The sequence below is a fragment of the Megalops cyprinoides genome, chromosome 4 (assembly GCF_013368585.1).
Source record: "Megalops cyprinoides isolate fMegCyp1 chromosome 4, fMegCyp1.pri, whole genome shotgun sequence".
Taxonomy (NCBI): Eukaryota; Metazoa; Chordata; class Actinopteri; order Elopiformes; family Megalopidae; genus Megalops; species Megalops cyprinoides.
This window is the reverse complement of record NC_050586.1, coordinates 22,695,409-22,767,497: the sequence shown is the minus strand read 5'-3', so window position 1 is coordinate 22,767,497 and position 72,089 is coordinate 22,695,409. Positions and strand designations below refer to the sequence as shown.

The window sequence follows — 72,089 nt, the reverse complement described above, 5'->3', positions numbered from 1 at the left end:
GTTGAACAATTTCAATTTCAAGTACAGCATTGAGGTAGGACTATTTTAAGAAGAGCTTAAGTTAATTAGTTGATGAACAGCGTCCATGGTGCTCTAATGAAATTAGTGAAACAGGCCATTGTGGCCACCCCTTCTCTGGCGTCATTAGGTGAATCTCACTTAAATTAGATACAGCCCCCCCCCCACACACACACACACAAAAACACATAAGTACATCTCGAACATGCACAGGCAGGTAGATACACATCCCCCCTACCCCCACCCCCCAATGTGTCAGACTGCAACGAGAGGTCACCTTGTGTTATAGTATCTGGCTTCTTATGGAGGCCACAGTCTCTTCCCCCACCCCACCTAAAGGATGGCCTTGTAAACATGGCAGTGTTGCATCATCGGTGTGGTATATAAAAGGCCCAGCATGTCTCTGAGACTTAATGCTGCACTGCAATCCATTTTCAGTCCAGACAGAAGGGTCATATTACCATCCCATACCATCCATAACATTAAGCACAGGAAGAAGGGATCATGTTGACCGAAAACAAGTCCTGAGATGGTTCGGTTTGGCCAACATTTTGTAGCCCCAACTGAAATGTATCACATTTTGTCATATGTTGTATTCATTTAGTGATGTAAGATGGCTGCCATGAGAATAGCATCATTTTATGGCCATTTTATTTTGTGACACCAGAGGTGTGCTGAAACATTTGAATTTTTTGCTTCATCTTTGCTATAAAACATATTGTGCATATATTTCATTATTTAATAATATAGTTACACCAATTCTCTTGATCCTTAAAGCTATGTTTTAAAACTATAGGGTGAAATAACAGTGCAAACCACTGTTACCAAAAATGCATATTCCTTCTGGATTTGCTGCCACGGGTGAAGTTTTTGTAAATAGCCTCACTGAAAATAGAAGCACTGATTGGCAATTCCATGCTAATTATCTAGTACACCTGTGGTGTCATTTTGGAATTAGGTATAAAGAGGTTGCCATGAGGATAACACGTCACACTTAAGGAGGCAGTATGCCAAAATGTTAGAATCTTTAGCTGCATTTTTACTAGAAAAACACATGAAGCACATATCTTCTATGAATGTAGGTACTGAAATTACTGAAATTAATTTGATCCACAAACTCTCAGCTTTACCTCTATGCTGAAACAGGAGCATAGTCCGCTTAAATTAAAAACGACAGTAGATAAGAAAATGCATTTCCAGACTCAGAGTAACATCATTTACAGTTCAAGGAATTTTTCAGATTCTCTTCCCCCAACACACATCAGTTGGTGTGCTTATGAAAACCCACCAGCATCTCAGAATTTGTCTTGAATGATTTAAAAATAAAAAGAAATTTTTGGAAGTCTTTCATCACCTTATTAAGTCTGGGGTATTTTTTAGAGGTCTTTCTCAAAGTGTCTGCAGTTGGTTGTGGGGGTAGCAGGTGTGTTTCCTCAGACGTGTAAACAGGCTCCCTGAACCAAGGCGCTGGAAACGCAGGGTGGTGAGGGCCTGGGGAGTGGAGGTGTCACTCTGTTGTCACATTCTTGCTCTCTCTCACACGTTGCAGCCAAATCTTGACCAAGCGCACGTACGCACACACTGACACACCACTTTGTTGTCCCTGGCCTGTGTCTTCTGTTTTGTTTTAGACCATCTCCACACTACACAGCTACTTCACTGTCATTGCCCCACTCCTGCTGCTTTATCTCCTTGAAATAAAACTAGGGACAGTCCTGAACACTGCCTCAAAGTCACAGAAGTCTGAATGAGACAGTCTGCCATGTCTGACAGACCATAAATGTATATGTGTATTGAATGGGTGTGGAAACTGGATTCATGCTCAATTTTTGACTGATTCACAAAGGTGAAAAATGAGCATAAAAGAACATACGTACGAGAGTAGGGGCAACAATTTTTAGTAATGGTAACAATGGCTTTAAATGGTTGTTAAAATATGAACTCTGGCCCATTTTCAGCCAATTACCTTGGGCACCATGAAAGTGGAACATATTTTGGTTTTATTCTGTTTTCCTATTTGTGTCTTAAATAAAGGGTGGCAACTAATAACCAAGACTTAACACTGGATTTTTACAGAAGTTGGTTGTGGAGATGGAGAGCCTGATGTCTGGACACCAGTAAAAAGGAATACTGCTTTAATGTGACATGGCTCCTGCTCTTTGGCCTTTGCAAAATGCACTTTTATTTTAAACTTAATAGGAAAGCTGTCTTGATAAACTGGATTGCTTGAACCTCATTGGTTTTGTCATCAGCAGAACAAGTAGTGGGTTTAATGAGCCAAAGTGGTTCATAATTATAGGCAATTTACGCATCAGGATGAGAGATGGCCTGTGTGCTTGAAACATAAAGATTACACGGCCGGGGAAGGAATCTCAACAGGCTAATTTTCTACATAAATCAAACTTGCAGGCCTCTGAACAAAATAAATATAATGTAAACATGTGCTTAATCCATCGACTCAGTATATGGGCTATTTCAAGCAGAGCTTGTATCTAAGCTGGCTGAAATGGAAACCATGGTTGTTATTTCCTTTAGTTAGAACTGTAGAAAGAGAGACTGCTCCTTCTGTGCCATGCTGTGGTTTGGTTTTGTGTTTCAAGGAGGAAGACATGTCGCAATGAAATGTGTATTTATGAATAGATTTCTCTATCTGATCTCCATTTATAGAATTTTAAAAAAGAGATTTGGTGACACAGACCATATAAGATATGCTATTTGAAAGTACATTCAAGGCCAGTTATTTTCCAGCGTTTTTACATCCTCTAATTGACTGTTGTTTTCTTAGTTGGGCTTGCTGGTAGGCGAGATTGGCTGGAAGTAAGTCAATCTTCCCGTTTTTAATCGAAGGCCCGTTGCGAAGGGAAATGTCAGCACGGTCATAAATAATGCACAAATGTCACCCAGGGAAGGTTTATGGCTGCACGCAGTCTTTAAGACCGAAATTGCCTAGCAGTAAAACCTCTCAGCGTGTCACCCCGGCATCCAGGGAACTCTACAAAAAAGCACACTTGAGGCCTTAAAGAGCAGCTAGGGCCGTTCTCCAAAGAAGAGGGGAAATAAGTCTTTGTGCATTTGTCAGTTAGTCCTGCATGGACCTGCCGAGTCCATGCTTCGTATCATGCATCTGACCCTTTCCCTGGGTCTCAGCTGGCTTTTTCCACAGAAACAAAAGATGCTTTTTAGTGGCAGTGGGTTAGCTACGCTAAGCGTTAATGCTAAGGTCAACTGTTTATGGTTAGGGTTTCACAGGTTTGAATCTGAGGTGGGGTACTGTTGTTGTCCACTAAAATGAGGTTCTTATCCTGAGTTGCTTCAATAAGAATCCAGCCACGTAAATACATGAGATAATAAGATGATGTGTTATACTGTAAGCTGTTGTATGTGCACAGCAATGGATAAGAACATCACCTTTAAAGAATTTAAGAATCATCCTATGCCATATCCTTTCATTCTATGGCCACTGACTCGTTTCAGTTGAGTGTATGAATAACAAGAACAGATATTGTGTTGAGACCAGGCTAGCTCTTGGAGGTCAGTACCATCAATCCCAATATCTATGTCAGGAAGCAGACAGAATTACCTGCAAGCACAGCGGACAGGACACAACTCCATGTCAAGGCAACAAAGCCAATCTGTCACCCTAATGCAGAGTCCCTTCCGCTAGAGTCACCGAATCAGCTCAAGCACCCAGAGTGCACCGTGGCTGTGTTATGAGAGCAATAATATATGAAAATTTACATGTATCCCTCTGAAATTTGTCTCTAAGTTTAATCTGTCATTGTATGCTTTGGCAATGAGACTCACCTTGCCAAGCCAATAAAGCAGTTTGAATTTGAATCCTTCTCTGTGTGTCTCTGTCTCCCCCGCCCCCACCCCCGGCCTCTCTCTGTCGCTGCTCTCTGTCTGCCCATTTAGGCGGAGAGTCATTTTGGGGGAAACCCTTCAAGGATGAGTTCCGGCCCAACCTCTCCCACACAGGCCGTGGTGTCCTCAGCATGGCCAACTCTGGACCCAACACCAACAAATCCCAGTTGTGAGTCTCCGAAAGCCTCAAACCATCCTCCACAACATTTCTGTTCTCCTCTGTCTGACCAAGTAACCTTAACTAACTGTGTTGCTGCATCACAATTTTCACAGCTGAAGCATCTCCTCTTCCCTGTTTTTCTCTTCTGCACTGATTCCACCCTCCCCAGTCCTCTCTCCTCTCAGATGAGGTCATCAGTAGTGAGTCAGTCTTTAGAAAAGAACAGGCTGTGATTAGAGAGCAATTTGTTGCTACGTTGCTTACCTGTCATGAGTAGAAATTACGCTGGAACAATCATCTTCCTGATTCTTATTCTTAGTCTTATTTCTCCTTCTTTCCATGAAAACGAGATTTAAAAAGCAATTGGCATTTTTATAGTACTTAAAATTTTATCCTTTTCTCTCAGAAGGCTTACATTTAGATGGCTGTGTCTTATTGTCTGTGTCTTATTGTTGACCTCTCCATCTCAAATTGAATGGTGATGTGTGCTAAATGACATTTTATACAGAAGATTAATTTAGGACTTCTGTGAAACACATTGTCACTAGCTTGTCATGATGTCCCTAAAGCTCTGTAGCAGTGAACATTGTTTCACTATTAAAGTGATAAAGAATTGGGTATAGGCCCCTGTGACATTTTTGCCTCTGATATTACATCAAGGGCTTCTGCCATGCAGTGTGGCAGTGTGTACAGTGTGTATGCTGGACCTGTGACGTACACACATAAAGTGACATGTTGAATGTTAATAGTATAGGTTGGCTTTTTCCTTCTAAAAAGTTTTGTCTATATTTGTGTGTGTGTGTAGTTATACACAAAGGGTTGAAGTCCAAGTGTTAAAATTCTAGCATTGAGTATGTACTGCATTTAAAACAGATGATTTATTTCAACATTGTTTTCTCTTTCTTTATAGCTTTATCACCTTCCGCTCTTGCACCTACCTGGACAGAAAGCACACTGTGTTTGGAAGGTAAAAGCACTTTCAGATAATGCTCTCTAAATCTGGTCATTGCTAAAGTGCAAACGTGGCCATTTTGTTCTGTCTGAGAATGCAGACACCTTATGCATGGTGAAGCTGCAATGTACACTGTCTTGACAGTTCATTATTTATCAGTCTTGTGGTGCACCAGAGAAGCAACTTTTGTTTGATGAATGACTCCCTTAAACTGTCCCAGCATTTCCCTGACATTTTTGATGTTTCTGTGTGTTACAGCCATCTTATAAGAAAGTCATGTTGTGTGGCTTGTTACCTTGTTATTTCTTTGACTGCTCTAAAAGCAGTGCAACAGTTGCCTTATTGCTGCTCAGAGCAAAAAGAAATCCATCAAGCCTGCATCTGACTTTGTGTGTTTACCGTCTCCCTGGGTTCAGGGCAGTGTGCGTTTGTTTAGCCTTTATGACGGAGATACTCATTGAAAGCACGCTAGCAGGAGTCATTCCAGGTGCCAGACCCATTGTCCTGAGAAATTCACGCCCAGCAAGCTCCATCAGGGAGGCAGCCTTGTAGCACAGCATCTTGAAAATCTTTACCTCTTATATCTTCCTGCAGTTTTGGCCCCCTGCTTCCCATTTTAATAAGAAAAAACTTTTTTTTGATTTGCAAATCTTCTCAAGCGAAAGAAGTTGGGCAATTAAATTCCACAGGAGCTGGAATGTGGATTTTGAATTTTTGTAATTTCGCAATTCAAGACTAACAGGAAAGTAAATACTTATTTTTTGTGCACACATCACTGGTGGTGCTTGTTAGCCACCCTGTTCATGTAAAGCTTCAGATCATGACACATAATGGTGGGCAGTGCTGTGGTATCCACCAGCTGTACGCAGCTCATTTGAAGCTGTCTGGCATTTTGCATGGCACAGCGCTAGCTTTGGTTCCATTTCCATCACAACGAGAGGCTGGTGCCATCCTCCTTGCATTCCCCTGATGCCTTTGGCAAGGAAGCACCTGTCCCAGTTGTGTACCTGGTCCGTTCCAGGGGCAACTATGGATGTACCTGGCCATAGGAACAGCCCAGTAACACAAGCTGAGCTGAGTCCCAGCATGCTGACAATGTGTCATTGTTAAACTAACATTACGGTCCAATCAGATGTGAACTTAGGAGGCAGTATCATCCCTAGTGATTTCACCACAGATGGCAATAGGTCAGTGAAGGCAACAAGGTCATTTTCCCCCCTGCAATGTTTCAGGGAGGGTGGTGGCACAAGAACTGATAAATATGAAAAATATTTTCTGACGGTAGTAATATCAGTGAAAATACTTACTACACTATAGGTGATGTAGCCACTCATCTTTGAAGTAATCACAGCATTTTGGAATAGTATTGGTCTTGTATAATGCTTGCATATTGGATGTGTGGTGTTCTGAGTTCAGAGGAGTTCATTTACCATCAATCCCATCTCATGCTCAGGGTGGGATAATAAGGTATCAATGTGATATCAACAAGGAGGCAGAGACAGAGAACTTATTTCAGTACGTTATATTTCTTTGGCTTGTTAAATCCATATGGAATTCACAATATTAAAGTGGATTCAAATTCACCAATAAATATCAAAGCATTGTACCACACAGTATGTTTCCCCTTGATTAAGTGGTTCTTGAGAACATTAATAAGCTAATGCTACTAATACTGCTAAACTAATGTTTTCTGGCTGTGGAATATATTTTACAATAAGGAGTTAGCACAGCAGGGCTGTCTTCTCTAAGATGCCTCAGGATGTTAGCTGCACATCTTAGATAAAGTTAAAAAAAAAAAAAAAAAAAACAATATCACAACATTGTCAAAGTACGCATCCTGCTTAACGGGGGGATAAAGGAAAAAAATACATTCTTTCATACATACCTTCTCTAATGCCAAAAAGTATGACTTTTCTCACTTGCTAGAAAATAATGTTTTTTAATTTCATAACTTATTTACCTCTCATACAGGATGGACATCGGTTTTAGTGGGCTAGCTGCATTTGCTGAAAGCTTATATGAATATAATATAAGCTTATATTATATTCATGCCTTTCTGCATTCATATGTGGAAGGGCATGGGGCATTTACAGAAGGAAAAGCTAAATAGGTTTGCATCGATTAAAGAAGGTCAGCAAGCGTCACTGACCATCAAGGGTTTTCATTATCCTTTGAGATTATATATGTGTTAGTCAAGCCTAAACTTGGTAGCTCACAGACAACCCTAAAAGTGAATGTTCATTTGATTGTGAAATGCCTGTTCCCAATATGGCACCTCTCAGGGGGTTAAGCAGTTTGTGTGTGTGTGTGTGTGTGTGTGTTTTTGTGTGTGTGTGTGTATATATACATATATATATATATATCTCCCCACTGTTTAAAAATGATGGGAGAGCACCGCTGTTGAGCAGTGTTTCACCTGAAGATTCAAGCCCCTCTCCTCTTATGATTCCTGCATCAGCCTTGCCCATGGACTGAAATCATTGCAGATTGCAAAGATGGGACTTGATCAGGACTCCCACTCACTGCACAAATTACCTCATTACTGAATTACCTCGCCATCCACCTCTCCCCTGCCTGTGAGTCATTTCTGCAGTCCCTCTATAATAAAGTGCTCCTTGTAGCATCACATCAATAGCCCCCACCCCACTCTCCCACATACACACACACGCACACAGATCAATAGAACTGTGTGGATCAGTGAGAGTCATTACTGTAATATCAACGCAAAGCTCTCCCTTGTGTAACAAGAGCTGGCCTCTTGGTGCTATCTCAAGCACATCTTGTATGTTCAGACACCTGTGGTAGGTTCATGAGGGAGCTGTGATCAGTGGGAGAACAGAGACAGCACAATACAACTCATGCACTATCCCAACAGCCATGAATATTTGACCTCTCACAGAATCTGTGATGACCATGAATCACAGATTCCCACAGCCTGGCGTATGGTGCACACATACCTTGTTTTGTTTGTAATGGGATACCCTGCTCATTAAGAGTATGGAAAGCTGCCATGACCTTTTGTTTCAAACAAACTACCTTTGTTGGCTGTTTGATTTGTTCATGAGCATATGGACTTCTTCCTGTTGCCCAGTTAGCATTTCCTGTTTGCCAGGTTTCTCCAGCCTCCATTGTTTTTGTGGTGTTTTGTGGAAGTTACAGCATCATCAGGCGATCATGCCAAGTTCATTTATACTTAAACAAGTGGGAATGAAATGGCGAGAAAGTGGCCTCATATAAGCCTATATCCCAGGCACCACCTCTCTGTCTCGGTAATGGATGCCACATCCTGCTTGGACAATGTAGATGGGAATTTGATGGCAGAGGCACCTCACTTAGCATGCTTTGATGTCCCGCTTTCGAAAACAACACAGAGTGACATTTGGGTGCTTTGAAGCTGTAATTGCGGCTAATTTCCCGAGCGGTGGGGCGTCATTGGCGGCCCACTCGCCTCTGCTGCGTTTTCTGTTTTTGATCTCCATGAAAAGAGAAACAGCAGGGAGAGCTGCGGTTTCACGCAGGTGTCTCGTGGTCCAGTGCCACAGAGTTTGGGGGGATGATTGAAGAGCTGAATGGGACAGGCAGGGATTAGACTCTGTATCAGCTTGCGTGGTCATTCGTAGCTGGAGCTTCTCGCTACCATGAGGGTGACCATGGATCCCACTCCGAAAACCGCCTCAGGCAGAGCAAGTTTCCTGTAAGAAGTGAACCGACTGGGGTGACATCTTTTGACACTTCTGAATTCTGTGTTATAGGGATTGTTGTATTGTAGTATACTTGGCTTCCGTTGAATTGCATAGCTTAACTCATGGTAGGATTTGGATAGTGTTATGTTCACACTCACTGGTTTGGGAGTGTTGTTAACCTGGTTTGACACTGTTGTTCATTTGACTTGAATGGATACACTTATGTTTTATTGTGCTGGAAGTCGCTCTGGATAAGAGTGTCTGCTAAATGCATGTAATGTAATGACATCATCTGGCACGTGCAGGGGGGTTCAGCCGCGCCGCGCCAGCGCACACTGGGGGATTGACAGGGGGTAGAAAGCTTGAAGGTTGCATTCACATTCCTCAGCGTGAGACACACGAGAGAGAAAAAGGTCAGCTCAACGTGGCAAGTGCAGGTGAGAGGTGCGGGCAGCGGCTTCCCGCAGCCATTGCCAGGCGCACGAGAACCCCTTGCTGAACAGTGGGTCTTTTCTTTCTTTTGAAACAGCAAGGCCCTCGAGCAAACATCAGGCCCGCGGTGGGAAAACGGAGTTGCCTTGTTTGCTCGACTCTCTCTGCGAAGTCCCCTCCAGGGCAGAGCGTGTGCTGTTCCCAGGGAGCATTCCTGAAATGCACAAACAGTAGCCCTCCCACCCTGCCAGATACTCGCAGGAACCAGTGGCATGGCTGCCACATGGTGTGGCCATGCAACAAGAGCTTGGGCCCCACCTGTCCATCGGTGTGACGTGGGACCCCAGGCCTGTTCAGTCTCCCCTGTTGCAGGGGGTGTTGAATACTCGTGTCAGACTCGTGCACAGAGGCCCGCCCCCTAACCCCTAACCCCCACCTTCAGGTGACGCAATAACACCATGGGTCAGAGGGAGTCTTCCCCAGTGTTGCGCAGCAACAGAGCCCCAGGAAACTGATAGCTGTGCAGGGTACCTGTGAAAAATCACACTGTCTGACCGTGGTGGCACAAATCACAGGAGCTGTTAGTCTAAGGAGAGAATGGAGAGAATGGTTAGCACATCTTGTAGGTCTCTCAAACTGATGTAGTGCCTCAAACATGTCTGTCGGATCACTGGAGCTGGATAATGAATCCAGTGCAAAATGAATAAAGTTGCATTCTTTTTGATTCGCTAGCGCTGTTTATAACATCAGCATTGTGGCAATAAAGCGTTTCAGTATCAGTCCAGTGACACATGGGAGCGTAAGTGAAACCAGATGAGTCCCTGCATCTCCAATAAGATCTGTCACACCTCTGACCTGTAGTTTTCAGTCTGTCTCTGCGCACGTGTCTCTGGAACTGCTGGTGTTGAACTTCAACTGATCTCCCCTCAACCCTCTAAAGCACTGTAGGTAGTGATCAAAGCTTCATGAAAGCCTGATGAAAATTTAAAGGAGGGGAAGAAAGAATAAAATGAAGGTGTGACCATTATTTTTGTACTTGTGACATTTTAATGTTTTCACCTGTCATGTCAATTGTGTAAAAGTTTTCAAATGTATGAGTGTTGCAGGGAGAATTGAACCTTGTGTTTCGTCTTGCAGAGTTGTGGGTGGGTTTGAAACTCTAACTGCCATGGAGAATGTTGAGAGTGACCCAAAGACAGACCGTCCTAAGGTAATTGCAGTACCTGATGTGGGCTTTGCTACACCTTCAGAAAGGAGTCTAACTATAGCTGCGAAAGTGCTTATTGCACTTAATACATGGACATTGTGTTGCTCACTTGTCCCACTCAGAACTAAATACAAAACAACAACAGGGAAGATGTCTAGATAAAATACCCTACAATCAACTGTTTTTTTTTCTTGTGCTAAAGGATTTTGTATCAATAGCAGTTTGAGAAAGGTTCTGCTGTTACGCAGGGCCCCTTTTTTTTTTCTTTTTTTTTTTACTCCAAAGCCCGTGCTTTTTAGCTGCAGCACCTGCTGTTTTGTCTTGGTTCCTTTCCTCGTTTCTCATTCCCCCTGTGAGACAACAGGTACGGTGTGTTCAGAGAATCAAACACAGGGAAAGAGGCATCCAAAAAGCCTGTCCCCCTAGGGAGTCCCCTTTGAGAGAGAAACACTAATAAACGCCAACGCTCCCGCTGCTGGCTGTGAATCACCAGAGACCCACACCTCTCGTCCTCTTGTGTTCATTTTTTTCTTTTTTTAAACAATGAGAAGAAATTGGTAATGGGACAGAACACAGAAGAGGGGGTGGCACGGGCCAGCGCAGAGGGGGTGTCAGACATGGGTGGCCTTGTGCCCATTTCTGTTCTTTTCACCGGAAGTGCCTCTGTGAGGTCCATGTGATGTCACAAAATCACCTTTTCCCCTACTGTGAGAGTCACACCGTTTGTCTTGTAACTGGGGCCGCAGCATAGCAGAGTAATGTAACTGGATCACAGTCAATCCAGTCAATTTTCACACGTGAACACCTCAAATCAATGATAAATTCACGATCAGCCTTTGCTGCCTCACACCAGGGCAGTTACACCATACTACGAACTAAGTGCCTGTCCGCATGTTGGCCAACTTGGCCACTCCAGCTCTCAAGCATCCAGTTGATGCTTCGCATACATTTGACATTGAAACGACGGGAAGAAAGAATTCAGGGCGAAAACAAACACCTGCCCCAGATAAGCAGCTTTCAGATAACAAATAAATTTATGGGTAAAGAAACCACCGAAAGGAGATAATCCCAATACAACGTGGCGAGCGCCCACCTATCTGAAAAGGATTTCTTCTCTTTTAGGAGATTTAATTCCTCAAAGCCTGTGTTGTAATCTCTGCCTAAGAGCAGGGGTGGGTACTGATTGATTTTTGTTTTGTTTTGTTTTTTTTTTTTTTCGTCTCCCCCCACCCCACCCTAGTCAGAGATTAAGATCCTGAGTGCCACAGTGTTTGTGGATCCCTACGAGGAAGCAGATGCCCAGGTCAGTGTGCGTCCATGTTCAAGGCCCACCCACGTTCTGCATGCAAAGTGTGCGCCGCCAGTCAGGAAGTGGCTGCTGTCGCGTGTCACTGCCAGCGCTGTCACTGCCTGACACAGTGTTTGTGTGAAGCAACAGTGATTGCTTCTTGGCTCTTTTGTAAAACTTTAAGTCTGTTACATGTAGTAGCAACCTGTGTCCCTTTTGTAATTGAACAGCAACCACATAACTACATATGTGTACCTGTATGCAACCTTGGGTGTTACAAGGCTCAGAAATAGAAATGAAAAAATAGAAATAACAGCTGTGTTTGTGGTGCATAAATTGTTTAGACTTTGTGGAAGGAATTGCTTTGTGTCCATCTCATTTTGTCTGTGTGTGTGTGTGGTCAGATTGCAGCAGAGAGGGAGAAGGAGTTGCAGAAACAGGAAGAGGAGAAAGCTCAGACAGCTGCCTTGCTGAACAAGGCCAAAGATGATCAGCCACCTAAGACCTTCCGCCCTGGCGTGGGCAAGTACATTAACATGGCAGCAACGTAAGCCTCACCCACTTCTCCTACATGCTTGCATTGTTTTTTTTTCTTCATCTCTAGCTCTCACATAGCGGCAGTTTCCCTGTAGACATGCTCACTACACCCACTCTTTAGCTCACCACACCCACTCCTGTGATTCACCACACCCACCTCAATTAAACACAACCCCCAGCCACTCACCCTATACTGTTAATATATCCACCTCTATCACTCCTGTTGTCACATTGCAGCCATGTCTAAAGGCCATTACACATAAATTTTAATTCAACATATTAAAAATTCAGTAGTGTCATGCACAGTGGGTGATAAAATGCTTATTGTGATTTCTGATGCAACAAAAACATGTGATGGTATCATATAACATTAGCTGTGCAATTGGCAACCACATTCACTGAGAAAAGTGAACCTCCTCCAATTAACTCATAGACCTGGAGGTGCTTGGGTATTTCATTTTTTACTGTAAATGCTTTGAGAACCACAGCAATTTTTCTTGGGCCAAGAGCATTGTCTGGTTGAGGGGGAAAGACACAGAGCTTCTATGACCAGCTCGTTAGCAGTGACTTTATGCTACATTATCCATTGACTTCACCCCGTTTATTCAGTACTACGTACCAATTATGTGTATTTTTCATAATGTCTGTGCGTGCGGTGGGTTTCCTCTGCCGCTATTGAGGTTAAGCGGGCCTGTGGGCAGGCCCTTTCAGTGTTCTGCCCTAGCGGCAGTGAAAGAACCTGAAAAACAGGTAGAAGAGGCCCCACGCAGGGTCATAGCCACAGGGGGGCTCCTTAATTAGCTGCACAGGGCATGTGGGGGAACGCTAGTACTGCGAAGGAGAGCGGATGCGTTCCTGGGGTGCTGGAGGACACCCACTCACACCTCCCCGCCGCCTCAGCCAGGCTCATTGTCACTTCAGCTGAAAATGCTGCACCTGAAAACCCACACTGATAGCCCACTGCTTTGATTTTAAATGTGAACAATGCAACAGCCAGGGATGCAGCATTACCAGATTAACAAACAGCTCAGATATATTCCTGTTAAATATATCCTCACTGATTTCCTGCCTTGACGTAACCTCGCCACAGAGCGTAGCTCCCTGTTATCACGGTCTAAGCCAGTTCTAAACTAGATAAAGATTTATATTTGAATCTAGTCTTAGGTTCTGATCTAGTATGCCCTTATGATTCTTGAGTTTCAACTGCGCATTCAACTGTTGCTTTTAATGAGTTGAATCATTCAAGTAATTTTATTTCCATGGTAACAACATTGGTCCCGGAATAGCACGGTTTGGTTTATATTTCAGCATGTGCTCTCAATAACTTATCACAGTTGTGACATTTGAATTTAGGAATTTATGCCCTGTTAGGAAAGACTGTTAACAGGTGGACATTTAAAACGTGCAACAAACTGAAGAAGCATGAGGTTGCCAACCAAATATTACTGGTATTTGTACAGATATTAAACACGTCTTACCTATGTAGTTAGTAGATCACTTAAGCCACAGGGGAACTTTGCCTGGAATTTAATTATAGACCATGTATCCTCACATGTACTGTATTTGTGTGCCACATGCAGTCCTGTTTTAAATTCACGTTTGCCAATAGTCAAGAAGACTTTTCATGTTAATCTTGACTAACTGCAGCTGAAATAGCAAAAAAAAAGCAGTCAGTGGAGTAATCCAAGAGTACTCAATTTGCCAGAGATCAAAGAATATGTGTTTCGTTGAGAACAGAGCATATGGCTGCTCGTCACTTTTTCATGATCTTTTTGGCACTGTTGCCGGTGTGACGTAAGAAGGCTGAGCAAGAAACGAAACGAGCTTCGTGACATTATCAGATCCAGATCCCTCACACGGGTCCGTCTGGGCTGTCATGACTGCAGGTGGTGACGTCGACGTCCATAGCAGAAACACAGACCCTCATAACTGAGCCTGTGTGTCAAAATGTCAAAAAATCTGCCCTCTCTACCAGACAGTCTTACATCCACAGTAGCAGAGAGTTTATGGACAGAGAGTTTACAGACGTGGCCTGCTCGCCAATAGGAGCAGTCCATCCCTGCGGGCTCCTTTCCTCAGCCAGCCAGCGGGCCATGGCGGTCAGACAGGCGAGACAGCACTCCACTCATCCCTGCGGCTTTGTCGTTCCAGGAAGCGCTCGGCAGACGAGGACGAAGGCGGACCTTCCACCAGCGGGGTGGCCATCAAAAAGCCCAAGGGGAAGAGTGGCTTTGGGGACTTCAGCTCCTGGTAGACCTGCAACCTTCGTGTGGATGCCCATGTGCACTATCACAGGGACAGCAACCATGTGGCCAAGTGGTTAGACTGTATTTAAAATGTGCATTATAAGACGTCATAAATGCTTTATTACACATTATTCATTCTGATGATTAATGAATTCATGGCAGTTCACTTCTGATAATTGTATATGCTGAGGTACACTGTGATGTATGCAAATAATTAAGAAAAAATAGGGATCAAAACAAGACCAGCTGGAGTATGTAATTATCTGATGGGCAGTTATAGTTGAATGGACTGACATTGGCTTACAAATTTTTTTTTATTGGTTGTTTTTCCTTTTTTTATTGTAGGGTCTATTATGTAACAATGACAAATAGTGAGTCACATTAGCTGTAATGATTCATGTCACTTAATTATTTATGATTGTATTGTCAAACCTCTATGACGTCTTGTACTGGATACATGAACAGGAGCTGCAAAAACACCTCTGAAGAGCCACAGGATTTTCAGGTCAAGCCTGGTATAGTGGAAGTACATGGCCGTAAAAGTGAAAATATGAAATTGTATCACGTTACTTTTTCTGTAAAGAGTGATGATGATGGAAATGTTTCCTCATTTGTGTTCAGGTTTTATAATATTAGAGACACCGTGCAATTTGCAAAAACGCATTTTCTACAGCTCTCTTTTCAAGCCTTCTTCTGTATGCCTCTGAGGATTAATGTCCAATGGAGAATTCATCGCTAAGTGAGCTGACCAGGGGAGTGATTGGATGTAAGTGGTGCCAGCACCATTTCACTTTAAATGTGTGAGATGAAGCACCACAAATTTCCACTTATTTTTTGTAGCAGGGTGGAGTATTCCATGTAAAATAGCCGTTGCTTTCTTTTTTGTACCTTACAGTGTGCTGTCACAGCCTGTTTGCCTGGGCCCAACCCAGACGAGTTTTATTAGGACTGTTCCTTTATTGCGAAAAGGTGTAATAAAATGACTTTTCCGTATGGGTTTTCCTCCTGTATTTCAGTGGCGGGGGGGTTGGGTTGGGAGGGATGGTGTAAGGAAAGGAGACTGGCTGTCTCAGGGGGGCTGTTTGACGGATCAGGTTCACTGCACATGTGGCGTTAAGGATGGGTGTGGGTTTCCTGGAAGCATACACACCTTACCTCGACCCAGGCCATGCCGCTTATGGCTTGTGAAAACAGTGCTAACATGCACACCAGACTGGTCTTAACTGCTCCCAGAGAGCCAAAGGTTAGCGATGTGGTGGAAAAGTCCTGCAGTTGTCCCAGAGCAACAGTTGAAACAGTGAAAAGCAGTATCCCTCAGGACTCCCACAATGCCTTGCAGCTGGCACAGAACCATTAACCCATCTTCTTAGCGCCACCTGTGTTAAGTGACCACAGTCATGACTCAGATACAGACTTCCTGCTAAAGACGTAAGAGTGTCTTTTATAGCTTTACTGGTCATGCCCCTCAGCTCCTGATTGGATTTCAACAGGGACGGTCTTGTTATTGTCACACCACCTAGTATGCTCACCCCATCTACTTATCCCAGCTGATTGGCAGAGCTGTCAGGGCTGTTGAAGTTACGCGAACAACTAATGACACCATGCCCTGAAGAGTTTCCTCATTTTTCCCTCATTTGTCATCTGTTACAAACAGGCAAATCTGTTTTCTCAGCTTTTCAGGTTTAGAGCGCAACTTTCCCTGTTTATAAATTCACGTTTTCACTGACTAATGATATAGTGGAGCATTGTAAATGCAAGCGATACTTCACATCCCACATGTGAAAGTTTCAGGACTTGAGGAATTTTCTGTTGTTGCCATACCAGGTCTGTCTACCTTTCTTTCCTGTCCGCCTGGTATATTTACATTTTGTTTTCAAGTAATATGTTTACTGTTAAACACATTCTGGTATGGCTTTGGAGTGTTCTTTGAGAGAAGTCCGAATTTTAAAGGTACATTTTTGCAGTTTTATTTAACTGCAGCATACTCTGGTGAAATGGGTTGCAAGAGAGCATAGAGGCAGTGCCCTATCTGCTATTTAATCCTGCAACGCACTATTCCAATTCCAGTTCCCTAACACTAGACCACACAGTAGCTTAGTGCATGTTTTTTTTTTCTTCTCAACTGAGGACTATGCTGTGGGCTGGCAGTATTGGTAGGTGTGGGAGAAATGCCGCACAGACAATCTGATATTTACCGTCTCCTGCCAAATCAAGTGGCTCCACCAGCTTTCAACATCACCGTAAAAGAAATATGCACCCCCCCCCCCCCCCCCCTTCATTATTTAGCCTCATGTGTTGGCTGTAATCCATGAGCACCACAGGACAGGTGTGACAGCCACCTGCTTGGGAGAGCAAAACCGTGTGCTACAGGTGATCAGACAGTCTACATTATTGAATACTCCCGGGAAATAGCTTCCTCTTCAGGTTACTGGAGTCACCTGTCACTTAAATTAAGAGTGTCCTGTTTAGCAGGATTGGCCATCAGCAGCACAGTGCTGCCCAGTCAACAGGAAACCAAATGGCAACGTTTCTGCAATGTCAAAGAAATCTATTGGCCCCAGTGGTGCCTGAGGTCATCTTTGCTTTATCACCACTAGATTAGGCTGTACGTGTGATAGTATCTCATTGTTCATCTGAGGATGAGCATTCACCATGTATGCTGTAAGCTCCCACCTCATTCTCATCACAGCCTGAGTTTTAGAATGTAATAATGTAAAAGACAGTAGCAGCCCAGTAAGAATAAATTTGTCATTTTCTGAAAATGACTGGCCAAGTTCTCTCTGGTATTCTCATAGCACAATCTGGTTGTCAGTTTCCATCACTTTTTGATGACTACAGCGCAGGAAAAAAGGACTGAGTTGATGATGGAGGCCGTGCCCTTACCTGCTCACTGACCTCATGCACGCTGCCTTGTTCTGAACAGAAAAGAGCTTTGTGTGAATAACACTGAGCAAAAGTCGGGTTTGCATTCTGCATTCTGAGCAGAGAGCACAAAAAGCAGGCCAGTTGTCTGTCCCCCCCTTTGTGTCTGTGTGTCACTCCCACACAGCTGGTTCGTTTTTGGGCTGATTCAGGGGGGATGGGCGGACCTGCCGTTTCGCTGACCGCTTGGGGGGAACAATGGTGGCATTTGCTGCTGACACAGAGGGAATTTTCCAGCATGGGTGGCCCACCGGAGCACCGCTGGCACCAGCGCTCCTCATTCGAACCCGTGTGAGTGTGTTCTGCTCAACATCAGCATAGCGGGCTGAACAAAGAGAGCGGCAGAATCGCCAGCCTCAGCGATGGCGGGTCCCAGGGAAGGGGTTCCAAGTGCCAGTTGTGAAAGTCAAGTTTGGAGCTGGTCAGGCTCCCTTCTCAGTGACAGTTTGTGAACACTGTCCGCTCACTGTCGTTTCTCCCAGCGCCAAAATTAGGTGAAATATGAGTAACGCAAACGGACACATTAAGAGCCAGGCTGTTAAGCAGCGTGAGCTTTGCACCCAAAATGCTGGATTTTTAGGCCCCCGCCACAGAGCTCCTCTCTCGTATGGGGCCGCGCCTCCTTGAATGACGTGGCTGCTGGGCTGGAACCACCGCATGGGTTGTGAATCGCATCGCTCAGCCACCCCGGGAGCAGGGGCTGGGTGGAGGGGGATCCCAGCACGTTTAAATGAAGATGACAGGCCATCCACTCCAATTAGGCTTCCTCCCAGGAGAGGGGCGGCTTGGGAGGGCGTGTGCCCCTGCCAGGATGCGGCTGGCCCGTCACCGACCATCTACGTCAGCAGCCTTTCCGTGCACCAGGACCCCTCTCTGACCCACCCACCCACTCAGTGGAAGCTGGGAGGTTATCTCTTGCCCACAGGTGCCTGTCTAGGCAGACCCTGGTAACAGACCAATGGCCAGTGTCTCTTGTCTCCAGCCACTTCCCCCAGCCTGGCCTGATGAGATGGTCTTCAGAAATGGGCAAGGCAGCCCCCCCCCTCAACTTTTACCAGAGCAGCGGCAGCTTCCTGCTGCAGGAGAGATCTCTATCCACTCCCCTGGCCTCGAGGGCAGCAGATAAACGAGGGCCACCTGCGCAGGTGACAGCAAGTCTATCTAAATGACCCCCCCCCCACCCCCCGTCCTCTGAGCGTCCATCAGCCTTGCACTATGCTCTTTGCACCAACCGGACAGCAGCCCCCCGCCCACCTGTCTGTCTCCTGGCAAGAGGAGCCGTGGCGGGGGAGGAGGCAGTGGGATGACTCACCGTTTCCCCAGCGCTCGCTGTCGCTCTTTCTGTCAGGAGTGTGAATGGTCTGAGCAAAAAAGCGAGGTGGGAGCCATTTCCCATGCCGAATGCGCTGTTCCCCATGCCCTCAATCCCAGCATTCTCTGTGGCCAGGTTATATCAGGATGCCACCCCTCTCCCTTTCTTGACCTTTATTGGCTATAAGATACTGCATGGCCTTCACTTGTCTGCCATTTGGACCCCACTTGGCACTCCCAAGGCAGTGCATGTTCATTCCTGTGCCCATGCCCAGTTCTCTTTGGCTCACCCTCTGGGTAGTGGCATGCTGTCTGTTAACCCTCCAACGCACACACTCGCACACATATACACACACACACACACACACTGGTTTTGGTCCAACTGACATGTGAGATTCATTTGTAGTCTGGACTTGTAGTCCTCTGCATCATTTACTGTCCACATTATTACCTCCCTCAAGTATGCTTGTAATGGGCACAGCTGTGGCAGAGTCCTCTGAGCACCAGGAGGCCAGTGTTTCTGTTGTGGTGCTCACATCTTGTGGTACTGATCAAAATGGCACAATTTGAGACCCAAGAGGTAAATTAATCAACCGTCTTGCTAGGGGAAGGATGTGTTTTAAAGTAAGACTTGTTCACTTTGATTCATTCCAGGGGCCTGCCTAGAATTTTTTTCTGGCCCTTTATCCTTGGGTGTCTTGCCAGCCTGCTGACAGATGGAATTAATCAAGAGGTTTCACCAAAAAACGCAGGCCTGACAAGGGCGTGTTAGTATGCGCCACCACATGGGTGAGCGAATGAAACATCAAGGAGAATTAGAGGCTGGAGATGAGGAATTCAGATCAGACCTGGGAACGCTGGAGGAAGTGTCTCCTGGAGGGAGAAATGAGGGCCTGCCTGAAAGGTAGAAATGACATGACAGATGGCGTAAATAATGTTCATGCATTCCGACCAGTTTTGATTGAATTTAATTTTGAAAGCTGGGAAAAGGGGAGGAGTGTGTAGGGGAGGGGAGCTTGGACGTTGGGGTGGCAGTGGACTGTAATATTTTTTGGCTGAGAAACAATTTCACTTCTGTCTCTCAGTTTTGTGTTTAAAAAAAGAAAAAGTTCGGGGGAGGTGGTGAGAGATTTGTAGGTTTGGAATTCCCTGCAGTCTCTTCAAGGAGCTAATAGACTGTTAAGATCTGATCCCTTGCACACAAGATGAGGAGAACCACACTGCGTTTCCTGGAAAAGAGCTCGACGGATCCTCTTACCAACACCTTGTGTGCCTGGAAGGCCCAGACAGGCCTAGGGCTGGGTTAAGGAGGACACTGACCACACAGAAGGCACAAGGGGGCAGAAGGACACGTTTCACCCCCCTGGAAACCCAGGCCTTTTTCCAAAAACCAAGTATGCTGGAAAAACACTTAGCATTGGCGTCCAACAGTAAAAGAACAAAAAAAAAAGAGAGTAGAAAAACAAATAAGAATGTCCTTTTTATGTCTGGATAGCAGGGTGCAGCCAAACAGACAGAGAGTGTGCGTGTGTGTACACTGTTCTTGAAATAAATGGCCAGGATAAATTTAGCGTGAACATTGACCCTTGAGGCGAGCGGCTGTTAATGCATGCCTGGTGCGGTACCGACAGGCCCCCCCCTCCTCCCAGTGTTATTGCGGGTTGAATTTCAAACGCTGGGGAGGCTTTCAGTGCGGGTCAGGCCTCTGAGAAATGCGAGACTTGCAGCCGAGATCAGCTCTGGGTCCGTTTATTGCCTGCCCAAATGCTTCGCATATGCCGAGTGGCAGCTGGACACGGCCGCTGAAGCGCTCTGGTTTTTTTGCGTCTGCTTTCTTTGTCTGCTGGCTCTCGTCCAGAAAGCTGGGAATGAGTTTGTAGCCTCATTACATCTCGGTGCAGTGATAGAGGGAGAGAGTCAGTGTCAGGGAGAGAGTGGGGGAGATTAACAGGAGGAGAGAAGGAGTCAGACAGTGGGGAGTGGGGATGAGAGTGAAACTGACTGACAAAGGGAGAGAGGGGGTGAGTCTGACAGAGGAGGAGAGGGAAAGGGAGAGTGTGAGAGAGACTGGCAGAAAGAGAGCACGAGGGGGAGAGCTTGGGTCATCAGTGTCAGGCTCTGTGTGTGTGTGTGTGTGTGTGTGTGGGGGGGGGGGGGTCTCAGAGGAGAGTGCGGTCGACTCCGCCTCCCACAAGGCTATTTCTTGCTGTACCCTCTCAGGGGCCCGGCCCCACAAGGACACTGGAATGCCCCCACTGCTGCAGCAACTGAGCTAGAATGAAATACTTTGCAAGCAAGTTCCCAGCCACCTCCCGAAATGGATCTAGGATGAACTAAAAGAACCCCTTACACTAACATATTTCAGTATGTTAAGAATAGTATGTTCTCTATAGTCATTTTTTAATGTCAAATGGTGTATTATTGCACAACAAAGTACATTCTAAAATATGTCAGGCAATATTTTTGAATATATTGAGTCTTTCATGAGGACACTCTACATACAGAGTACTAGTGCTAACTTGTGCCATCAGACAGTGTGGTGCTGGAATTTAAGAGCATTTTGAAGTAATTTCCTGTAACCTATCTATACAGTAAAACCAAGAGGAGGACGCTGGTCTTGTATGCATAGGGCTGTCAGGGACAGATTACCCCGATGAGGATGTTGTATGTTGCCATGTTTTGGATCTTCACTCGGCTTCTGTTCCCTCCTTCAGATTACCTCATTCCTTTTTCCATAGGGCAGTCCGGCTGTCCCTCATACAGCCAACCAATGGAGACCAGCGAAAAGGAACAAGTCTCTCACATGACCTGCCCAACTGAGCAACGCTCTCCAGGATTGCGCCAGAGAGAGAGAGTGTCAGAGCTGTGTCCATGGTAACGGGTGATGCTGAGAGCGGTCCCATGTTGACGTTCCTCCGTGGTACTCACAGATAGACAGCATTACATCATTGCTTGAGAGGCCCTGTAGCATGATCAACGCCACGCAAATGCTCAGAATGAGGTTCACCAATATCGGGCGCTTTACCTTATGCAAACAGTGCAGTGAATGTGTATTAGCAACATTAAGGTGGTTTTGTTAAATATTTCTTTTGCAGAATTCACCTGAAACACATGTGTGGCTAGTTGTCAAAGAACATTGTGTCAGTCCAAAAAAACAACATGTGGCTCTATTCATCTGAGCTGAGCTATAAAAAACGGAAGCTTGATTCAGGTTTTTCCTCGCAATGTTCTTTAATAAAATGCATAATACCTGTGTCAGAGATCGTACATTTCTCCTCAGAAAATCACAGTGATGAGTCATACCAAAGTGAATCAGTTATTTTTCCTGTGCCAACAATAACCACACTGTACTGGTCACCGTTGATAAATGGTGCAATTTGCGCTACACAACAGTGACGTTGTAACAGATGGAGGAGACCGTTGGCCACAGGTTTAACCTTTGAGTGGAAAAAAAAACTGACTTTTTAATGATCTTGCTCCCACTCTCTTCTCGTGCGTTTTTTTCCTGTGGTTTGGATTTCATCAGTTGGTTTTTGCAGCAAACGGTTTGTCCCCGCCATCTCAGTTTCGTTGTGCCAGATGTATCTGAATGGCACACTGAGGAAACAGCCCAGACTGTCTGCGCTGTATCTGCATGTGCTGCTCTGTTCAGAAGCAGCGCTGCTCTGTGAGAGGCCAGCGGAGAGATGGCAGATTGGCTTCCTGCTGTTTCTCTGGCTGGAGTCACTTGTTTACTCGGTTCCCATCCCCTGAAGCCCTGTCAGTGACACATTGATCCTAATCAATTCCCCTTCCCAGAGTGCCCCATGGCGCAATAAGCTGACTTGTATTAATAGACTCACAAAGCACATGCTGGCTCTCCGAGGGCATATGGGCACTCTGGCCAGCCCCCTGGATGAGGATGTCACATACACAATCTTTGTTGCGATGTAGCTGGCATCGTGGGCCTCCTATGAGGAAGCTCGGATGTGTTGTTTTTGTGTCGGCCCCGAATCTGGTCTTCACTCGCAACCAGACAGACAGGGTAGTGTTTAGTCTGACACCTCCAGCTCTGCTTCCTGCATGATGTCACAGCTGACATCATCCGTGTGGGCAGTTCTGGCGGGGGAGAAAGTCCCACAGCTTTCTGCCAAGAGACTGACCCGGGGTCAGTGTGTCATAATTTAACGGTGGTTTACAGGATGAGGTCTTATTCACATCCTCCTTTTCAGCAGATACTTCGCTTTTGTTCACACGGGAGTGCAGACGAAATTCACAAAGCCCTTGGGGTGGTCAGTTGATATGGTCTTACTGGTTTTTTGCAGAAATAGGGAGGATACTGGAGCTGTAAGCCTCTCTCAGGTTTAATGGGAATCTTTATGCTGACTTGGCCTTTGATTGAGGTAGAAAAAGATCTTGCTGGGAATGCATGGGAAAAGTGGACGAGAGCACAAAGAGGTGAAGCAATAGAGGGTAGAATCCACTGAAAACCATTCTTATTCGAGAGGACAACAAAAGCACCTTTTCTGTCCTTGCGCTTCCCCACCCTACGTTCTGCCCGCGCAGCCTCTAAGGTTTCCTTTCAGGTTCCTCTTCGCTTTCCTCTGTCTTTGACTTTGCAGGATGCCCCCACTCCTCTTTGCATACGAGAGCAACTTTGTTACCTCCCAGAGGGTTTCCTCTTCCACTCTGTAAGTGACAGGAGTTTAAATGTATGGAGCGATTCAAAGGTTGGCGACTGAGACAAAAAATTAGCAAGAGCCATGGAACATTCCCTTTAGTGCTCAAAAGATTGAAAATTATCCCAAAATAATCAACTAAAAATAAAATTGCGTGGATGTTGTCTGTGTTGTGTGAAAGACCTACCTGGACAGCCTTTACTTGCACTTTGACTTGACCCACGTATAGAACTGGAATATAAAGGATTCATTGGGCCAGGTACCATTTCCCTCCTGCTATAACAGGCCCAGCCAATGGCCACCAAGTAAAATTCTGACAGCATTAGTGATCGCCTGACTTTGCGATTATTTCTCAGTAGCGGACACTCCCACCCTTTCCCTCTGGCTTTCCCCTCCGGCAGCCATGCTTGTTTCTTGGCTCACCATGCTGGGCGGAAGGGCCCACATTCAGGCAAGCCTGCTGTGTTCCTGGCTGCCTCACAGCGCTGGAGGAACTACAGAGACTTGGGCCCTGCTGGCAATCTGCTGGTAGATTACTCTTCTTAGAAATATTCGCCGTTGGCTCACAGAATGTATTTCATGTCTGCGCAGCCCCCCCAGACACATCGGTACAGTTCTGTACCGCCTCACCCCACTCCCTCACAACTGTGGAGGGAACACATGGTTTAGGGCACTCGCCTGTCTGCCCAACACACAGACTCTAAAGAGATATCACCTCCTGCTGCCAAGCAGGGACCTTATTTGGTGCTTAACTCTTCCATGCATCTTTGAGCTGTAATATAGGTTGTGGCTCAGCTATCCAGGAATGTGTCAGCTATCCCTTTGTGTTTCTTGAATGAACCGGTTGGATGTGTATATAAGCCCTCTTGACAGAACACTAGCTTAACACCCCATGAGCCATTTCGCAAATGCACACAAATGCCATTACACAAATTTGTTTCTAGAGTGACTACAAAATGACAAGGCAAAGAGCACCATTTTGGGCCTTCAGTGGTTCTAAACTATGGGGAGGCATTCCTATTCTTCTTGTCACCTGGAAGATTCTGCCTCGTGCAATGGGATTCTGCCTATGGTGACTCCGTTTGTGTCGTGGTCATCGCTTTTTTTGACCATTGGGGCATACATCCAAACACTGTGTCTCTCACTTCATGTATAGGAATGCTTATCTGTGTACTGAATGAACCATCACCATGTCCTTGTCACCACTCCTTTCCAATAGCCAGCTAATTAGATAGAATTGTAGCAGAGAATCAAATAACACTATCACTGCATGTATCTTAATATAAGCACTGATAATGAATGAAGACTGATCCACCTGATAATCACAAACCAGGTCTAACAGTATTCTGAGATTAGAGGAATAAGGATCAGGGGCTTTCTGATAGCAGGTGTGCCAACATTTTGCTGGAATTTGTGTACCAATCGACAACATTGCCACAGCATTGCAGGCGCATCGTGGGGACGTTATCCGTCGCTCCGCAGCGTCAGTGAGAGAGGAGCTCTGAGTCACTGTGCTGGGGAGGGTCAGCGCCCGTTCCCTCGGATGACATCATCTGCCTGAAATAGCAGCAGCACTAATGGAGCACTGCTGTGAGAGTGCGGAGCAGTGGCCCCAGTGGTTCTGCGGTGAATATGTAAGCAGGCAGGGCCGGGCTGTGGAGAAAACAGCAAGACACAGAGAGCTGAGCGCAGGGAAGGAGAGGGAGAAGTCAATGACAGCTGACAGACAGCTGCCGTGAATGAATCCTCAAGCTCACGACTGTTCTCCTCTCTCCTCTGCCATGCGGCAGTCAAGTTTGCTGTATGCCGCAAACAATAAAGAAGGCACCATCCCGACACTCGTGTGATTAAAGCTAATGTAATCAGACCATAGAAATGGCATCTGCTTTTTCCAGTAAAGCCATCTTTAGAATAAGAGGGTGTATGGGGTATGTTTAAATGGATGAGATGTTGCTTTTTTAAATTTGAAGAATTAAAATGTTGCCATGGACAAATCTGCAGTATAATATTATACTGGATAAATTATAAATATAAAATGTATAATTATGCATTGGACCAAATATTGCATAATGTGAGTGTTGTCATTTGTGGAATCAAAGGTATTTAATACTATTTCCAAAGCCTATGTTTAGTAATGTACATCTAACATTTTTATACTTTATAGATTAAATACAGTGGCACTTCATAGTGGTGTAAATAGCTGTGTTGTAATACTGATTGTTTTGAAGGACGTCCTCTGCCTTTGAACTACAATCAACTTGTATTTTGACCTATTATTCTGAGTCATTCTGAGCTATTAGCTGCTTATTGTGCTTTTTAACTTTATAGTCATACATTTTGTCTCTCTTTGCTCTCTGATACAATTATTTTACTCTGAACCAAAAAAGGTTAAGCGGGGAGTAGGCTGCGCTCGGGAGGTAGTTAACTGATGGGCCTAACAAGTCAGAGAATCCCAGGCTAATAGCATGAGTAGTTTAAACCCTGAAGGCAGACACCCACTTTATCCTCAGTGAAAACAAGCAATGAATTCAGTCATTCAGTAACTATAGTAACCCTGCTGTGTCAAAAATAAAGGGTGTCTTGCACAATTTTTCTACCCTGCATTTTAAATATTTTTTATTACCGGTAATGGAATAACTTGATCTCACTTAAGATTCAGTTTCATACTTATAGGACTGAGTTCGCCCATTCCCATCAAATTTGTGTGGTTTTCCATTTTGTTGCAGGGCACTACTCCTTAATGACAGTGGTTCTCTACATGGTTATTATAAATATGCTCATATAACCTCTCTAGGCCAAGAGAATAAATGTCTAACCACTGTGCATTTTAGTAGTTCATTTACTACAGGGACTGTTCTGTTGCAAGCTGTTCATCATTATTTATATTTGTACCTCAAACAAGAAAAAAATGTTATTTTGGGACTGATTCATACAGCAATTTTAGAACGGTTTGTATTACCAACTTCTCAAAGAGCCTAAAAGAGCCCTAAAAGACAAAACTGTAGCTTTCATTTGTTCTAGTAACTCCTCTTTTTGCCAACCAATGTACTTTATTTTAATGTCAGTTCGGAGATTTACAATACTTTCAGTTCAGAAATCCCAAAATAGCTTTGTGAATCCAGTGGGTTTTTTCCCGCTGTTATATCCCATGGGTATTATTGCACTCCATGCTCAGCTGAACAATAGCACTAATAACAAGCGTCCATATTCATCATGGGGTGAAAGTGAGGAGATAAGACAAATGCATTGAGAGGGCAACATAAAATAGGTATTGTTCCAACATGCACTGGGGGGTGATGGATGCTCTTGTCAGTGCTGAGGCTGGTGACATACGGCGCCTTGTACAGTATCACTCCACCCCTCTGCTCAGACAAACAAGAATCACAGCACCCTGCTCATTGTTCAGAGACTCACAACTGCACTCCCTAATGAGAAAATATGCTCTTGTGTATGAAAATATGAACTTATTTGTAATAATGTGTCACATACACACGCTCTCTATAGGCAGAAATAACTGACACTTACTGGTCATGGAAAAACATTCCAATTTGCCAGGAAAATGAAATGTACAGATTTGGGACATCAGTACTTTGTACCATCCGTATGTTGGGGGCTTAACTAAGTGCACCGTTTTCGAACTGGGGTGTTCACATTTCAAGCATCACAAGACATTACAGCTAAACACACTGCACTTAATCAAATGATTGGCCATGATCTGAGGGGACTGCAAGATGGAATATGGAATATGTAGCCAATAATCACACTCCTTCTTTGGGTTTGTTTTTGTGCTACCAGTCACACCATGTCACAAAGGCCAGGTTGCAACAATCCAGTCGGTGTGATAACTACAGGGCGGAGGCTGCAAAACTGTTGTTTAGAGCCTGGACAGCCTTGCAGGGTTGCAGTGCTCTCTGGTGACTCACAGCAGAATGAGATGGTGGTGACATCACCTGAGGTGGACTCCATCAGCACAACCTCCTCAGCTGTGAATCGAGGTTTTGTGCAGACCATCCCGATGGACATCGGTGAGTACGGTGTGGAGTGATGCGCTGTTTCTCAAGTAGAGTGGAGAAGTTGCTGGAGAGGTCCAGGTGTGCATGTCTACAGCTAGCATCACCTGTCAGGCTGTTGAAGGGCATGGGGGCCTGTCGATGAACCCGGCAGGCTCTGCAGCCTGTCATCCAATGTGCAGCTTCATACAGCCTGTGTAACAATGCCTTTCTTGTGGGATGAGAATATTTAATCTGTGATACTTAATCTGTGGATGCCCTTCTTTCCAGACTTGAGTTCCATTTGAGTCAACATTTTTGGGATGATTTGGGATGACGTGTGACATCCATGGCTCAAAGACCAGTGAACAGGTATATGGTAGAGATGTACCCGAATAATGAGACAGCATTTTCAGCCTGGGATAATGCATAATTGCTACAGAATGAATTGCTTCCATTGGTGGCCACTCACCACTGGAATTTCTTTGTATGTATAATGCCTTTGTATTTATACAGTGGATCTATGATGTCTACACAGCCTTTCAAAATGTCTTTTTTTATCACCATGGGGCCTGAAATGAAAATTTAAACTTAATTTAAAATATAAAAACTAAAACACCTTAAGTTGTTTACACACCCTTTATAGTGGGAGTTGTAACTGCGCTCAGGTCTAACCATTCACCATCCAGATCATGCCCAGATCAAGCTAATTGACTTCATCTGTGACCAATTGAGGTGATTCAAATTAGTTCAGGATAAAACCTGTAGGTTTTCTCAACAGGTTTCCTTGTGTCTTAGTGCACACCAGTGTAAGGAAACAACTATGGGCAACAAGGAGCTACCAATGCATCTACAGGTTGGAATTGTTGAGAAGTACAGACCAGGAGAGGGTTATTAAAAGATATCAAAGGCCTTAAATATATCATGAAATGCAGTAAAAAGCATAATCAAGAAATTGATTAAATATGGCAACACCAGGACCTAGATCAGGGTGTTCCTCCAAGATGGCTGACCTTTCAAGGAGGAAGCTCATCAGGAAGGCCACCAAGAGGCCAACATCAACATTAAAATAGCTGCAGGACTTCATGGCCAGGACAAAAAGACACTCTGGATCTACTGTTATCATGTGGAAAAAGGTCTTGTGGTCTGACAAGGAAAGGAAAGGTAGAACTCTGGCATTAATTCTAAATGATATGTTTGGTACAAAGCCAACACGGCCCATGAGCCGAAGAACACTGTCCCTACTGTCAAGTATGGTGGTGGCTGCATCATGCTATGGGGCTCTTCAGCAGGCACAGAAGCAATGGTGAGGATACAGAGGAAAATGAACAGCGCAAAATACCAAAAGATAAAAACCTGCTACCCTCTGCAAAAAGATGGGGAATAATTTCACTTTTCAGCATGACAACAACCCAAAGTACACAGCTAAAACCACAGTGGAATGGCTGAAAAAAAGATCAATGTCCTGGAATGGTCCAGTAAGAGCCCTGACCTCAACCCCATTGAAAATCTTTGGACTGACCTGAAGAGACCTGTTCAGAGGCGGTCCCCTCGAAATTTAAGTGAACCTGAATGCTACTGCAAAGAAAAATGAGAGAAAGTTGCAAACTCTAGATTTGAGAAGTTGGTACAGACTCGAAAGAGACTCACAACATTTGTCAATGCAACAGGTGCTTCCACCCAATATTAATTTAATGGTGTGCAGACTTATGCAAACAAGACATTTTTCATTTTAAATACTTTTTTGAAAAACCGAGATATTTGATTTTTCACTTTGATGTTAGGTTGGTTAGAATGTGTAAATAAAAAAAGACCAGCCTTTAAGACACCAAAAATAAGAAATTATGACAGGGTGTGTAGACAATCTAGATCCACTGTATATAATGCATATGTATTATATATTAATATTTCATATTTCATTTCATATTTGTCTACATACAGTATCTATTCTTGAGAGTAGATCATCTGGACATGCAAATCCTCTTGTAAAGTATCTGTTTGTCACACTCAGATATCTCTTGATCTCTCTTTTCAGAGCCAATCCACAGTGTTAGTATTCCTGGTGACAGTTTGACAAGTAAAAAAATAGCATCTTGGGTTTGTCCCATAATGCAGTGTGACAGATATTCATTAAAGGAAGCTGTTACTTTTCTTCTTGGTTGCAAGACTCTTTAATGTACTTCAAATATAAACAAAGAATGTAATATGACAATTAAACATGTAGTTTAATGTTTTATCCCTCATACACAATCACACAGATGTTTTTCTGCAACCTTGGATCAGCATTGATTTCTGGTTTCTATGAAACCATTGCTCATATGTCTAAGTTTATTTTAAGACTGTACAGTAGCTTACTTTGTCTCATGGCAGTGTTCCAGGAACAGATAAGTGACCTTGAAGCCTTGGGCTTGATGCAGTGCAAAACACAAACATTCACATATGCACACAAAGACAGTGGCATAAATCAGCACAGATGTATGCACTCAAGGTGGATATTATTTATCCTGAGTTTAAACAAGTGGTCTCAGTAAGATTATAAATTAATCTTCCAAAGAGACTTGGCTGCTCTTAGGAGAGAGTGCAGGTGTAGGAACATGAAAATTGTCAGATCACATTTTCACTGCCGCAGACCATTCTTTCACATATGGTTTGGTGCAAATGCTCAAGTGCCCGAGATATTCAGGTTTGATTAATGGACGAAGAACTGAGTCTGGCTCTTAAAAGGGCCACCTGGTGTTCCCGATGCGGTGGAACTGGCCATGTGAAAACAATCACGACGACAGAGCGTGATGATGTCTCGATCTTGGCGAGGTATTATGACTTCTGTTCTCCCAGATCGTGACCTATCAATGACAGACTGTTTGGCTGTAACATCTTGCCAGGTTAGCAATTACTGGCTGTGAACACTCCAGAAGGCGAAGGACAGTGGGCTGACTCAGTCCAGTCTGCAAGATACTGGTGGCACAAAGACGTATTCTTGAGAAGCAAGGTATTTTAGTTCCTTTCTGTGTTTTTCTTTGTTCGTTTTCTTTTTTTTTTTGCAATTCTCTTTTTATTATGATTTTACATGGTTACATTTATAAAATACATAATTGAGAATTTAACTCCATAGAACAATAATACTGGGGTGTATATCTGCGATTCTAAAAACAAAACCACCGATACAAAAGGGTTGACAAGAAATAAAATAAAAAGGGTGGGGAATGGATATAAATCCAAACCTTAAACAAATGATGGTCGAACCTGTTTAACATTTTTCCCATCTTCTCAAAAATAGATCCCGCTGCAATCTTATAGCAAAAGTAATTCTTTCCATCTTAAAAATGTCATAAATTATATCAAACCATTCGTCCACTGCTGGTTTTTCTAGTTTAAGCCACTTCCTTGTTATGGCTTTTCTAGAAGCAGCACTCAAAATCTGAAATAAGTATTTGTCATTAACGGAGACATTTTCTGATGGTATAACTCCTAAATATAATGTCACAAACTCAAAAGGAATGTTTGTCTGGAATACTTTTTGCAGAATGTTATAGACCTCCTGCCAGAAAGGGAACAATATTGAACAAGACCAGAATATGTGAAAATGATTTGCCTCGAGGCTTCCACACTGTCTCCAACATTTAGATGAATTAGTGTAATGTCTTTTTTGAGCTGGAGTGATAAAAAATCTGATAAGGTTTTTCCAACAAAACTCTCTCCATAGTGTTGAATTTGAGGTTTTCCATTGTATCTCACATAAATGTTCCCAATCTTCTTCATTTAGAACTAGATTTCCTTCCCTCTCCCATTTCTGTTTTACTTGCAGTGGACTATCTTTCATTTTTTGTAAGCCCCTATAGAGTCTTGAGATGGTTTTTTGGCCTGAGCCTGAACCATATGCATCCATAAAAACTTTTAACAAAATATTATCCCCTTGCTCTTGTTTGATCTCTTTCCTTATTTTCTCAATATAATGACGAATCTGTAGGAATCTATAGAAGTCATCATTATTTAGCCCAAATTGTCTCTTTAGGTTTTGAAAACTGTTCACTGACCCTTTACACAAGAAAGTACAATATGCTGTTAATCCATGAGTTTTCCAACCCTTAAATCTTGCATCCAAATTTTTGGGCATGAAATCTGGATCATATGCACACCATCTCAAAACTTTTATCGCCTCTTTCAAATGATTTTTATCTATTATCCTATTCCACAACTTAACTGGTAAAGCAATCCAGGGGTTTCCCAGATCAGTTAGCTTATTCATCTTTGTTAGTTTTCATCATGACTGACAGTCAACAGGTTCAATTGCCTCATTAACTCATACATTCTCTGACTAATGGCATCATCTGTTGCTTATTTAACAAAGTCGTGTCAGTTTATTGTGGTCAGTCGTGAATAATCAATCAAATTGACACCAAGAACTTTAGATCAATATTCCAAATCATGATGCTTTATTTTCTTGAAAACATACATACGTGAATGGGGTATTATGTTCATTATGTTCAGCATACTTGCATGCTAAACATTGTCCAGCTCAATTACCAGAGGAAACATCTTTTTCCCTCAAACATGAAATTTAGATTTACATTTACATTTATTCATTTGGCAGATGCTTTTATCCAAAGCAACGTACAAAAGTGCATATAGTGGGTGAACAGGCACAAGGGCAAGATGTGTACAGGTCTTACAATGCAGATAGTGCTGAAGCTGAGCACAAGGTCGGTGTAGCGAGATAGAACTAATCTGATCTAAGGTTACATATATCAAATACAATCACTGGGACAATCAAGCGCCACTATACTACCTAGGCAAAAAAATGTATGCTTGATGGAAAGCTGTAGGTTTTCTGACAGGTTTGGTTGTCCATTGCAGACTTGCACCCAAGTCTGTGGACTTTTTTAGATTTTGACATTTCAACACTGTGAATAGAGCTGATTTTCTTTTCTAAATTAACAAAGAAATTTTAGTGTCCAAAGATAAAACTGAGTGACATTAAGATAAGTTTCATCTTGGAAAACCTGACCCATGTAGGAGCACTGGAGTATCCAACAGTGTCATCAGCAAAGTTTTGAACTACCTTAGTGATATTGACAAAATAAACAGAACCAAAGATTGTGCCTTGTGGTACACCTTTTACCATCCCATGAAAATTATAGTCCATTATGCCTTAGCCTTTGAACTATGAATGAATAACAAAGCACAGGGTTATATGTTGTGCATTTTTTGTAAAATTAATTTTTTTTCCCATTGTTGCCATGGTGTGCTGTGATCTGACCTTCAATCAAATTGTTCTGTACATTAAATACTATCACTCACAAACTGTGCTCTGTAAAAATGAACCAATGACTCCAGGATATTTGTAATTGAAGGCAGTTTGAAATGGATATATATACGGTATATATTCTGTATATATTGGTAGAATTCTCCCATATAAATGGAGCAAGTACATATGATTTCTTTCTTGTTTTAGGAACTGCATTTGCAGTTTGATTAGAGAATAAAAATGTCACAACTGGTATGTGGGTCATAGAGTCAGGATTATAATCTTCAAAACGGATACAAAGTTACAGTAACTCCTACTCTAAAATAAATTAAGCGTTTATTAATAATGTATAAAGCATTGAAATAGAGTGCTGGTATGTGAATAGGTCCTCAGAGCACCACAGGGTTAGGAAAGTGAATGAGATTATAGTACTGACTTATCTCTATCCCATTTTATATTTATGAAAGTTTATAATATATATAATATATAATATCTTATAATCCCATACTAACACAGCTCATACAAATAGATTCATTCTGTCCTTATTTTAGGTCATAACTGAATCTGAACCACTCATTAAAATCAAAACAGCATAATAATGATGCAGATAATCTTAATAATCTGTTTAGCAGTGCTTCTGTGTGCATGATTGTTTGCATTTGTGTGCTTTTTGCTGGGATATGATTGGCTCCTATGGCTGTCATGAGACCAGGCCTGTTCCCACCTCCTCCCCAGTGAACAGTGCTGAACAGGCTGTTGAAAAGCACGGGGGGCCAGTTGTCGAAACTTGCAGTAACTACAACCTGTCATCTAAAGTTCACTCTCACCACAAAGGGGCCACCAGCCTGTCCTTGATTAGACTGGTCTTCTGGCGTATTCCCATCAGTGTGTTTGCCAAAGAATGGGAGGCTTCCAGCTCCTCTCAGCACAAAACACCTCTGCATGTGTACCTTTCATGTGGGAAACACATTCTACAGTTGAGATAAACCCCCTCTGTTGGACTGCAAACCCATTCAGTTTTGTCACTGGCTATTTGGTCAAGTCAGAGTCCTTGTGTCTTAGCCAGGAATCATCACCCCCCTTTTGAGATGGAGGAATTAAAAACAATATGTAATGTGTGGAAATGAGGGCCCATTCTTATATTTCCCTTTCTCGGTGCAATTCTTACTTCCACAACTGTGTTTGAATGTGTCTGATGGTGCTTTGCCTCACAGTGGTCTGCTAGGAGACCAGTTTAACAGTGACACACTGACATTATTGTGCCACATGATTCACTCTTTGACAACACTCACACAAATACAGTGAACTGCCCCCAGTCTTCCCCTTTCCCACCTATTCCCTGCTCCAGGGCAGAATTGAACGACTGAACTTACACATAACTTTTTGTTGTGATAATGTTGCCAACAAGCAGCTCTCCTCTGCTAATAGTCTGATATCTGTTCTGAGGGGTGGGAGTTATTCAATCAGATAGCTAAGGCACTGGATCCTTCTGTCTCACACACACCCCAACACATGGACGTCCTGTTTATTCATGCCATTGATTATGAAATCTAGCTCACTTTGATACAAAATATTATAAAATGCTTTCCCTGGAAATCTCCCCGTCTGTGTCTGTGCACAATTTTACCATTAAGCACAAATAATTGTGCGCGTATAAATGAAGCACACCCACTGGCCCTGAAACACACATGTTTACGTCTGACTGACCTGGTTAAGGCGAGACGAGGGAGAATGAGGGGACATTTCCCTTTTGTGTCAGGCAAGAGAGATATTTCACGTTCTAAATGTGCGAAGATTCTTCCGCTCCGGCATGGCGCGCGGTTTCCAACGGAAGTAGGTCAGGAAAACATTGGGAGATGTGGTGCAAGTGCGACCCACAGCCCCCAGACTCTCTGGCGTGGCAGCAGCCGGCTCACTCCGGCATATTTATAGAATCGCTGGGATGCCATTCATGTTTCTCTGTTTGTAGGTCGCCTCGCATCTTGCGTGGGGAAAAAAAAGAGCGGGGAGTGGCAGATTAGCAGCAGGTTTTCCGCGGGTGAAGGCAGGGAGAGAGAAGAGGGAATCTTAGGACGGGATGGCTCTCTGGTATCCTGTATTATTGTTCCTCAGAACCAGAGTTGCTGATGGTTTACTGAGTGTCTGTGTGTGGCTGTGCTGTAGAATTAAATATACAATGAGTAGCAAGGGAGAGGGTTTAATGACATAATGCACAAACCAATGTAGACAAATTAATAAAAAACTGAACAGTATTGTTTTGATGAGCATTGTTTAGATAAATGTATTGAATATGGATTATTTGTGTTAAATGTGAGATATTAACTGATGGTTGATGGCTGATGACTGATGGATGATGATTTGTATCCAGTGACATAAACCTGCACATAGCCGTGTGTGTGCATTCAAACTGATGGGAATACTGTCACGAAGAAGGGGGTGAGAAAGAACGGTGGGGGGGTGGCAGCTGGCAACAGGGCCAAGACGGCAGTGTGCACACAGTTGGTGTGTCAGTGCAGAGACGGTGAGCACATTATGTGTCAGCCAGGATGAGTTCAGACTGATCCTGCTGAAACTGACGAGAAAGCAGTGTATAGGCTATGAGCAAGGGTTCACGGTAAGGGTACGTTTGATCACACTGCGCCACTGCGTAACTATTCCCAAAGCAGGGTTTCATCACCTCATGTTTTTGGTGGAGCAAACAGCTCTTTCAAGCTTGTTTACATTAATTCTGAGACAATTTCACTACAGTGGAGACAGTGTATCTGTGAGAAATTTACTGAAAATTTCCATTTTAAAAATCTCTGAATGTAAATGACTACAAGAAATACTAATTAATTCTAGTCATGTTAACAATAGTAATAGCATTATTTGTAGTAGGCAGCAGTAGTCAGCACCCAAAGGGCTTGCTTGCTTGTTTGCTTGCTTGCTTGCAGTTGTCCATCGTATCCGATGATGTCTTCCACGTCTTTATCGGTGAGTTTTTTGGTGGCTGAAAAGTCCTATCCTGGATCCACAGGTTCTATTGCAAATGTGACATGTGTATGAGGTGTTTGGGGCAACCGTGGCTGTGCCTCCCCTGAGCCTCTTCTGCTGTTTCCTGGCTATCCTTTCCTCCTCTAACACTTGAGTCCCCTCCAGGCACAGTTGCCGCCAGGTGTTGCGGTCAGTAGCAAGGTCTTCCAGGTCCCCAGGTCTGATTTTACATTTCTGCAAGGCGATCCTTACCTGGTCTTTATAACGCTTCTTCTGCCCTCTGGCAGAGCGTCGCCCAAGATTTAGCTGGTTGTACAGCACTCTGTGGTGCAGCCGGGTTGGAGGCATTCTTACAACGTGCCCCAGCCATCGTAGCTGATGTTGGGTGATCATGGCTTCAACGCTATGGGAGTTTGTTCTTCTGAACAACGATCCCGCCAGGTGATGCCGAGGATGCGCTGTAGGCAGCGTATATGGAATTGTTCCAGACACTGTGTCGACTGTAAGTGACCCAAGTTTCACAGCTGTAGAGAAGGGTGGTGATACAGATGGCTTGATAGACAGAGACCTTTGTACTGATGTGGAGGTTTTGTTTTGGAAGACCCGGCGCCAAAGTCTTCCAAACGCAGCTGATGCTTTGTTTATTCTGCTTTCGACCTCCTTGTCTATGCTACTGTCCTTAGACAGAATGCTCCCTAGGTATTTGAAAGATGGAACAATAGACAATTGTTTATCAGCAATCGTGAAGACAGGTGGTGTAGGAGGGATGTTAGTGCTCCACTGGCAGATAACCTCTGTTTTTGTGGTGTTGACAGTCAGCCCCATCCTGCTGTATGCTCTTACCGCCACTTCAAGAACTGACTGGAGGTCTTGTGGGGTATGAGACACAAGAGCACAGTCATCTGCATACTGCAGCTCGAGGAGCCTTGTTCTCTGCAGTTTGGTGTTTGCTTGGAGGCTCCTGATATCTCAACCTCCTTATGGATGAGCTGGGTGGCGCATAGGAGAAAGATGTTGAAGAGCACTGGTGCTAGCACACAGCCTTGCCTGACCCCTGTACATACAGGGAAAGGGGCAGATTCTTGTCCTCCTAAGGTCACCTGAGCGGTCATTCCATCATGGAACTGGCGAAGGATGTTAATAAACTTATTGGGTTTATTAACAACCCAAAGGGCAGTTCCCTGGACACATACAAGTATGTTCAATTATAGCTGTAATGTCCATTAATGTTGTAAATATTGTTTTGAAGGTCTTAATATTAGTGTGATGATGATGGATGGCAAATGAAACCAACAAAAACACTTGTTCTCTTTAGCTTTATTAAATACAGCATCATAAATACCTCTCTCATTTTCAGTAGAAGAGCACACACAGTTTGTCAAATACAAGAGGAATTAGTATTGGATCTTGAATATTTCATGTATATTTTCCAGATAAGACTATGCAGAAATACTTTGTTTGAAAATAACATTGCTTGACATAACATCTTTTTGTGTGCAACAACATATATGAGCAAACACGACATCATAAATTTCGTTCTTGCGTTTATTTTGAAGAGAAATAGGTTCTGGACAATAATGTGTCTACAACAATAGGATAAGAACCAAATAGGAAAGAATTATTGAACCTGTATAATTATTTTAGATATTTGTTTATACCGGTTCAGACTTAAAATATCCTTTAGTTTTGCATTATCATGGTTAAGGTTAGAAAAAATCTCTGAAGAATGAAGGTAAACGGTCAATCTCAACCACTGATTGAGAAATAGCTATGAAATGGCTATCCATCACTTAGGTATGCAAATTTAAGGCTACTGGTGCAGTGGTTATGCTGCCAGGAATGCATGTGGATCTTGGCACAATGGACCGTGTAACAAGTAGTTTGTGAAACAAACATAAATCCCAAAGCAACAGTTGCAGATCTGCAGAACAGGTAGCATCTTCAGGATACAAAATGCCAAGTATGATTTGATGTTACCTGCGCACCCATGGTATTCATGGCCAGGTTGCATGAAATAAATATGCTCTGAAGGCAAACCACAAAAGGACACAACCTTAGTTTCCTAAATATACTGTCATTTCCAGAACTACAGTCTATTTACATTTAAACTATAACTGAAAGCATTTCTTAATGTCAGATGAAATTAAAGGTTTTTGAACATGTTCATCAGTGTTATGCTTGGCATAATAAAGATGAAGTCCAGTTTGAATAAATCCTCATCACCGCCAGGCATGGAAGCAGACCATTTATGTTTAATGGGTTATTTTGTTATTTTGTTTTATGTTTTAGAATTATTTTGCCTTTATGGATCTTGGAGCCCTTGTTAAGAGGGAGTTAAGAGTTCCAGTATGTACCAGGACACTATGACCAAAAAACTAGCTCCCTGGTTGCCAAGAAGCTCTAGTTTGGCCAAACATGGACATTCCAGCATGAAAATAAACCAAAGAATCTGTCCAAATTTAAAAAGAAATTGTTGACTAAACACAAAATACTCAACTGCCCACCTCAACCTCCATACCTGAGTATGAATAAATATGGAAGCCATTGTAAATAGGCTTATGTAAGATTAGAAGATTGACAGTCACTGTTTAGGAAATGTCATCTCTTTGTTCATTCAGATTGTTTTTGATCAATGTAACCCTAATGTGACAGAAATCTCATTAAGAAATAGTAACATATTCACTAAAATAGTTTAGCCATTAAGACCAGAGAAACTGGTCAATAATTGAAATCAATACAAGATGGGTTGCAATGTAGTACTTAAACTGAATCTATTTTTCTCTCATTTCTGTGAGGCAATTATCTCCAAGTGATTGTAGCATCCTTATCTGTTGGAGGCCCAGGCACAAAGACAGTATATTAATTAAAATATTAATCTCTCTGAACCTGAGTGCGGAGCCTCTCTAGACACAGTTTTGTTCATTAAGCAAGTACAGCTGGAGTAGAAATGAAACAGAAATATTATGGGATGGTCACATATAGTTGGGCACACATCTAATTTATCTCAAAAAGAGCACATGAAAACCACATGCAAATTGGCAGAGAACCAGAGGAAAGCTGAGACATTTATTTCTGATATTACTTTACCTTCAGAAGTTTTTACTGCACAACCTTAACAGTTCTATGATAACCCTATAGTTTTCCACAAGGTTCTGCAATGTTCAGATGAGTTTCTAGAGTGTCAAGAAATTGACCATTTGGATGTGATTGTGACTTGATCTTGTGTCTTAAATGACTGGTTTTTCATTTCAAATCATGCAGTGGTCGCTTTATATGAATCTTACCTGAAGACTAAACATTTTTCATTTTTTGTTAAGAGATTACACTGATGAGAGGAACTCATTATAATTTATGTTGTAACCATTGTTCATAGCTGACCTGTTGATACCAATATTCAGCAGCCCCAAATCTGACCAAAACATGTTCATTTTGTTTAAAAATGAATTTGTGCTCATTAATTTACACCTCTTAAATCAAGAACTCAACATTTGTCTTCAAACACATGTCAGACTATGTGTCTTAATTTCACATTAAAAAAAACATTCACTTTCCCCATCTGCTTTAATCATTTATCCTCTGCTTTATTTTAGACTTCAGAATAAATTAAATGATGTTTAATATGGGCTCTTCAATGTGTAATCACCCTGCACAAACACAACTGTGTCAACTGTAAATATTAAATACGATACTGAAATTGGATATATTATGGTAAGAAATATCTTGGGGGCTGCCTTCCCAGCAAAAAGTCCCTTTTAAAAAAGTTCACATTCATAAACATCAGTAAACATCTTTTCACGAAACTCCAACTACAGTTAGGCAAACAAATCTTCTCTTCACTCAATTTCATATCTTAATAAAATGCCTGTGGCACCCTGGATCTCCATTATATGAGATATATCCAGATATGAAGTTAATCTGCTATAGTGTCTCATGTTAGTTACCATAGCATTTACCATGTAAAACATTTTGAGAAAAAATGTTGTGTAACTAAGCCATGGAGGTTCATAAATGTATCAATCAGGTCATAAAACAATTTTGTCTAAATAACTGGGTGCTGATGAGTCTTACAATAGTCTTCTTAACAGCAGCCAAAGACATTAAGCTTGGAAGAAGAGCATTCCCATGCTCCCATGCCCAACATAGCCCTTGTCACAATGGTTGTGACAGGTTTATTATTAACCAGTGACTGCTCCATGGCATTATATCATAGCACAGCACCAATGATAAAGTAGATGCTATGGAACAACTCATGCTAGTGACATGATTATTTTGAAAATTTTTTTTTTATATAAAGGAATATATGTAAACACTGTCTATTCAAATAGGTTGTCTTCTATGTGTGAAAAATCTAACTAACGAAACTTAACTAAATCTAACGAAACTTTATTTATTTGTAAGAATCAAATCATCCCAGACAGGTATGATTCTTATAGATACAGTGCAGTGTAGAATTCCCTATAAGACTTTTTTCCTTTAATACACAGCAGAAAATATTACAGGAGTCTGTTGGTAAGCTCCAAGAGTCAATACCTCATTGATTTGTGTACATGATCACATTTCTCTTCTCCTGGGCTATAATAAGCTTCAGGGGTCAAAACTGATTACATTTCCAAACAATTTTGAACTTGTGCCAGGATTTTTGACAGGGACTAATCTATTCACCAGCTATGGAGATGCTTCATAACATATCCCAGTCCAAAATGTTGGGAAGATTTGCTAGTATTGGTATTGACTGAATGACTGACGCGTGGATCAGTGGTATGACTTGGATCTGTTCTCAGCAGTGATATAATCCTTGCAAACTCTTGTCTGATTTTTTTCACTGAAGAATTTGCTGATGTTGCAGGATTTGTGACCTGCAGCCCTTTAAGTTCTGCTGCTTTCAAGGATAAAGGTAGAAAGAGATCAATACTGTCGTTGGAGCTCACATTGTAGCTATGCCCATGTGTTATTTGAAGAATTGTAGAATATCCTATATTTGTGAATGGGGGCAGTTGTGGGCCAATATATTTCCAAGGGCTCAAAGGTTGTTTTATGTAATGCTGAAGTCTCTCTATTTTTTCTCCATTCTCCGTCTCTTCTTTTTCCTCTATTACTCTTTCTTTCTTTCTCCCTGTTAGACTCTTTATCTTTTCTAAACTACATTGCACATTCTGTCAGTCACAGTTATTGCTAACTATCTACAAGGAAGGCTATTGATGAAGGAACAACAAATAAAATGTCTCTCTCTCATCTCTCTTTCTCAATATGTAAAATATGAGTAGAAATGGAAATGTAGACTCAGGAATTAAAGTTCTATGTAAATATTTTTTATTTTTTTTATTAACAGGAAGCTACATATCCCCCCCCCCCCCCCCCATATCTCTCTCTCTCTCTCTCTCTCTCTCTCTCTCTCTCTCTGTATTTTTCTTTTGCTCCCCTGTTCTGGCCTCTAAATAGTGCCAATTTTCGATCTTTGCTGTCTCCCAGGTAGCTAGCTGTTTCAGGTCAGCGTGTGGCTCAACAGTCAATTTCAGCCTTTGTTTGGTGTGTGGATTTAAATAACTCCTTAGTTGTGTAATGGAATTCATTATGACTGAGTTAAGCATTGCCAGTGGTTGACAAAGCCCTGCGATACAGGTGAAGGGATTAGATAAATCCTTCTGTGTTTCTTAGGTTTGTGGAAAACGCCCATTAAGAAGGTCACTTTTCCTAAAACAACACCAGAACAACAAGTAAGGCCAAAAAAAGAACAGGTTTTATTACAGAATTTATTTTAGATTGTGTGTTACATTCTCTTCAAACGGAAATATAATTCTGGGTTCGCTGCATGTGCTCAGTTCTAAAGCTCCTGCTGCTACATGCCAGAACAGTAAACATGCTTCAGTTTGAAATGAAAAAAAAAACATTTACAGGAACATTCAAAAAGCCAAAAGCCTGGCACCATTTTGTGCACTGTCCTCGGGTCAGCCCACGGAAAAGGTCAGAGTAGAATGAGGACAGCAAGCAATGTCAAGTCTGTGATGACAGATGAAGGCACCTTGCTCGTACGTGCAACAGCTGTGCCGCAGTGAGCATAATGTGACTTGATTTCCTGCGCCTGTGAAACCAAGGTCCCCTAATTACCGAGCCAATAAGATTGAAAGATGGGCCTCATTTGCTTAATAATTTGCCAATCGCAGCACTGCTCCATTCTCCATCCCTGCACTTTGAGAATGCAGATGTGTTCAGGGGTGCTTTCAGGTGGCTCAGTCTGTTCATTTATAAACTATTAGACTGCTTATTGTGCTTAGTGCCTATGACCCATCCTCAGTTTACAAGGGCAATACTGGATGTCAGTTACACATTCTGAGTGATATTTCAGATTAAACTCCAATTCTTTGTGACTCTCCTGCTGTCAATGAACTGAAATGCCATATTCCGCACTCTAGCACGTGATTGGAATGCATGCACTAAAAAAGGGCATATGAGGTGACAAAAATCCAAGACTCTGTGAAACATTGAGACTTAATGAGAAACCACACCAGAGGGAAAGAGGCCTGCTCTTCTCCAGTGCAACCATCCAGCATCAGCTTCTCTGTGCTCATGGCGACTGTGACCCGGGAGATCTGACCTGAAAAACCAGCAAGCCCAAAGTGACGCCACGGTTATTTCCTTGCCAACAAGCTGACACTCTGGGCAATAGCTTATATAGCAACATGCCTTTGAAGGCAGGTTTTAATTATACACTTGCTATATTCTGAACGAGGCACCGGGCTGTTGTGTAAACACAGTGCTGTGGCGGCTCTCCGTGTGGGGACCTGATCCTACGCTTGCAGCCAAGCGCAACTCTGTAATCAGACTTGGAAGTGGGAATAATATGGATCATCTGGCTAGTCCTACTGGGAGTGAGAGGAGACCAGATGAAATGTCCATCCTTTTTGGGGAGATGATCAACATTGTGATAACGCCATGCACCAGCAACCAGTTTTTTTGGCGGGGGAGGGTGGATAGTAAATAAATAAGTAAATAAATAATTGTATGTAGTGTGTGGATTGTGTGTGTAGATTGTGATTCATAGATGATCTGGCAACTTGGGTAAAGTCACACAAACATACAAAACTTATAGATCTGTGTATGACGATTATTCATAATAAAGTTTGCCATGCAAATTGCAGGAGTTTCCCGGGAGAAACACCTGTGCACGTCTTTTGACCACAACTTTTGAATCATTGCAATGGAAAGCAAATACATTATTTTGTGTTTATTTTTCATACAAAGTGGGATGTAATGTCAGCCCCATGTTGGAGACAGTGCAGAAATTTGCTGTGATTTCAAAACCAGATTACTCAACGACGCTTTATCACACAGAGAAACATCTAGTAGGCCTGTCATCGGAAAGGGTAAGTTCTGCTGTTTATTTTGATATGCGGTACGTTGTGAAGCGATAGGGACTTTGTGACTTATTCAACCAAGAAGCAGGAGTGTGAAAATGGGTGAAGAAATTAGTAAAGATATTACTTTGTAGAAGTTTGATCTATCTTCATAAAGTACCGAAATAAAGATTACTTCGGTATGTACAAATATGTGACTAGCATCATTACAAAGCTCCGGTTCGGCTCTTTCTTGTGATATGTGTTCCATATCTATGCAATAATGAGTTCGTGAGTAATTCAAACAAGAATAATGGGTGTGGAGATGGACGCAGAGCTGTATGTAGATTGTAACTATGTTTAAATTTGATGTAAATTCAAAATTATTTTTCTCGCCAACACTTCATTGCATAAGACAAGCAACTAGCATCGTTAACGATGAATACTTCGTGAGCAATTCCACCGAGAAGAAGGGATGTGAATTTGGACGCAGGCTGCGTCTGTCGGCTTTAAGGGTTAAAAGACATTTTTAGTGACAATTGCAAGTGACAAATCATTTTTTAAAGATTTTTCCAGAGACCCCCCAAAATTTTGCTGTTGAAGCTTTCAGGGGGCCTCAAGTGTCAATTAAGGGGTCTGGGACCCCCCCGAGTCCCCCCGTATTTCGCACCCTGCCAGCAACACATACTGTTGCTATATAATAATGGTCTATATTTATGTTGCACCTTTCAACGTAAATAAATAAACTCATCTCAACCTGCAGCATGGCAGCAGTTTTGCACCAGAACAATGGCCGCACATTTGCTGAAAATGAGGTTACTATTCAGCCAGTTAAACCCAGGGAACATTAGATGGCCAGATTGTAAGAATCTGATAATTTGGACAGGACACCAGACACCCCCTTACTCTTTCAAATAGTGTCATAGCCTTTCAAAGAAAACAGTAAGTCAGGACTTTGGTTTAATGTCTTATCTAAAAATGCTACTTCCACCTGCACAGTGTCCCCATCACTGAACTGGACATTCTTCAAGGTCCTGCCAACACCAGTTCCACCAACCAACCTCTTTTGTTGTCCATGAGATCTCCCAGGCAGGTACTAACCAATCCCTAACCCACTTCACTTCAGCCATCATACAGTTACAGGGTGGTATAACTGCTGGCTATTCAGATACAGCTATTCAGATGACAGTGTCATTACACCAAGAGATATCAGTTCCCAGCACAACATCTACATAATTTAATCAGTACTTGAGGATGTTCCAGACCCCTGAAAATGTTCCTCCTGTCAAAATGTATTAGGTCCATTAGCCCAGAAGCTAGTTCTACTTTCATATGAAACCTCCACAGTATAGCAAAATGTGAAGCTCTCTCCCCTCATAAAGTGTAGACCAGAGGAGGAGCACCAGAGGAGGAGCAACAAAGCAGGGCAGTCAGGTATAGCTGTATTGATAGTCACAGTTCCAGGGAACCAGTATTTTATGAAGCCAGCTCTGTGTGCGCATGTTTGAATTGGCTCATCATATGATTCATCAAACATGGAAAGCTGTAATCAGCTTGACAGCATATATTTCTCCAAGGACAGTAATGTCCGTTTTCTGGTTTTATCAGTGTCCTTTTCTCAAATTTTATACCCTTCAGTTTTGCCTGACTGGTTTTGTGTTTATGTCAAAGGTCCACGATGAGAAGTGGCATCATTTGAACCTCTTTGCAAGACAGCACGAGTCACATTGCCATAGCTACCATTTTGGCACCTTTGTACATTTGATATGAAAGTACCATTAGCCTGGAGGTACATACTTTTATGGCATTTAGTGCACACAGTGAGAGTGCTTTGACACATTTCACACAAAACTCCAGCTAGCTTTCAAATTTCATAGCAACAGAGCTGTCTTTGTTCTTGGAGACTGCTTTAGAATCAGAAGTGGTAGATATACATGCTCTTCCCTTATTGTTAATATTTTCTTTAATACATAATAAACTGCTTCCTTGTATACAAAAATGCCCTGATACTGTTTATATAACATGTCTGCCTTGGCTTAAACCTGGTTGGTTTCCTGAGTAAAACAGGCAATGACCCAAAAGGGGGAAAAAAAATCAAATTCTGTCTGGAACACATGGGTCTCTGATATTATGTTGGCTTTATGAGTTCCCATGGAAACCTGACCAGACTCTACAGAGCAACAAAGCAGGCAGACAGCAACAGCAATCCACCGCCTCTTCAGTATTTCGGTCTTTTTCAACAAAAGCAGCTGAAGCAACCTTTTCTTCTCGGTTCATCAAATCATAACTCCAGCTGGTGGCGTTGGTTTCATTTTTTAGTACTCGAGTTCTGAGAAACTGTCAGCCTTGGAAAATTAAAAGTCCTTATGTTGCCCTTCAAGTCCCCTCTATAGAAAAGAATTGCGTGGTTTTGTCATTTTGTTTTAGAGGGAAATGGTCCCCTGAGTTGACCCTTCAAAATAAGTGATCTGTTTTTGATGTGTTTAGGACGGATCAACGCAAGTCCTGAATGATGTGTCTTTCAAAGTTCAGTGACTGTGGGGCACCCCGGCGGGAAGCAGAGCTGGAGTGCGGGGATAAGCTTGTTTACGCCAGGTTTTTTTTTCCACAAAGGTTATTCCGGAGACCGCTGCCCCCCTCCTTCCCAACACACATGAACACATGCACACACACAGACGCACATACACATGCACGCATTCATCTCCGGTGGAGAGGCCCTCGCACAGTGTCTCCACACTGTAACTCCTTTGTTTGGCACTCTGAGCCTCACGTGCGACCAGCCCCAACGCAATTAATCTCCACACTCCTGCCAGACCCCTCCCCCCTCCCCCCGCACAGGTTAATAATAGGAAACAGGCGCTCCAGGGGGGTGGAACAATTGACACCAAGGCCTGTAACTACAACCCCACAGAGCACTGTAGCAGAGCGGCAGTCGCTAGGATACGACACAATGTTCTTAGAACAAAGAGAGGGAGGGTGAGGGAGGGAAAATAAAAACAGAAAACCATCTCTTATCTCAAAGACCCAGTTTATCAAACAAACCACCGCTTGTCTCCATGGAGTCAAGCCAAGTGGTAGGGTTATTCCTGTGAGGCACTGGGGAGCTGGAGGGCAGCAGGGTCAGGTGAAAGCTACAGGCAAACACTGTTGAAAAAAGTACTTAAGAAAACAAGTAACTTCTGGAAGCACAAGAAATGAATACTCTTATATATGGAAGCATCAAATCCAAAGATAGTAATATAATTTTTGGATTTGATGTTTGGATATGTATGGATTTTGGTTGTATTTGGATGTATATGGATTTTATGATAAGGAAAATTCACACCATATATATAGCATATCTGTTGCATGGAATTGTGAAATACGAAATATATTCAAACTACCCTCATAAAAGGACAGGAGAAAGTGAACAATCATGATTAAAAAATAAATCCTTAAAGTGCGTATTTCATGTGTTTATATATAGACCTATATCCACTTTCTTCTGGACATTCGTGGTCATTCATTATGTGAATGAATCATTGTATCAACATACGCAACACACTCCCTACAAAACAACACCCCTCCATTAGCTAGCTGCTGGCATAGTGCATTGTTGCTTGCCATTCTGACCTTAAAACAGTTAAGTGTGGCATTGTACTGGACAGAAGGCCACAGTGCGCTGTTTGTGGTTATCCTGGGAGAAAACCTTTCCCTTGCTCACTGTTGGGGGACATTACATGGCGCGTGCCAGCTCTCCCCCCAATAAATTAATAAATTCAGCTGTAATTCATCCACTGCACAGTGCTCCTTTGTTTCATATCTGCAGGCAGAGAAGGTCCCACTGTTCCAAGGGCTAAGTGCAGCCCCCGGTTTATGATCAACCTTTTAAAACCCCTCGGCAAACGCTTGCAGTATTTACTGGGAACATTCACACAAAGGAGAGATGCAAGTGGCCTTAAATCAGTTAGAAGGGTCAGTTTTGTGCCATGTGTAAGCTGGTCCTGGAAAACAGACAGAAAAGTGTACTTAAAGAGATGCAAAGCCTTTCTTAGGAAATCACTACACACCATAAAAAGTGTAAATGTTTCAGTTTTAGCAGTTTGGTCACGTGTACGGGTAATCCTTTGGAGCACGGAATGACATGGTTTTGTGGCACAGGTACGTTTCCCAGCAATGCTAGTGTAGTTTCAGCACAAATGCAGACCACTCCACCACTGCTCTATTGCTGCATCTACGTTTGCTGTTATTTACTGTTAAGTCACAAATATTGGCTTGTCACCAGTTAACTGTGAGGCTTCCCTCACCTGGCTTTCACCATTGATTGATCCACCCTTATATCTGCCCTTATACACCCCTCCTTCCAACCTCTACCCATGGTATGACTGTAATATAGCAGGGCGCTCTAAACTGAATACACAATTTGAACACACATAAAAATAATAGGTCCAAAATAAACATCACTTGCAATGATAACATTTTCACAGGAAGTTGCTGTCCTCAGCATTCATTCTGAAAGTGAGAAGCAAGCATAATTACTCCATCTCCACTTCATTCTGCGGACCCACTGCTTGTCAGCCGGGAGCCGGCAACAGCTGGGTGTGTGAGCGCAGTTTATGGCTACAGCGCAAACAATGGAGATTTCTGGGAACCACCGCGTCTTCCTGTCAACACTGGCAGCGAGAGAGGGGACAATGAGGGCTGAGGAGTCGCTGTTATTCCAAGCTTCAAACAATGCGGGCGCCATCACCCAGTGACGCCGTGCGTTCCTGCAATCAGTGGGGAAGTTAACTCGGAGGACACGGTGCACTTCCTGTGAAGGTCAGCCGGGCAGTCTGGCCCTGTGTGTTCTAGAATGCTGGCCCTTCAAAATCCAAATGGGGGACTTTTTGGTGTTTGTTTTTTCCCGTTTTACAGTCCAAAGGTTTGTCCCGATATTCCTGTCAAATCAGTGATCCATTGCTCTCCAGTGTGTCAGTGCTGTTGCTGCTAAGCATGCTTACTTAGCCATACTACCTGCATTAGTGTGTCGACAGCTGTATATGGTTGTGAGTACAGGACTCACATGTTCAAATGCGTGAAGCCCAACCTCAAGTAACCTAAACTGATGGAATCTGATACAAGTACACTCCCTTAAAATATGTTGTAAAAGCTGCAGTATAGCTTGCCTAAGAGAGGCCTCCAGAGACAAACTCTTTCACTTAAACCTGCTTGACCACCACATATCGCTTTACACCTTTTAAAATATCATAAAACAGCATATTTGAAAATTTGTTTCAACAGTGAGAGGTCTGCAAGCATATTGGGTTGTAAATCAAAGATTCAGAACAAACATACATCTATATTGAACCTAACCTAACCTAGTACATTCTGTCTCAAAACATAGCAGATGTCTATTTAGGAGTAAGTGAGGGACAAGTAATTGTAAATATTAATCACGACATTTGATTCTCGAGATGACAGCTTCATAACCATAATTAAGATTATGCCCATCCCCCAACTGATTTTGGATGGTAATATGTAAGACAAGGATCTAATATGTACTTAGGTGTTAGTCATTACTGTGTTACTTTCCACATTATATTTTACATTTGTGGATCAACAAATGTGATCTTTTGAAAGCAAGACAGGAAACCTAAATTTTGATGTTTCATACTCTCCACGGTGAAACAGCGAGTTGTGAATGATATTTATCAGATTCTATTGAATGTAGTTTTTGGCATATGTGAAAACAGTGAAATCCTCATTCTCTCATTTGCTTGTCTAAAAAAAGCCTTCTCAGTCACTTAGGTTGTTTTGTCTAAAGGGCAGTGTGAATCTGAGACATTCGCTCTTGTCTCCTAACATCCATACCTAGGAGTCACTTGGACGTGGCTCTCAAAGACCATCAAGGTCAAAGTCTCTCTTACTCTTGGAATCAAGAAACAGGATTGGAAGCATGCGCCTCGGTGTCACACATGGCCTTCCCGCAGAGATGACAGCCGAAGCCCTATCATGTGTCTAACCCGGTTCTGTGGCCCTGGCTGGCCCGCTGAAGAATCCCACTGCATGCCTCCTGCTCCAGGCAGCCTGCACACCAGACACTCTGGCTATTTCAGGAACCCTGCCCCCCCCCCCCCCCCCCCATCAGCTGCAAACGTTCTGGGGGGGTAAGCAAATGACTGGGAGCGCTGCAGTGGGATGTGGCGGGGGTCGGGGGTTGGGGGGTCAGTTTAGTGGCAGAACTAGCGGAGACAGATGAGCGCCATCACTTTTTACAGACCTGGGCTTAAGAGGCCACAGGTGGCCTTTCTCCAGGCCATTCTTGTGGTCTTCCTTCTCATCTCCATAATTACAGCTCCGCTGTGCCACTCCAACCCTTGCAGAGATCCCAATATTGCAGAGCAGCGGGATACGGCATCTATTGTAGTGTTCTCCAGGGGGAAAGAAGCAATTAGTATGTTTCTTTTGTTTGCAGCTGCAGATTTGTCTGCCTCACAACCTTGCCAAGGGTGAGAGCTAGAATCCTTGGAGAAAACGGCCCACACATATTTATGGACACATAATCCAATTTTACCAATTCATGGAAACATACCAAATGCATGTCTAAAACACAATAGCTACTACGAGGCTGGGATCAGAAGCCAAGAGAAGGTGTTGATGGGTAATGCCAGGGAACAGTGGCAGTTGAGAGAGGTTTTTGTACTCAATCAGTTTTATGTCAGTCCAAACCGTTTATTAAAGCAAAGATTTTTTTGTCCACTCTCCATAAAAATCCATCTCATTCAATGCATTGAATCCAATTGCTCCAAAAAATCTGGAAGTGGATTCCATTAAACAGTAGTGCTCAGTCCAAATATGAAGAATTGATTGGTTCAAAAGAAATGGTGTTTATGGCATGGATAGAAAAAAAGATTACTGGTAGACAAACTTAAAAGTATGCCCCTAGAAATCTCTCACAAACACACACTGAATTAGAAAGGCTCAACATAATCTGCCTCCCCAGACATCAGGTGGAAACCACAAGAACTATGGGCCTAAAGACATAGACCGGACTCAGGCCAATGGGATCACTACATTGGCACAGGCATAGCAGCTTGTCAGGTTGAAATTTACTCCACAGCCAAGGTAAAGAACACCTCATTAGACCTAAACAATGAAGCCTTTACAGTTTTGAAGAAAAATGTCTCAGGATGTGACTTCTTTGTTCTTACTGCACAGTCTTCATATATGTTCAAATTTCATGCTATCACTGTTGATATAACTCATAAACAGGGTCACTGTCTTCCAGCCTCATAAAAGGCAGAAAATATTAGTTTGTCAAGGACCATCAGTGTTAATGCTGACCTAAAATGGACAAAGGTCAGCAGTTGTGTCATATAGCACCTTCTCTTTTGTCACCTAAACCACCTTCAATATGCAGTGCCCATTGGGTGGGGGTGGGTTAGGTGAAGCACAGCAGTTGTTAGTTGCCAGAATTCCAATACATCAGGTGAGGATTATGTGGCCATTTGCACCAGTGAATCATTAGATGACCAGACTGCAAGAGCCATAGTCACAAGAATCAAGACCAAACAATGTGCGAACTACAAAGAGCAAAAAAATAAGCACACGTTGGTCTGCCAGAAATGGGACTCAGTTAAGCACAACAGCAGAATTCCATTGAAAGTTTATTGTGATATCTGATAGATACAATACAGTGAAAAACAGACAAATGTGACATACATTTTATTTTACTAAGACAGAATGCAAAGCAATGTAGTCAAGTAAAAAGAAAAGAAAAAAGCATATATATATTTTTTGCTTTGAAGAAAAAAAAAATCAGGCACGACTCAATATAACCATTATAAATACAACATGCTTTAGACCTTATATTTTAACAGTCCTATGAAAATAACTCTTCAAACTTACAATCTTTTCCTTTGCATACCTAGACACCTTGCACTAATGTCTTTAGAGTAACATTTCCTAGGATAACAGTTCTAAAAAATTGGAGCCAGTGTCACCGAAAAACAGCTTGAGGAAACATTTTTCAGCAGTCAAAAGTAAAGAAACTTCTGTACATTGCTGTTTTTTCATGAAATAAAGTACAAAGAATATCAGAATTTGTACACATGGGCCTAGTTGTTTTTTTTTTTCTTTTTTTTTGGTTTTCCAAGGCAGCTGAATCTGTAGCAGCCAAACATTAACTCAGCTTCAATGACTTTCAGAGATTGTATGCTAACTTTTTTGCCTCAACATGGTGTTTATTTGGTTCCCTTGAGCAGTGACACTGGCCTCAAGGTTTTGAAAGTTTACAGGAAAGTTAATTCCATGAATGGTCTGGTCAGCACTCTCCCGTGAAACATCCACTGAACAAAACGTGCGGGAGAATCCAGCTCACCCCACCCCTACGTCCATGTGGTTCACCAGACAGGACTAGCTGACTGCACTGCCGTTAGGGTCTCACAAAGGAAAGAAAGGAAAAAAAAAAAAAAAACCTAAGAAGCCCAAAAAAATCTTTGAGTTCACTATCAGCTCAGAGAGGAGATCACCGAGGATGATAGCAAAAAAAGAAAAGAAACAGGAAAAAAAAAGAAAATGGAACAGAAGAAACAACAGCACACACAAAAAGCCAGAGGTACAGTTAACAAAAGTGCTTCAAGTTGGGGAAATAAAGGAACCCAGTAGAAATATGTATAAAACCTTAAATATGTTATTTTATGTACAAAACTGTATCAGGGAAAATGTCTCATTCTTTTCCCCCCATTTGTGTGTTTTTTTTCAAGTAGGTTATTTCTGTAACTATTTAATTTGTATTTTCTTTGCCTGGCTGATTAAAAGGTCATGTGACCAGACTGACCTTGTCTGCGACGTACACCAAGTACGATCACATTCACCCAGAGACACAGCTGGTTCTCTCAGCACCTCGATTACCCACCCCACCCCATACACCCCAAAAACACTTCCAATATTTCACAATTGGGATTTGATTTAATCTCCATTAGAAACTGCATAAAGCACCCCCAAACCCCCTACGGTTTGCCGGCCAACCCCACCAACACCCCCCCCCCAACCCCCAACCCCTTATTTACTCTAAGCTGTATACGCATTGAATATTTGTAATTCTTACTAATGCTGATAAAACTATGAAAATATTGGTTGATTTCATATCTATTTTCTTTATCAGGATAGATCTATGAGGTTTTGGTGAATACGTTTCAAGGAAACTTGCCCGGAGGCATCAATAGATGCGCTGGGTTCACAAGTTATGCACTGCACAACAGAGGAGAAAGTTTCTTTTGAAGAGGCACAAGATTCATGCTGCTTAGAGGCAAAGACATGGAGAACATCAACAAAGAAAGCAACCATTCAAAATACTCTCAGACAGTGGTAAAGTGCAGAAGAATATAGTCCAAGCCTGGGATTGAATTCTCTAATAGCAGCAAAGTGTTAACAACAGCTTTTCAAAAAAAAAAAAGATTATTTGTATGCCATGTTCTGTCCAAATAGGAAGCAAAGCAATAGTGTCTTACAGATAATGTCTGAACTGAACAGTTTAAGCAAAGTCTGCATCAAGGCTTTCTATCATACTGAATTTAGGAAATGTAAACAGCACAACTTCTAAACTATAGGGAGATGATTTTACCAGCAACCACTCAACCCCGTATGTCATTTCATTATGTAGAATCTTATACAATCTTTCAATTGTCAATGAAAAGGCCATAGAAGACACAGAGACCAAAAAGACAGACTTTTGCCTCTAAACGCTCATGAACTCAAGGCCTCAGCAAAGTGCAAACAAAGTAACTGCATTCAAGTATGCCTTTATGTAATGCGCAAATGTATATATGTATATATAGATATATACGCATATATACCTATGTATATATACATGCATGATTACTCTATAAAAAGTCTATTATGTTATTGTATATACTATGTGATGGATGCGCAACGACAGGGAAAAACAAACATGGTTTACGCTACATTTTACGTTAACGCCAGTTTCCCCTACTGTCCAGTGCATTCATTTCGCTTTGTTTATATTTAGTACTGCTGCAAAATGGGACCAGCCACAAATGCCATTTAAAACAATACGGTTGTACATTGAGGAAGCACCGGCAGCTGTTCACAAACCAATGCTTCTGCGTGCTGTAAGGTGTAGTACCAGGTGTCCCACAGATTGCACAGTGAAGTCATCAGAAGAACATCGACAACAACAAAAAAAAAAAAATGAAGAAAAAAAAAAACAAAGAAACAAAACAGGTACACATTAAAATAGACAGTACACGGGGGGATCTCATGAGTACAAAATACCACGCCACTGCAACCCCCTCCCCATCGTTTAAAAACACGAGACGCTGCTACATAGTACGCTCCTCTACCTCACTACACAGCCCTCCCCAACCCCCCTGCCAGCTCCCCATCATTACACTGCAAAAAAAGCATGCACAGCAACAGGTAAGAGGGACAGACGAGAGAAAAATGCTAACCAGTAACATCAGTCTTCCATCGGGTAAAATTATCTCGCACAAGAAAATGGAACAACCCCCCTCCCCCCACTTTCCCCTACTCATTAAAAAGAAAAAAGAAAAAAGGTGTCTTCTGAATAATAGTTTGTTTTTTTCCTTTTAAATAGTGGTTCACACATAATAGGAGTACACCAAACCTGCAGCAGGGAGGGGTCAAAGTAATGGGGCCTGCCAGAGCCAAAAGAAGACATTAACATTGATGAAGTAACGAGCGTCTCTCGGTGTTGTCAGGATCGCTTCTTTTGTTATAAGTTTGTTTTGTTTTTTTTTTTTAATCTTTCGTTGTGAGTTTTGCAATGAGCCAAGGGAGACGTCCTCCCCCCAACACCCCGGGGATGCTCCGTGAAGTCCCAGACGGAGCGACGAAAGGTCACAAAAGGGCTAAGGGTTCCCAGGGGTCACTCCCATCCGTTGTCCTTGATCATGTGTGCCAGTTCAATGATGAACTTGCCTTCTTTGTACTTTTGACTGCTCTCAAAGGCATGCTCCTGCAAGGGCGAAGACAAAAAGGGGATCAGTATGGACCAGTATGGTGTTTTTCCAGTAATAATATCACAGTGCTGTACTTCCATGGAAAGAAACCTTTCCCTCTCATAGAGGGAAAAACAACTCATTCATTTTGAATTTGCATTAAATCCAGTGCGGTCTTTTAGGTGGATAGATCATGTATGTTGGTATGGGGGGTGAAAGTAACACAAATTTAAATAAAACAAACACATCTCAAGACTTGAAATGTAAAGCTTTTTGGTTGCCTCATCAGAATGTTGTGTTCATTTAAGCCCTGTCAATAAAGTGTTATGCCCATATATGTGCCAAATCATGTCCTGAACATCCACTCATAGCCAATTTCCTTTTCCTGCTGCTCAGCCAATGAGATGCAGTAGCTAACCATACCTATTCTAACCTGGGGTCATCATAATTAATAATCATAGTTCTTCTTAGTTCCTTTTATATTATGAACTTGTTGGAATTTATTTTTTATAAAGCTGCTGTGAAGTAACAATAGAACCCTCTAAGAAAGTAGGGATATATTGCAAAACTGCAGAATGGCATGCACCCACTGCCACTGGTTAATCTTATTGTAGCAGATCCAAGTGTACCAGTGGTCCAAAATATGAGACAGAACTAGCTAATTAGTTAACAGCGATACAAGAAAAATCTCTTGCTATAGCTTGTTAGCCTGGCTCCAACTATAAGATATATACTATAAGATTGCATGCACCCCCATACTAATGGGTGCGCATGCAATTCCCCACAAGTTTACTACTAAAAATTCTAGTGGTGGCATAAGACCTCTGGCAGGAATTTTTGTTACCATCACCCCCTCATATGCCAGTGCTGCTAATTCTTGCTATGCGACCCCCTTGAACAAACCAGTACCACGGGACAAGCAGTCAGAATGCATTATCTCAAAATGAGCATTACAGAAACGTGAACAGTGCCATTAGGGCAGAAGAACTGCCAAAAGAATTCATAATCACCCTTTGGAGGGATCCAGTGGGATGTCCCCCAGCACAGCAAAACCTAGTGTGCTGGTGGAGCCAATGAGCAAAGACTGGCGCTGGTGGCCTCTAAGCGTCGCAACTCAAGCGTCTTGCTACCCTGACTCTACTTTGATGACTTTGTGTGAGTTCACATGACAATGTGGTGGAGTTTCTGTAACAGGTTATATGCACTTTTGAGCTGCACCATGTGCACACCCATCCCCTAGTGCACCAGTATGTAAATAGAGCACCAGTATGTTTAACATTACTGAAGTGGTGGACAACCTATATCTGTGCAACAAAGTTGCAAGAATGCATTACAGACATTAGTTGCATGAGAACTGTAAATATGCCAATAATAACAAGCTCCTAAATCTTTTAGGACCCTCAGTAATCTTGAAGTTTGACCCTTGAACTTGAGGATCAAAACGGTTCCTGGGAACAGCAAGGGAAACCCTTGTGTAACGTTTCATTAAGAACAGTGCGTGATCGATAGTCGGGACAGAATTTGAGTCCAATTTCATTAAAATTCTTACACATTTCACTGTGTCCAGAAATATGCTGAAAAATATGATCAGACCTCTTGTTCATACCATGTTTTGTTACATCGAAATTTGTGTATGAAAAATTGCTTTTGAATGGGATTGTAGCAATGATTTGTTATTCAGACATTTGAGAACAAAGGACTGCCTACACCTGACATTGGAAAAAGGCCATCATATGCAACCTGCTGAGAGGAAGGATGTGGGATGGGATGTCAAAAGGCATGGAGTAACAGGAGACTTACGTATTTCCAGCCTAGAGTGGTTTTGCAGTTTTCACAGTAGATGTCCGCAACGGCATGTAAACCTGTGAGAAGGACCCGCTCCTCTGCCGGCCCACAGCCCACGTTCACACTGCGGGTGAAGGTGAGAGAGGGAGAGCAACAGTCAGAGAGGGTTTCCCAAATAGAGGCAAAGTTTTACAGGCACACATTTATGCTGATTACACAATTATCAGTAACTACACTGTGGCATATATTACTATTTTAGTTGGTAATTCTTACTTTTCAGTGAGGGTAACAACAATGTTTGTTTTCCTTAACAATCAAGCCACTTATAACAAAAAATCTCAATGGCAGAAATGTCTGACTGCTAAATGTACAGGTATACAGATTTTCCAACCTTTCTCAATATGAAATATTTACGTATGGAAATGTAAAACTTTGCTCTTCGCATAATGGCAAAATCATTTGAGCATGAATTAATGTGTGAGAGACAGTAAATTTTACAACATCCTGGTTGTGCCAAGGACAAAATTCCTCAGAGGACTTGAGTTTAAATCTGCACTTTCAAACTGCTTACACCTTTCAGGAGAACTGGCACCTTCTACCTCTCTATCACACATTGGAAATGGCTGTTGGAGCGTTTGACAAATGAACTCAATGACTCCAGTTGGAACTGCCTGGCAGGTCAAATACATTTGACGTTTCCAAGGCCTTGGTAATACAAAAGTGTGCGAGTGTTTAGGAGAGTGTAAAACTGGCCTTCGTGTGTACTGCATTGCTTTTGTATTCTGGTTCTCTTTAGACCTTGTGAAAATCTGTCATGCTGAAACGAAAACTCCTACCTACCAAGATTATTTACACATGATGTAAAAAGCTATTAGGCTAAAGAAAATAGCACTCAGTGAACATAATGGATGTTCATAATCTGTGCATCCAGACTAAAGACTGGTTTTGATCCACTTCTGAAAGTCCAAGAAAAGTATAATGTAGTGTTGGTACAACTACTGCAAACAAATGAGACTGTTAACAGAAACAAAAAAAGGTGAAGCTAAGAAATACAGCATGGACTTTTTCCATCTGCTTTTAATTACAAAGAGCAGGAGCATATACTTACACAGAGTTAAAGAGGTAGGCTCGGCCTTGACTGCCTTGGAATGACTGAAAGAGGAGAGAGAGAATATGCAAGTCAAATGGCGGTGCAGCAATATCAGGACAAACCTGCAAAGCAGCTTGATGAAACATTTACAGGAGCACACTAAAGCAGTGCGCCGCGTGCCTGGGGGCCGCCTTCTGTATGGCAAAAAAAAAGTCCACACAACCTCCCTCTCCTACTGTGCCAGGCTTCCCATACAGTCACTGCTACCATGGGATATTAAATGGGTTATACAGAGGAGGGGGTGCACTAGGACCCAGTGGAATGCCTCTCCTGGCTGAACTCAGTTTTGACTGCTAGGCTTTGGCCACGTGCCAACATGCGCATTACATAAATGTGTGTGTTTAAGTATGAAGCGCTCTTTGTGTGCATGTTTTTGTAACTCTGGCTGCAGATTAGATTGGCTAGGCGAGCGCAGTCTTTTCCCCAAATAAACGTGGAAAAAAAGGGTCCCTTTAGTAATGCAACCCAGAGGGACAGTCCAGAAAGGGCTCTCTGTGTCTCCACTGCTTAGCGTCTCAAATTCAGAGCTAGGGGGAGGGAGGGTAAAAAGAAAAAAAAAGACTTTTATCAATCCGATGAAGGGACAAATATTTTCCATAGCAATTACTGCTAAGTGTTACAACACGTAGAGTTGAGAAATGTGTTTGGCCATGCACAGGGAAATACAAAAGGTAATGATTCCTCTGACTCCAAGCATTAAAGGCCTTAGTCATACATGTTTTTCCATCATATCGACTCTCCCTTTTGTCTTGTGCTCTCCACAAGCCTGCGACAGACACCCCAATACCAGCCACACATTTCTTTCCAACCACAGCACAAAGCACTGCTGCTCTTCTGGCCTCTCATGTACAGCTTCATTTGATTGGGTAGAGAGCGTCAGCTTCAGCATATCTGGGAGTAACAGGAAGGTGGCAAGCCGGACATGCACAATAATTTATTAGCATGTGTTGTTTTTTCCAGTAAGGGACCAAGTAAGGCTGGTTGCCTTCTGAAGGAAATACAGTAATACAAGAAAGCTAGACTCCATTAAGGCTCTCTGTTCTGAGGGTTTCCCATGGCTGACTGACGGACAGACAGACAGACAGACACAGTGCCCGGACACTGGGCTTGGCCTGCTGCTTTTTAAAGCCAACTCATCACATTAGCCTCATGCTCCAGCCCGCCCAAAGAATTAGCATTAGCGCTATCTTTACGGCGGAATCCTCCAGCCAACTTGTCATGAGCTAAGTGAAAGGAGGCACCTAGCTAATCTGCTGTCAGATCCACTCTCATCACACAGATAAAAGCCAGAGCATTTTCTTCCTGCACTTGGGGTGCCATCCTCCTAAAATGTCCGTGGCCTAGTAGGTACGAAGCCACTATCTGACCATAAGAAAAGTTCTGTTAAGATTTCAAATATATGTTATATTATTTTTTTCTTGCATAGCTTTCAAATGCCCTTCATGTTTTTCATTCTCACACAAATCATGAATTTCTAAAACTAAATGAATTAAACTAAACTGAATTTTGAAAAGAATCTTGAATTTTTCTATGCAAGCAGAGAGATTGTATGTGGTTTATGAAGGCAGTGAGCAACAGAAAAGAAAGAAATAATGCACTCAATGAGATGTCTGTTTTCAATATATTCTACACACGTCATGGGAACACAGGTGGCTGGAACCAACTTGTGTGTAATCTCCAGACAAACGCTCCATATATTCTACCTGCTGTAAGAAATGCTGTTTTTCTGCTGTGGCAGTTAACATCAGACTGCAGTTTCAGGAACTGCAGCAGACATCCTTCACTATTTTCTGTACTACACGTGTGTGTACTCTCAACATACTAGACTACTGATCTGTTACTTTATGAATCTGACTGGTTTTTAATTCTTCTATGTGTGTGTCTGTGTGCAAAGATGTGTGTGTGTGTGTGTGTATGTGTGTGTGTGTGTGTGTGTTAGATGCCTGTCATCCTTGGTGGCAGTGACATAGCCGGACAAGGATCGAATCGGCTTTTCTTTTCCATTGCAAATTAGCTTTGAGGCAGGCTAATGCAGCCACCAGCTGCTCTGTGGCCATAACTGCTCTTCAACAGAGCCTGAGGGGTGACAGTGGCTAAAAAAAACCCTGCCATTCTGAAAACATTACGGCAATGTTCTGAGAACGTTACGCATCAACTGACGCCAGAGGGGCAGCGGTCTTTGAGGAGACAGAGTTGGGCAGAGCAGCGGGTGCTTGGGACGGTGACCTTCAGTCAGAGAGGCAAAAAGTGGGTCAGTCTCGCAGTCACGCTGGCACGTGTGTCCAATCTGATGGGGGGTTGGGGGGGGGGCGGTCTGGGTGTAGAGGGAGCCCTGGCAGAGCATTGTGTGGGTGTCACTGTAACGTCCCAGCTCAGGGTGACTATGAAGCTCACCACTGGGAACAAGACATGTGGTCTGCACATTGCTGTCAATCCATCCTAAAATTCCCCTCACCAATTTGTCACATCTAGCATAGGCTTGACAGTTGACAATGCTCCAGCTATTTGTCCATCCCTGTTCACATTTTAACGTTGCCCGAAAAAACATATCGTTGTCAAAAGCAAGGTTATCCCTTCAGTCCACACCCTGTGGGAAAAAAGGGGGCATTCTTCAGAGTGGCAGATTAGTTCTTTTCCTTATTTGGTCTGAAGGTCTGAGAAGAACGTGGACTTGCAAGAAATGGGAAGCACTTCCATATGTGTCTGCTAACCCACAGGTTAGCTCTGGGAGCCATAGGACACAAGTCCAACTGTTTGTGTCCCTAAAAGGAAAGGAGTGGATCAGAACAATGCCACCAGAATGTTTTCAAGCTGGACAAGCCAGACAACACCGCAGATAATGCCACTAATGCCATTTTCTTAGTTCCACAGCTTGTCACGGATAGCTTTGATAATGTCACTTCCAAAGACATGATTATTAAATTAAAAGTGTAAATACATATGAAGATCCCTTTACAAACTATAAATGACAGGAACTGTGTCAAAAACAGTTTCCCCCTGGACTTTCCACATCACACATTCACTGCTGAAAATGTCTGCAGAAAGACATCTCTTTTGAAAGCTGTTAAAGAAATGCTCAAACTATCTGCTTTTTTCACTTTCAAACTTCTTATTAATCTCACCAAAGCTGTCAAACTGCATCTTCACTTTGCTTAATTAAGAGCTGGCAAAGCGCACAACAGATGCAATTGGACATAAGAGGGCAGCGAGTTTTATCAGTACGGCTCTGGTCCTAGAGCATGTGCTCGGTCTCTCTTCCGAGGTTTTTCTAATCCTGGGTAATGTACAAACACAGTCACCTCACCATTTTAATCAATGTCAAAAATTGTGCTTCTGTCACCATACTTAACACAGCTTTTAGAGGTACTCCAGCATTTATTGAAGGACCATTGTTTAACATAGGAAAAACAGTCACGTCTCTCCACAGTCTCCCACTGAGGAGTTCACAACTCTCTTTGAGCATGGTAAAAAAAAGATCATCTTACAGCTTCAGCATAAATGGGTCAGACAATTACTAAATTTTAGGGAACAAGATTTCATCTTGAGCAATTTTTTTTATACCCTTCATCCATTTTGAACTCTTTTTAATGAGTCCTTGCAGGAGGCTTGTACAACCTCGCAGGAAAACAATACAGTTCCCAATCTTATTACCTCTGTAGTCGACAATTCAGGCCCACAATGAAGTCGGATTACCAAACAGACACATTACAAAAACCCCCCTGGGGCAAAATTCACTCCCAATGCTTCTCGTCACGAGACCAGGGCCATAAGCATGTTCAGTTCTGCGTGACCTTTACTACCCCTAACTTTGATCCTCTGTTACGCTGCCATCGGTCTAGTTTTGTGAAGTGGCATAATTTTTCTGACATCGTTTCCCAAGATGCACTGCTCCTCATAGAGGCTGCAATGTGAAACATGCACTGACTTGGCCACTGCTGAGTTGCTAAGCCTCTTTTTCTTCTGCCCCAATTCCTGGACAGCTTTGACAGTTCAATGTGCAAGTTGTGACACCTGACTTAGGTATCGGACTCATTATTTCACACATTACTTTACATTACTCCGCAATGCTAATGTGCTAACCATGCCATTTTCCTTCCAGCATCTACACTTTTGCTAAAATGCCAGAAGGTTACTAGCAGAAGTGACTGCACAAAATCAGCCTAACTCTGAAGGCTGCCTTTGCTTCAAGCTGAGTCAGTAATGAAAATATTTCATTGTGAAAAGCAGTGGATGTGTTTGTTATGTAAGGGAAAGATCCCTCTGCATTCTGTGGGATTCCACAGGAAAAAGGTGGTGACGTGGTGAGTGTGGCCTTAAGAGGGGAGGGATCAGCAGGACTTAAGCCCTAAGCCCCCTTCTATGCTTGGCGGGTTGCCGCCAGGCTGCCATTGCTGTGCCGAGGGGACTGTTGAGCAAAGCCTGTTTGGTTTAGACAGGGAGAAAAAAAGGGATTTTCTATGAAATGCATTTTTCTACCCTGGTGAGACACATGACAAGCTGCAGCTCCACCATTCATTAAAATAAAAGAAATCAACTTATCACGGCCATAACATGCTAACAAGAACAGAAAAGTGATTCTCATACATAACTCTGCTCATCCCAAATTTCCTTGCTTGGGGATCAATAAAGTGTTATCTTATCTTATCTTATCCACTGAGGTTTGAGTCTTGAGGCAAAAGACTGCTATACAATGGTGCCAATCACAGTGACAAACTAAGCTGCCATCTCCTGACTTCTGACTGCACCACTTATCTGCATAATTCCAGATTTAAATAAGTCATAACCACACCTGCATCCAACTGTACATATGGAAACTGAGTCTAAATGACCAATTTATAACTATGCACTAATGCCTGAGAGAGGTGGGTCTAGTTCTGGCTGGACGAAAGGCTAGGAAGACCACTCCAAACAAATAGGCCAATTTCCCAGACAACTAAAACAAGTTGTTGTCAGCATTGTGCTACAACTATGAGAGTGTGTGTTAGAGCACACAGAACTATGTTCTGGAAATGACACTCTCAATATCTCACACTCACAACAAGACCTCTGTTACATCAGTGCAACAGTCCTTGCACAGACTTTCGTTTCTTTTTTGCACATGGGAACTGTACATGCTCAGATGCTGACAGGGCAAACAACGAGGAAGTGGTTTCAGCACTTTACATTGGCTGTACACAAAGCGGAGGGCAAACCACGGTTAGAAACACAAAATCACAATTTTTGATCGTTTATGAAGAAAGACGAATGTAATCACAATATATCTTCTTCAATAAGGCACCTGGGAATTAGACCTCCAGGGTAGCTCCTCAGAATAATAGTCTTTGATTCAACAGTCACATATGATAAGATGAAGGGACAGAGAAGGATATTCTTCCAGAGGTAAGACCATTTTGCTTAAAGAAAAGAAAGATAATTCTGCAATCACTGCATGCCAATTTAATGTCAGCATATTTATTCTGGAGCATTTCTAAAATATGATATATTCCAACATTAAACTACCACATCCAAAGTAATTACAACTACTTTACTTTTACTATTAAAAATGTTAAAATCAATTCAGTACTGTTCGAAATATTCTCTCTAAACTATCCTTTTCATTTTATTAACCAGTTTTCCATTAGATAGTCAATTTACCATTGTGATATAAAACCCCATTCATCATCTAAAATATTAAATTGTCCAAGTTTTACTTTTGAGTGCTGGACATCTGTAACACTAATTAACATGAGCTTATAAATATTCATTACAAACCCTCCATTAGTTATTCCAGTATCTTCCACAAGCATGATACTCTGTCATCTTGGGAAGACGTACCAGTGTTGTTAATGAAATAAGCTTTTAGCTTTTTTGGGGGTTTACCTTGAACAAATAGTCCTAATTTAAGACTTTTTAAATATCTGGTGGGATGTGTAAACTTATATTTGAAGAGCTACCCTAATTGCTAATTATAAGCATTATAGAGTCTGACTGAAGAAGTAATAAATTTCATACAATGATTATATCAAAGCACTGTAACACTGAATCAGCTGAGGAGGAGTTCCACCATCTCCAAAATCCCAAAATAATCCATGAATGTCACATCTTGCAGACCACACTGTTACTATCACACAATCTTCTAAGGGGAAGCAAAAGACTACCAAAAGGCAGACACAGACAACCATGTGAAACCTGCCATAAAGTCACTTTGCATTTTCGATTTTGATCTTATTCGAATCACACTAAATCGATGCAGACACTTGGCAGCACTCAATGGAAAACAGCGGACTTACGGTATCATCTTCCCAGCCGCATAATCAGCTTACAGTTAATGCTATGCCTCGCAAAGTGCTGTATAGTTGTGGCAGAGGTTCTCAGAAGGTGTAGGCTAGCTTCCTGGGCAGTGCTATAAATAGCAGCAGATGGTGGTGAAGGTTGTTACCTTGTGGGCTCCTGCTACAATGGCAATATCTCCCCTGGCGCCCAGCCTCCCTGGCTGCAGTGTGAAAACACCCTTTGGAGAGGCTGACAGAGCTATGTCCCCTTGCACTCAGGCCTACCGCCATCAGCCCACAACCTCATTAAGGTGAAACAGCGTTTTAGATGGACTGACTGTGCAAGCAGACACCACTCGATATGTGAATAGGGTCGAGAATAAAGGTAGTACACCAGATGTACCAAGCGTCACCAGTACATCCAATCACCCACGGCGTCCCACACTTAACTAAAAAGGTGTTCTGAAAACTACTGCCAGTAGTCAAGCATGCTTGAGTTTGGGGAATGCAGGGCTGTGGACATATTTTATGCCTAACCATCAGGTTTTGAAAACCTAAAAATAACACCAAAAATGTTCAGTAGTCCAGTAATTTCTTTTGTGTTCATGCCAGATATGTTTTCTGTAGATTTCAGCAAATACTTAGCTGCCATAAGTGAAACATAGTTCTAGCCACAGTATTTCTTTGACCCAACAGCTGTTCAGTAATCTTATAGTATAAAACCAATGTGTTTTGCATAGCAAAAGGCTGCATAGCTCTTCTGGCAATTCAAGACAGAACCCATTTCAAAACAGGAGACTAATAACAGGCTTAAAATACTTAACACTTCATGGTTATAACTAAAGGTAATGACTATACCAGTTCTCCAGCATTCCTTTGCCTCCATCAACTCAATGTAACCTTAGAGAACTCTGTGCTCCTGCACATGCTAGTATTTCTACAAAGTAAGACAATCCTAGAGAGAAATGACAATTCAGGTATGATTTATGCCTTCAGCTTAGACAGAGAAAGAACATCATAATTCTAATGCATACATTTCTTCTTCTCATATCACAATCATATGCAAGCCCGCATTCATGCACATGATTGCTATCAAGTTCGTTCTACGGTACAGTGAGATCAAAAAGGAATGATGGCCCTTGGGTGTTCCGCACTGGTTTGTCCACCAGCTTGTTTTTCATCAGCTGTTTTGCAGATTAACTGAACCAGTGTCACTCTTTTCCACACGGAGCAAAAGGAGATGCTGTGCATGCCAGAGGGAACCTACATTTTCACATATGATCTGAAATAACAGCAGAGTCTTGAGAAATTCATTCACCCACAGGCTCCCACAAACGACAAATCTATTCATCTGCAGGCTATGTGTTTCTCCAATAGCTCCCACGGCTCTCCTGAACTTGTCAATCACATTGTCTGGGGTTTAAAAAAACATAGCTAAGCTAATATCTCAGCAATATCCACAGCCAGTCTACCATTCAAATCCACAAAGTTATTTTACAATCTGAGGGAGAAAAAAAATTGCTTGAATAAGCAGTTCATCTTCCCTGTCCCCAAAACATGTCTGTGACCGTGTGAACCATTTAACTGGCCAGAGAGCTGTATCATTCTGAAAAGAATGCTCATTGGTTTTGACAGCTGCACAGTTCACTATGACAGGTGAGACCGATCTTTTCAGCTCTCTGTAATCACTGGAGACACCTGGAAACGTGACATGCGCCTCGCATTGATAAATCCACCCACCTGGGGAGCAGGGTTAAGCAGATAACACTCTGCATAGCTCACGCCGGCTGTGCTGTAGCCTAGAGAACCTGCCGACAGGTATTCTAAGCAGAACACGTACAAAAACAAAACACCAGCCTCGCGGCTGCTCACTTGATACAATGGCCGATGCAGGCAAAACGGGGATGGCGCTAATGAGGACAGGAACAACCTGCCGTGGCTGCCCACCCTCGCTCCCTGTCTACCGTCCTTCAAGAGGCCGGCTTAACAGGCCGGCTGTGTCCACACAACTAGTTAACGCATGGAGGTAGCAAAGCCTGGCTCCTACTTTAATCCGCCAAGTGACCGTATAAAACTGACACGCTCGTCATCGCTGTGAAGTCATAAAAAGAGCACTTGACCCACAAGAAGAGTGCCAGCAGTGAATCACCATGGTTGTCTAATGCGCTAAATCCCTTAATATTACTCTGGCTATAAGTTACAGAGCCTGCTTCTGCATATCATATTCCTTGACCTTTGAAAGGAGAGCGACTCTGTTCGCAGTAGGCTAAATGGGAGTAATTCTATAAAAGGGTAAGGGATTACCCAACCATGCAAGTGTGAGGAGTGGGGGAAACCCCCCCCTCCCCCCCGCCCCCCCGCCACCCCATCCCACCCCACGGATTATAATGGCGTTTTGCGGATTTTCTGGGATAGCAGACGTGAGTTGAGGAGATCAAAAGCGCGGGCTTACCTTGGAGATGAGCTCATCGTGGTTGGCCAGATGGGCCCTGCAGTGGATGCAGCTGTAGGTCCGGTGACAGTTGGGCAGGTAGGCCTGGAACGTCTTGGACTTTGTCATCTTCACCATCTCACTGTCGGGCTGCTCCTCGCTGGGCTCCGGGCTGGCGCTGGAAGAGTTGCAACTCTGCTGGACTTGCTGACAGAAGAAACACTGGAAGATGCAAGCAAAAGCCGTCGTTGTTCTGGAGTGGGTGTGTGGCACGCTCCACACAGACACCACAAGAGAAATAGACACCTGGGGAGGAGAGAAGAAGGGAAGGGAAGGGGGGAGATTATTAATAAGGGCACATGTCCAGTCCCCAATAAAGGTGTGAATGAGTGCACACACTTGTTTGCTGCCACAGCATCATACTCAAAGAGCATTTTCTGGTTTAAAATGATTTTGTGAAAAAATCCTATTCTGTGTTAATGCATTCAAAATTAACTTCTGTGTTGACTCACAGTTAAACAATGGACAGTGGTTTAAACTGTCTGAAATAACAGCTACTGTGACACAAGCATAAAATGATTTACCCTGCTATGGAGTTGAAAGTACTGTATGAAAACCGTGGTTAAATATAGCTAAATGTAAGTAAATATACCTGGCAATTCATTGCCAGCTCGCCTTGAATGCAAGGAAGGGACCTCAGTTCAGGAGAGCCAGTTGTTCAGAGCATTAAAGTTATAACTACAGCCTTATGAAGACACAGTTGCCTCCATTGGTCGGCATCAAAAAATGAAGGACTGTACTTTGGAGTTCTAGAGAAAACACTCCAAGGGAGCACAAGGTCCAGTTCTAGCATGTAATAGTTCACTGTCCATCTCTCTGTAAAAAAAATCACAATGAGAGAATCACCCAAAGTAGCAAAAAGCAACACTGTGCTATCCACAGAAGTAACTGAAGTGAAATGAATACCTATTTCTCATGGTCAAGCCTGATTTTATGGCACATTCAATTTAGTCGTTCAGAGGGAGAAAAAAAACCCTTTTATCCCGAATCTGGCATACGCAAAGTTCTTTATCAGCAATTTCATGTGACACCGGGGCTTTGATGAAGAGCAACCACACTGACGTGAATCAGAAAACAAGATCAGATTACATTACATTACTATTCATTCGCTTAGTGGACACCCCTATCAAGGGCCACTTAAACCACTTTCATTTTATACATTACCAATGCACAAAGCTGGACATTTACACTGAAACACTTCAGGCAAAATACCTTGATAAATGGGTCTAGACATGTGACCTTCTGATCACAAACAAATTCCGTAATCACAAGGCCATACTGGGTCCCATATGTAACTAAAGTCCTTCCACAGGCTCTCTAGGCCTCAGACATAATGCCACTGAACAAGAAGGTACACACTGGGCTTTCATCAAAAACCTTAGTGCATGCTGGTGGAGGGAAAAAAAAACTGTTTTTCTTTTTCCTCCACCAGCATACATCTATCATCTCTCCTTTGTACCCATGGATTCTTAAACCAGACCATCCCCCACACACAGACAGATCCTTAGTAAAGCATTAGACAACAAAAAGGAAAAAAAAAACATTATAAACCACTGCTAGGGCCGTCTCATCTCAGAGCGCAGACTGTGTTGCAAGAACAAAACAGGAAAGCATGTGCGCAGGTTAACCCACACAAGCTGCACACTGCAAACAAAAACAAAAAAGGAGCTTCCGCAAAAGAAGAGGAAGCCAGGGGGCCATGACGCAGCTCGGCAAGCAGCTCTGGGCCCCCCTGCGCCAGGGGGAGGTGAAAGTGCTCGCAGCCTGAGAGCGGCGTCTGCTCCGCAGCAGCCGGCCAATCAGGGCTCGCCATTAACGCGGCCTCGACAGGAAGCCTGTTTATCGCACCCATCGTTTGTTTCGCTTTTGCCGCCGTCGCCTTGTAAATGCATTACACAGGCAGCCTTCAACACAATAGAACACTTCCCTGAATTCCACTGCAACACGAAAGAGAGAGAGAGAGAGAGACAGTAGGATGCAGGCTTAGAACTGGGAGCCAAATGTGCTAGACTCGGCTGTTTACCCTGAAGGCCTGCATTTGCCTAGATATCCACTTGAAACCCGGCAGCGTGTGATGTGCTCAGCTATCTGCCAACGTAGCGACCCTGAGATTGAAGAAACCCCCCCAAAGCATTTTCACACGCGGTCCACACTGAGCAAGATCTGATACAAGAATGAAAGCTGCAGAGGTACAAATGGCAAATGCAGGTTCACACGTTGCACTGAACTTTTGCTTGAGCGATAACAGTGGTGCAGTTCCTCTTCTCGAGATCGAGACTGAAGTGAAAACTATTTAACAAACACAGAGATGATACAATATAATGTTGAACTAAAGTTGTGTATAATGTTACTGTTAACAATGTTGATTACTTATTATAAGAGAAGGAAGTCATTTTTAGTGAGAAACTAAACAGAGAACCTCAAAACACAGCAAGGTTTGACCATTATGAATTTGGAGCACTGAGCAGTCTTTGTACTAAAAACATGTTATTCATAAATGAACTTGATAGGGTTGGCTCCTTCATTAAAAAATCTGAAAAATTGATAGATTTATGTCATTATGTCAATTCCATTATTGTATCAGCCCTATTTTCCTTGGGACTAGCAGCATGTTTGGCTCTGATTACTTTCAGCTTTGCTTTATGTTGTTTGGGGTTGCCCGTTTCAGGCTAAAAGTAGGTATCAGTCACAATTTTGTGAACTAAGCTTATTTCACCAAATGTGCATGTGCACCATCAGAAGTGGCTCAACCTGAAATCATCAAAGGAAACAGGCAAACAGTTTTGAATGGGGCTAATCTTGAGCAACAGAAGCTAGTGCAAAGAGAGGATTATGGCTAAGGCAGAGAGTAATGCCAGTGATTACACCTCCTGATGCGCTGGTCTCAGATAGGAGAACACCAAACTAAACACAGGCTGAATCGCCAAGACAAGGCAGTGAAGTTCACCTTATAACTTTGGAAACCATTCCACGGATGAGTGCATCTTTCATTGTCAACAACTTTACAGAAAGCACTGGAGTTTCCTTGAGAGGGTATATTTTACAAGCACGATAACTGGAGCATTAAAAGCTGTTGTTTCTAACTACTTTTGCATGCATGAAAGATATGACAGAAGGAAACACTGGAGTCTATTCAAGTTTCCTCAGTTCCCATCAGAGAAAAGACTTTTCATTTGCTATTATTTAAGAACACAAATCCTTAGAGGAATTGTTATGATTTTTTTGCTCTGTGTGACCAAAGTCTACACTGTGGGGCTAAGGTGAGACACTTCAGAGGGGTTCGCGCACATGTGAAAGAACAATGGATACAACACAAAGAAAGAAGAGCCACTTCTCGACGTGCTCCGTTTTACCTGGAACAGGAAGGAGGCTGGCTCTACTCCTTATCTCGCATTAAATAGCAGGCTTAAAATTTTGAATATCTTACTATTTACGCTTTTGTCAGTCTCTGAACGGTATTTAGTCGCAAAGAAAATACACTTCAGCGACAAAATAGCCATATTCTACGCATTTGCTCAGTGTTCCGGGGTACATATCAACTCCTATGGACCAGCAACGCCACAACAACGAAGATTCTCTGTGTGAGCTCGGATTAAGTGACACAGTACAGCACAAATACATTTGAAACAAGCTTCCACGTACTCCTTATATGAAAACTATTTAACTCTGCAAGAAGACTGTTAATTATTTAGTTCCTTTATCACCTGGATACGTTTGCAGCTCACTAGGAAGCCTTTAAACGCGTCATTTTCCAGACAAATGGTCTGTCGTTTCTCCAGGCTTTTCTATCGTTTCAGTCCGCTAATTTCTTGTGGATTTCTCTAAAGCTGTCAAAGCCACTACCTAGAGCTGGTGGTCACCTCAACTTTTCCTATCGTGAAATCAACACTAAACAACTTCTGTCATGCATTCATTTGACACAACACTTACCACCTGAATCAGCTCTCCCCCGAATCCAGCGTTTTGACATAGAATGTATTTTGTTGTGCTTAAGATGGAAAAAAAATCAGGAAGGACTGGCAATCGTTGTTTTATTGCCTGCAATATTTCGATATTGTCCTAATCGGAGTGAATTGATGCGATACGTGAGGCTTGTGTGTGGGCTCCCATGTACATGTCTTTCGTCTTTGTTGTTGCCTTTGTGTTCGTGATAGACTAGCCTGGTAGCTTTGCGATGAATACGTCATTTGGAGGACGCGCTAACACATGATTGACAGATGCGGCCTCCACTACTTGAGCAGACACGGTAGGATGACGGCTATGGCGAAAACGCTCCCGGATGTGTAAATAAATACAGCTCGAAAGCATGACGAGATTCCAACATTCGACCAAACGCTTTTAATGAAAGAAAAAATGTCAGTTAATTTGATAGATAACATATCAGAAATACGCTCAAACACATGCGTGACATGCTCAGAGTCAGGGTAAACAAAATAATCTTCGAGTGCATCCCCTTTTCAGTATTTTTAATGCAGGAAACAACCAGTGTGTACGCTTTTACAAATTTTAACATATTGGATTATTTCAAAGTCTATCTTTCATGCTGATGCCACAGCTATAAGTCACTAAATAAGGGCGCTCTAAATCAAAATCTAAATTTTCTCATCCCAAGCAATATGTTAGACTATATTATAACGTTATCTGATGGTGAATTATTTTTGTTATTTATGGCCTATTTATGGCTTGCATTTTAAAGAATAGTAAAGGGAACATAATCATATGTGAAACGCAAACAACGCTAAGAGGTCCATTACACCTACGAACCTACTGCTTCTACCGTTTGCAAAGCTATGCGTCACTTGTGACCATCTGCGATATCTTATAAATAATAGCCCACGTAAGACTGTCTACAAACAGTGGCTATAAACCTGGAACACATCTAAAGTATTTACATCTTAGATAATATAGTCCAGCTATTGAACAATGCCGTCAACTGAAACTGACAAGGCATTGCACACGCTTTCCTCATTCGACATTTGTTTTTATTGCCTCTGCATCGATGAATCCACTCTCATTCATGAAATTATTATATAAGACCCAATGACCATCATTGACAATACAACGAAACGTGATTTTATTACCACGCAACTAATAATTTAAGTCTTTTATAACTGTGCATAAGGGTGCATTAATTTGCTAAAAGAAACAGTCTAAAAAAAGAACTTTGCGTCGAACCAATGTACTGATGATGTCATGTGTTTGCATTCTGCGTCTCCTCGCTTTTATGACCCAGTTGTTAGCCAGCAACATTTCTGGACGACTCTGATTATTGCGTCTCGTTTCTCTTGTATAAGGAACCCAGTATGGCTGAAATTATATTAAATGTAAAACACATCATTTATATTGTACTTTGTCATTCAGTTTCCAAGCTTGGGGGAAGACGTGCATCCATCGAACCAGTCAATGTGACCTTTTTACAACTATAAGCACACAAGGCTTCCACGTCATCTTGAAAAACAGGTTTGAACGATTATCATTATCATTTTTACAACAATCAACACGGCTGATATTGAACACTGGTCCATTCAATGACTAGGTAGCTATAATCGTTCAACCAGCTCACCCCCCCACCACCCCCATCCCCCCGCAGCCACATGCACGTTGCATGTTGATACTCACGCAAAAATAATTCTCTCCTTTACGGACGGAGGTGGAGAAAATAATTTCTCCACAACAGCTTTCTTTCTCATTCACAAGTAGTATGTTGTGGTCCACGCATGAGGTGCCACGGTCCCAGTGATAGCGAGGTTTCTTTCAATGTCTTTTATTGCATTTCATATTTCTCCTGTTCAACCACCGACTGCAATTCAGTGACTGAGATCACTTAAAGCCTTGATCTGTTCCTCAGCTGTGCAAAGTGCACAATTCCAACATCAAGTATTCCAAGCAAACTAGCTAGCTTTTGTATTTTTCCATTTATCAGTCGTCCTCAGCGACACGACAGATTGTTGCGTGCTTTTACGACAACACCAACCTCCTCTCCAAAATGTATGGAGTTGCATATAACCTACACTCCTAAAAGAACGTCTGAAAGCCACAAAATGTTCAACGCAAAGTCTGATATGAGCGTCTGTGTTCGTTCCCACGTAAATCCCCTCCGTTCTGATTTTTCCAAAAATATTTCATGAAATAAAATGTAGTTTTCTTTTCCTATTTATTTTCTTTGATTAGCAGTGTGGTCCACCGCATAAGTGGTGGTTTGGATTTTAGGCAACTCTCCTGGTCGTGTATTAAAGCATTAATTGTCAGCTTCTCCAAACCTTCTCTGAACTATGCTACAACTGCCGAGCCGAGTCGAGTCTTTTGTTTTGTTACTGGCTGAAAAACCGTGTCATTCGAACTTGTTTCAACGAAACAGACAGACCCTGAAGGCCTGCCCTACCGCTGCAGCTGCGGCCAATAAAAATACGAAAAATCCAGCAGCAACCAATACATTGCTAGTAAACTCAGCTCCGGTTGTCACCGACAGCCAATAGCTGCAGGTTTATGGACTAGACAAAGCTAGAACGCGCCTAAGCTTGTTTTTGGTGAGGCGCGCTCTCGACAGACACACGTGCCAATTCTCCCGTCAGAGCGCATATGAACGCGCATTACGTAGGCACGTGGTTGAAGTAAACAACAGGCGCGCATCCGCGGTTTTCCCGAAACAATTA

At 42.7% G+C, this 72,089-nt stretch overlaps 2 protein-coding genes across 3 annotated transcripts in view; one reads left to right on the top strand and one right to left on the bottom strand.

Moving 5' to 3' along the window:
* ppil2 (peptidylprolyl isomerase (cyclophilin)-like 2) overlaps positions 1–14,607 on the top strand; it is a 51,613-nt gene extending 37,006 nt beyond the window's left edge. The window contains exons 15-20 of the mRNA XM_036526783.1: positions 3,934–4,051; positions 4,953–5,009; positions 10,247–10,319; positions 11,557–11,619; positions 12,009–12,151; positions 14,293–14,607. Coding sequence (XP_036382676.1) covers positions 3,934–4,051; positions 4,953–5,009; positions 10,247–10,319; positions 11,557–11,619; positions 12,009–12,151; positions 14,293–14,395 — 557 coding nt within the window. The 3' untranslated portion in view covers positions 14,396–14,607. The remainder of the gene's footprint in view (positions 1–3,933; positions 4,052–4,952; positions 5,010–10,246; positions 10,320–11,556; positions 11,620–12,008; positions 12,152–14,292) is intronic.
* Positions 14,608–52,677: 38,070 nt separating this feature from the next.
* ypel1 (yippee-like 1) lies at positions 52,678–71,751 on the bottom strand. 2 transcript variants are annotated; one of them, XM_036526949.1, is made up of 5 exons: positions 71,056–71,751; positions 65,398–65,682; positions 56,653–56,696; positions 55,560–55,668; positions 52,678–53,776 (listed from the first exon to the last, which is right to left on the bottom strand). In XM_036526949.1, exons 2-5 carry the CDS (start codon positions 65,512–65,514, stop codon positions 53,687–53,689), a joined length of 360 nt encoding a protein of 119 aa, XP_036382842.1. In that variant the 5' UTR covers positions 65,515–65,682; positions 71,056–71,751; the 3' UTR covers positions 52,678–53,686. The 2 variants fall into 2 exon arrangements, with proteins under 2 accessions (XP_036382842.1, XP_036382843.1); XM_036526950.1 differs by lacking the exon at positions 71,056–71,751 and adding an exon at positions 69,367–69,566.
* Positions 71,752–72,089: the final 338 nt, after the last annotated feature.

Coding starts and splice junctions, on each gene's coding strand:
- ypel1 (XM_036526949.1), bottom strand. CDS start 65,514: ATGGTGAAGATGACAAAGTCCAAGACGTTCCAGGCCTACCTGCCCAAC. Junction 56,697..65,397: donor ACGATGAGCTCATCTCCAAG/GTAAGCCCGCGC, acceptor CTCCTCTTTCAG/TCATTCCAAGGCAGTCAAGG. Junction 53,777..55,559: donor CCACTCTAGGCTGGAAATAC/GTAAGTCTCCTG, acceptor TCGCCCTTGCAG/GAGCATGCCTTTGAGAGCAG.